The sequence below is a fragment of the Leucoraja erinacea genome, chromosome 12 (genome assembly GCF_028641065.1).
Source record: "Leucoraja erinacea ecotype New England chromosome 12, Leri_hhj_1, whole genome shotgun sequence".
Taxonomy (NCBI): domain Eukaryota; kingdom Metazoa; phylum Chordata; class Chondrichthyes; order Rajiformes; family Rajidae; genus Leucoraja; species Leucoraja erinaceus.
The window spans coordinates 2,677,186-2,749,274 of record NC_073388.1 but is presented as its reverse complement, the minus strand read 5'-3'; the positions used below and the strand labels follow the sequence as shown (position 1 = coordinate 2,749,274).

At 42.7% G+C, this 72,089-nt stretch overlaps 1 protein-coding gene across 1 annotated transcript; it reads right to left on the bottom strand.

The window, feature by feature from the left end:
* Positions 1-32,478: 32,478 nt before the first annotated feature.
* LOC129701997 (sodium- and chloride-dependent neutral and basic amino acid transporter B(0+)-like) lies at positions 32,479-68,555 on the bottom strand. The gene is made up of 14 exons (XM_055643460.1): positions 68,361-68,555; positions 68,004-68,157; positions 58,967-59,098; positions 55,426-55,593; positions 53,327-53,465; positions 48,809-48,941; positions 45,861-46,001; positions 44,661-44,889; positions 43,441-43,566; positions 42,772-42,890; positions 40,215-40,314; positions 39,098-39,207; positions 38,833-39,003; positions 32,479-36,089 (listed from the first exon to the last, which is right to left on the bottom strand). Exons 1-14 carry the CDS (start codon positions 68,430-68,432, stop codon positions 35,964-35,966), a joined length of 1,920 nt encoding a protein of 639 aa, XP_055499435.1. The 5' UTR covers positions 68,433-68,555; the 3' UTR covers positions 32,479-35,963.
* Between the last annotated feature and the right edge of the window lie 3,534 nt (positions 68,556-72,089).

Sequence of the window (72,089 nt, the reverse complement as noted above, 5' to 3'; positions counted from 1 at the left end):
AGTTTGTCCTTAGCAATTCTCTGAGCTTTTTTCAGACAGCGGCTCTGGAACAGTTCTTGTACCGAGGGTAGGGAGACGCCAATAATCCTCTGTGCTCCCCTCACTACCCTCTGCAGAGCCTTCCTGTCCGAGCAGTTGCAGGTGCAGTACCACGTATTTATGCAGTACGTGAGTACAGACTCCACCGTGCCCCTGTAGAAAGTCCTGAGGATGTTGGTGGGGAGTGAGGCCTGTTTTAGTTTCCTCAGGAAGTGCAGTCGCTGATGGGCCCGTTTGATGGTGCCAGTGGTGTTCCTGGACCAGGTGAGGCTGTCCGTAATTTGCACAGAAATTCTGTGATGAACGAGAATTTCAAAACTAATATCAACTGCTTGTGTGCGCGTCTGTTGACAAGACAGCAGCATTCTTATTCTCTGTTATTCTCACTTGACCAAACCGTCACACACCTCCAAACCATGTCCCCATGCAAATTTACATTGAAAGACACAGACTGAGTCTTTCAATGTAATGCAGTGAATGAGTGTCACCCAACGCAGCAAGTGAGGCCATGTCCTGCTCCCAGTGGCAGTCGGAATTTAATGATTATTTGGGAAGCGGCTGACATCAGTGAGGCTGGAGAGAGGTACATCGGCTGCGATAACCAGGCAGCCCCCCCCCCCCCCCCCCCCACTTTTTTGGCAAGGCATGTTTTGATATCTCCGGCTTTGGACGAGGCGCTGCTGTGCTCTGAGCAACCTGGTCGTGGGTGTTGGAGAGCCGGGGCGGAGGAACGGATGGATGGAAGCAGAAGCAGCGGCGGGGGCAGATGCGGACGGGGCTGGCGAGTCGCTCTCTGCAGTTCCGGCCATGGAGCAGCCTCATTGCAAGAGTCCCGGTCCGTCGGAAGCGTAGTGCCGCTGCTGTGAGAGTCTCTGCGCTGAATTCGCCCTGGTGACCGGCATGGACCAGGCTGCGACAATGCATCCTGGAGGACAACCAGTGGCTGCTGGAAGTAGGTACCAAGCACTGGGTAGAAGCCGTGGAAGATATTGGCCTTCAAATGGGGGTGGTTGGAGAAAGCATCCTGCTTGCCTGCTGGATTTTCATTTACTGTAACTTGCCTGCTGGATTTTCACTTGCTAAAAATGTTCCCGATGTTGGGGGTGTTTAGAACCAGGGGTCACAGTTTAAGAATATGGGATAGGCCATTTATGACTGAGATGAGAACAAACTTTCTTCACCCGGAGAATTGTGAATCTGTGGAATTCTCTGCCACATAAGGCAGTGGAGGCCAATTCACTGGATGTTTTCAAGAGAGAGTTGCATTTAGCTCTTGGGGCTAGCGAAATCAAGGGATATGGGGAAAAAACAGGAAAGTGGTACTGATTTTAGATGAACAGCCATATTGAATCGCAGTGTTGGCTCGAAGGGCCGAATGGCCTATTCCTGCACCTATTTTCTATGTTTCTAAGCTTGAGTATATGGCAATAAAACTCAACCACTTGATTTTGAAGTATTCATGCATTGTGGAGGTATAATGTAGTCATAGGGTGATACAGTGTGAAAACAGGCCCGTTGGCCCAACATGCCCACACTCGCCAACATGTCCCAGCGACCTGCTTTTGGTCCATATCCCTCCAAAACTGTTCTATCCATTATCAGTCTAACTGTTTCTTAAATGTTGGGATAGTCCCTGCCTCAACTACCTCCTCTGGCAGCTTGTTCCATACACCCACCACCCTTTGTGTGGAAAAAGTCACCCCTTAAAAAGCTATCTCTTAAAAATACTTTAAACAAAAAACATTGAAATCATACTTCTACAATGCACTAAAATGATTTTAATACATCAAATTTCAATACATCAAAGTCCCTACCGTGGGAGATGGGACACCCCCTCCCACACCCTCCCCCCACTCGGTCGTTCCACTGCCTCGGCGGTTACCCCCAAGGTCAGTGATGTCTGGATCCCAATGCTCAGCGCTTCGTGTTTCGGAGTTAACTAATGTTATTGATTGTAATTAGCCTGATTTGTAATTAGTTGACAAAACCTTAATTTATTAAGCCCGAATATCCAGGGGGATGGGATAAGTGTAATATTAAAATGACATGCAAGGTGTCGGGCTGTCTGTCACAACATAAAGCCCCGATAACCCATTATTTCCTTCAGTTAAATATTGGGAAGGTTGCACTATTGTCATTTGCCACTCAACTATTATGTTTGTTTACCTCACTGACTATTTTGAAACCCCTCCCCTCCCCCCAAATCCCTTTGACAGGTTGAATAGAAATGTCCCCAATCTTGTTGTTTTATTAATTGAACATGTAGATGAACATCCTCAAGGAGTGTAATCAGATGGAAACTGATTTAGATGCGATGTTTAAGAGCTTGTTCAAAGAAAGGGCATATTTTAAAGGAGTGTCAGAGATACTTGCAGGGGAATGTGTGAGGAGGTTATTATTTATCTTTAGTTTTAACTTGAACCAGGACATCTGAAACTTCAAAGTTTAATATAGTCATTGTGCTGTTACTGACTCCAACCAACCACGCAATGAATATCATCCATTCCGGAGGTTTTATTTTTCTGATGACATTTAAACTTCACTTGGATTTCAATCACTTCAATGTAAAAGTAATTGGGAATGGGGAGCATCGGAACAAAAAATTACCCTTGGTACATATTAACTGTAATATAATAATGTATGCATGTTGGTAGGTGCACTCAAAACAAAGATTTTTTTTTTATCATTGTTGTGTTATGAACACCACAGAAAATATTATGTACTCTTAAGATCACATAAAATAGAATATTATTGCTTAAATATATAGTTATTGGAGTTTGCATTTCGCAAGTCCCAGCTGACAGGAAGACAGCAAAAATACCGAAAATATTGGGGGTGAAAATGACTTCAGGACAGTTTGTTAGGAAAATGAAGGAAATTGTAACAGAAATACAGATAACAAGGAAGCCAAAAGATGTAGCAAATTTTGTTATACAAAATTTGGTCCATAAAGGATTACCACATTAGATAAGCACCTGTGGACTTGAACATAATAGGTTAAGTCCAGGGGGTCTGATATGGGACTTTATGTGTGGGCCAGATATATTGTCAGTGCGGAGGGGCTTAGGAGCAAGGCCAAGTGTGCATCCAGAGTCGAGGTCTGGAATAGTACTGGGTGTGCAGTCAAAGCTGGGACAATGGGAGTGCCCATCACTGGGAACCTAAGCAGGTAAGCAGTTATCATCAGGGTAGATTAAGGGGCCAGGTGTAAGGCTGGACTCAGGGTCAGGAATGAGAGGAGGTATGCAACTGAGTCAGGGTCAGGAGTAGTACCAGGTGTGCAGTGTGCAGGTTGGTCGACATATGGGCCAAGTGTCTGATTATAATCTGATTTCCATACATGAATACACTAAGATCATTCATGTGCCGCACCTGTTGATCAGAGCCTGGGCTCTTCTGTGGAATGTAATTAGGAATGTAATTTAGCCTAACCTTATTCATAGCTAATCCAATTTTAAAACATAAATATTGCATTCAAGTGTAAGTTAAAAGATTAAGATTGCACAATTTCAAGGTGAAAAATGCAAAAGCTCCGTACCAGGGGAGGGAGGGGTCACCCCCTCCCAAACCCTCCCCTCCCCTCCCTACGCTATTCTCGCTCCCAACTCTCACACAATGTTGGCAGTCCTGTATATTGTTGCCTTTTCCACTTCTATTTAAAACATAGCAGCCCATGATGTGTAAACAGATCAAATTAATCTGTCCATTCCCTGCATATCCACTTGCTTATCTAAAAGCCTCTTAAACTCCACTATCATATCTACTTGTACTGCCATCCAAGGCACCAACCACTCTGTAAAAACAAACATGCCCTGCACATGTTCTTTAAACTTTCCCCCTCTGACTTTAAAGCTATGCCTTCTAGTCAGCCTTTCCACATTGGACCAAGAGTCTGATAGTCTACGCTATCCATACATCTCATAATTTTATAAATATTTATCACATCTCCCTTCAGCCTCTGATGCTCCAGAGAAAACAATCCAGATTTATCTCTCTATACCTAACACCTTCTAATCTAGATGTAGAAACAAGGAACAGCAGACCATGGTGTACAAAAAAAGGCTCAGTGCTGGAGTAACTCATAGACAGCCATAGGACAGGTTTAATGTGAGGGGCAAGACTTAATCGGAACTTGGGGGAATGTTTTTCACTTGACTAAGTACTTGAATAGGAAAGGTTTGGAGGGATATGTGCTAAATTCAAGCAAATGGAATTAGTTGGGCATCTTGGTCAACATGCCCGAGTAGGGCCGAAGCACCTTTTTCCAAGCTCTGGCTCTATACGCCTTCTCCAAAGCTTTCATGTCGCTCTTGTAAGAGTGTGACCATAACAGTACACAAAACTCCAAATATGATTTAACCAAACATTTATAAAGCTGCAACATGACTTTCTGACTCTTATACTCAGTCCAACTGATGAAGACAGCATATCATATGCCTTCTTTACCATTCTATCTACGTGTTGCTACTTTCAGGCATATATAAACCTGGACCATAAGATCCCTCTGCACATCAATGCTACGAAGGTCCTACCATTAATAGTATACTTGCCCCTTACACTTGACTTCCCAAAGTGTAATACCTCACACTTGCTCAGATTACACTCGATCTGCCATTTTGTACATTTACCTAAAAGTACGTATGATGAAAAGGAGATGAGGAATTTGTGTAGTCAGAGGGTGGTGAATCTGTGGAATTCATTGCCATAGATGGCTGTGGAGGCCAAGTCATTGGGTGTTTTTAAGTTGGAGATTGACAGATTCTTGATTAGTCAGGGTGTCAAGGGTAATGGGGTGAAGGCAGGAGAATGGGGTTGAGAAGAAAAGATAGATTAGCCATGATTGAATGGCGGATTAGACTTGATGGGCCAAATGGCCTAATTCTGCTCCTATGATTTATGAACATGTCTCTGCCATACCTATCATCGATCTATGATTTCTTTGTGCAATGGATTGATTATATTCTGTTGCATCCTAATGCAATGGATTGATTATATTCTGTTGCATCCTTTGACAACCTTCTTCAGTGTCCGTGCCTCCACCAATTTTTGTGTCACCTGCAAAGTATCAACCTATCTACATTTTTGTCCAAATTTCGTATGTATCACAAACAGAGATCCCAGCACAGGACACTGTGGATCACTGGTCACAGAACTCCAGGCAGAATAACACCCCTCAATCACAAACTTCTATGGTGCGATGCCTTACTAAAGTCTATGTTAATCTGGATGTTAGTTACTAACTTCATACACCTCAAAAATCTCAAGACATGACCTGCTGCACACAAACCCATGTGTGGATATCCCTAATTAGCCCATTCTCTTCTAAACACAGGTAAATCATATTCCGAACAATAGTCTCCAATAGCTTCCCTTCCACTGATGAGAGGTTCATTTGCCTATAATTGATTAGATTATCACTATTTAACAAAGGAACAGTGGCTTCTGAGACATTGCCTGTGGCTTGAGAGATCTTTGTTAAGGCTCAATAACCTTCTCTCTTACCTCTCCCAACAACATAGATCCCTTCTGGCACAAGTGAATGCTTTTCAAGTGACCCCACACCACCTCGATTGTAAAATGCAGTGGTATTGTGTATTCCACACTGATTTGCCTATCATTCATGTCAGTTTCCTTGGTGAATACCAATGCAAAGAAATCAAATTACCCTCTAATTTGGTAGTTACTTGGAAGCGCATGCAATAGCAATGCTTAAGAGGCATATAGGGAGGCATAGGAAAAGCAGCCAACATAATCAAATACTTGTTCCACCCCAGTCATTCCCTTTTCTCCCTGCTCCCATCCGGCAGAAGGTACAGAAGCTTGAAAGCACTCCACCGGACTCAGAATCTTCCTCTTCTTCTTCCCCTGTTATCAGGCTTCTGAACAGTCCCTCCAGAAGCTAGGGTATTATCCGATTCATTTTTACCCTTTTGTGGACATTGGACTTTAATGGAATTGATACCCCACGAGGCCGAGAACTATATTCTGTCTTCTGTATATCTAATGCATTTGAGTTTGACTTGATTGTATTTATTTATAGTATTATCTGATCTGACTGGATAGTATGCAAAACAAAGCTTTTCATTGTGTCTCGGTACACATGACAATAATAAGCCTAAACAGGCAGGGAAGGGAAGAATTAGACCATGTGCAGACAGATGGATGTTTAAATTAGCATCAAGGTTGGCACAAAGATCATGGGCTGAATGGCCATTTCCTGTGCTGAACATTTTTCTGTTCTATGTACATATGGACTGGGGGGAGATGAGGAATTGCTCTTGTAATAACTATTTATACACTGATCCATTTTTCACCTTTGACAACAGCTGGCGTAATTCCACCAGTAGGTGATTCAGCAAGAAACACCTGCTGTGTACAAGGTGGGATTGCCTGCAGAAAATAAGACATTGCCTGTGTTGTAACATAGATACTGCTTTAATGAAAGTGCTGCTTGAACAAGGAACAATAGATATCCTGCCTTAATTATATGGATGAATTGAATCATTTTTGGCCTTATCTCTGTGGGTTTGTCATAAGTGTGACATACCATTTTTTATGTAAGAAAAGTAACCTCCCTTCTATTGACTCCATTTATACCTCAGGCTGCCTCGGCAAGGCCAGCAACATAATCAAGGTCGGGTCGCACCCTTGCCACCACTCCCTTTTCTTCACTCTCCCATCAGGCAAAAGGTACAGAAGTGTGAAAACGCACACCTCCAGATTCATGGAGTTTCTTCCCAGCTGTTATCAGGCAACTGAATCATCCTACCACAACAAGAGAGCAGTGCTGAACTACTATCTACCTCATTGGTGACCCTCAGATTATCCTTGATTGGACTTTGCTGGCTTAACCTTGCCTGAAATGTTATTCCCTTATCATGTATCTATACACTGTAACTGGCTCGATTGTAATCATGTATTGTCTTTCTGCTGACAGGATAGCACATGGCAAAAGCTTTTCACTGTACTTTCAAGAATATAGTTAGATTTAGCTCTTAGGACTAAAGGAATCAAGGGATATGGGAAAAAACCAGGAACTGGGTACTGATTTTGGATGATCAGCCATGGTCATATTGAATGGCTGGCTCCAAGGGCCGAATGGCCTAATCCTGCATCTATTTTCTATGTTTCTACCATGGTACATGAGATAATAAACTAAACTGAAAGTTAAGAGAAAATTATTTCAAAAATGTGGAATATGGGTCCTGTAGAGTGCGAAGGTTCATATGGAATGGAAAATTTTGATTGGCAAAGTCTAGGTTTTATTCAGCTGAGGGGAGTTTTAATTGAGGTGCATAAAATTAAGAGAAGCCCAAATAAACCATTTAGCATACGAATCAAAAACGAAGAGATACAGATTTAACATAATTGAATTCTACATTGAATTCAGAATTGAGCAATTCTGATTAATTGGGATTTAGTAGCTAATTTTTGACTGGCTTGGGCACAATGGGTGGTCTTTTGAAAATGTAACGTAAAATGGACAAGGGAGTGGATGTAATGTACCTGGACTTTCAGAAAGCCCTTGAAAAGGTCCAACACAGGAGATTAGTGGACAAAATTAGAGCTCATAGAAACATATAATGTGGATAAATGTGAGGCCCAAGACCCTGGCGCGACGCAACGTCTCACTTCCGACAGCAGCAGAAGCAGGCAAACGATCGTCAAACTCGGCCTGGGGCTCACGACTGTTGCGTATCCGGATCCGCCCCCAGATTCTACTCCCAGAGCGGGGCCAAGAAAATTGAAGATGGACACAAAATGCAGGAGTACTCAGCGGGACCGGCAGCATCTCTGGAGAGAAGCAATGGGTGACGTTTCCGGTCAAGACCCTTCTTTCAGACTGAAGAAGTCTCGACCCGAAACATCACCCATTGCTTCTCTCCAGTCATGCTGCCGGTCCCGCTGGGTTACTCCTGCATTTTGTGTCCATCTTCAAATGACGTCACGCGCTCCAGACGGCTGTGCGGCCACATGAAGTCGCGCGCGACTTTCGCGCCTCAACGTGACATGAGGTCGCGTAATTAGCGTGTCATGGACACGTAAGTGGGACAGGGGCTTGAATTTCCTTCAGTTCCTCCGTGGAGGCCGATTCACTGGATGCATTCAAAAGAGAGTTGGAAATGCATTCAAATGGAGAGTTTGGGCTTGCAGAATCAAGGGATATGGGGAGAAGGCAGGAACGGGGTACTGATTGTGGATGATTAGCCATGATCACATTGAATGGCTCAAAGGGCCAAATGGCCTACTCCTGCACCTATTGTCTATGTATCTATGTATGTTTTATGTGGTACATTTTCTAAATTTGCCAGAGTACTACCTTTCAGTATGCTGCATTGATTGTATTGTATTAGTGTTTTGTCTATGAAATGTTGACACTTGATTTGCCCAGTTATTGTGTACAATGGAATCTATTCCTTTATTATGGAACTAAATATCAATTGCAATAATTAGTGGATTCATGTGCACACAATCACTTCTGTTATTATAAGTTCACAAAAACACTTGAGACTTTATTCATGTCAATAGCGTATTCCTCATTATAAATCCATTAATATTCTGATTGTATTTCACCCTAGGAAACCTATCAGGTGGAAGAATCTGCAATGATTCCCAACAGGTTGGAATCACAGAGTGAATATTTTGTTTCTGCGCATTCAACTCATAGTGGTGACAACTTGGAAACTATGAAGAAGAAGATTGCCGTCCAAGATGAGATGTTAAAGAAACTAATCACTCTGGAGGTTAAACTGACTGAACTAGAAAAGATTTTGATCTCCAAATATGGGAATAAAACACCGGGATCCTGTTAACTATTCTATCCATTTGATGATACAAAATGCTACATTACTGAGGTTATGCTAACCTGTACAGAAGGGGAATAAAGTAGCAACAAGGCAAAAAAGTTGTGTACTCTGGATTCAGTGAAGCACTTTACATAGCCATTTTAATGCTTTTGATATTTAAGAGAATTTAAGAGAATGTTTTAAGGGTACAAGAGAAGATCTGCAATTGGTGTTAGGTTACAAATCTATAATTAAAACAATAGAAAAAGGAAGTGAAAAATGATATTCAATCTAGGAAATGCAATGGAAAATATTAAGGCAATGTGTCATTATTAAGCAATGTGATATTAGACTGCAAGTTCATATGTTGTGTTATCTTACCTTTGAAGGCTCTTAAAAGCTAAAGTTTCCATTTTTATAGCCATTTACTATTCCCATTTTTCTGGTGATGTGGCATGTAAAGAATTAAGGGCCTGTCCTACTTTCACGACTTAATTCACGATCTCTGCCGAGTTTGCCCTTGACTCATAATCGCAGCATGGTCGTCACGAGGTCGTAGGAGATCGTAATGGTAGTCGTAGGTACTCGTGGGCATCAAGTAGGTCGGGGCGTTTTTCTAGCCTGATGAAAAGTGTCCACGAGTAAAAAAGGTCATGAATTAGGTCGTGAAAGTGGGACAGGCCCTTTATGTTGATGGCTAAGAGTGCTGTGTGCTTCAATTTTTGCTAGTTTCTGTTTTTGCAATGTCTATTTTTCATAGGTTTAGAGCCAATTTGTTTTTTGGGTGTGATACATCTGAGTTGGAGAACACCAAATAGAAAAGGGATAAGAATTTGTATTTAAGTTTACAGAAGGGCTTGGGGGGTAGCTGGTAACAGATGGAAGTATGAAACTCTGGAGAATGTTGGAACAAAGCACTCTCAACTTACTCTGGTATTTAAGTGGACTTTTTAATCAGATTTGCACCTCACATTTATTCATTTTTTTGTTCCTAATTCATTGATGGTTCAATGGTACTTTATTGTGACATGTACCTAGGTACAGTGAAATTCCTTTATGCAGCCAATTCAGTAAAAATCTTATCGCACATAAGCACAATCATATTTAAGTACAAGAGTGTAAGAATAGATTACATTGGGGCAGCACACGACTCACTATGTTTCTGGCGTCATCATATCACCAAGTTTCAAAATTATTAAAAATGTAGTCTTAACTTGGCCTTAAAGGCTCATTGTCCTGGCAACGGGACAACGCATGCTCGGCCACTTGGAGCAGTGCACGATCCAATCAATCCCCAGACCGCTGCAGGGCTTCCAGTGGCCTATTCCACTGAAAAATCGACCCAACACGACAACCTGTGACCACGCTGTACCTCACATGACCATCGCTCTGAACCTGTGCACTGGGGTGCCATCCGCAGCCAACGCCAAAACACCCAGCCCATTCACCGGCATATTACTCTCCTCCATCCAGCGCTTTCATGAAGCCTTCCGAATGTTTCCCAATCAGAAGCCTTGGATGAACTTTGAGATCCGCACTCTCCTGAAGACCAGACACCGGGCATTCATGTCTGATGATACAGTGGTCTACAAGAAGTCAAGATACGACCTTGGTAAGGCCATCAAAAAGGCCAGAATGGACTTCAGCTCCAAGCTGGAGGATGAGACGGATGTTCGGCAACTGTGGCGGGCCTTGAATGCAATCACCTCCTACAAGGCAAAAGCAGGAGGTAGCTCGAATGTCGGCGTAGCATCATTCCCTGATGAGATCAATGCATTTTACGCACGCTTTGATAGGGAGAACACTGATGTGCCTTCTCGAGCCACCATTCGCTGTGATGGTATTTCAGTCAGTCACAGAGGCCTGCGTCAGAAAATCCTTCAGAGGGGTGAACCCTCGAAAAGCGCCTGGACCTGATGGTATACCGGGTCGTGTTCTAAAAATCTGTGCGGACCAACTGGCTGGAGTTTTTACAGACATTTTCAACCTCTCACTTCTGAGGTCCGAGGTTCCCACCTGCTTTAAAAGGGCATCAATTATACCGGTGCCCAAGAAGAGTAAGGTGACGTGCCTCAATGACTATCGACCAGTGGCACTAACGCCGGTGGTGATGAAGTGCTTCGAGAGGTTGATCATGGAGCAAATCAACTCTTACCTCGAGAAAAACCTGGACCCACTGCAGTTTGCTTACCGCCACAACAGATCAACGGTGGATGCGATCTCGCTGGCCCTCCACTCTGCTCTGGACCACTTCGACAACAAAAACTCATATGTCAGGCTGTTATTCATTGATTACAGCTCGGTATTTAATACAATCATCCCCTACAAGCTGGTTAGCAAACTCTCAGAACTGTGTCTCTGTGCATCCCTCTGAAATTGGATCCTCGACTTCCTCATCCACAGACCACAGACTGTTCGAATTGGTGGAAAAGTGTCAGCCTCGATAACAATCAGCACGGGAGCACCTCAAGGCTGCGTGCTCAACCCCCTGCTGTACTCACTCTATACTCATGACTGCGTAGCCGGTCACAGTGCGAACTCCATCATTAAGTTCGCTTACGACACCACTGTTGTGGGACGTATCACTGATGGGGACGAGTCAGAGTATAGAAGTGAGATCGACCGACTGACCAAATGGTGCCAGCACAATAACCTGGCCCTCAACACCGGCAAAACCAAGGAACTGATTGTGGACTTTGGAAGGGGTAGGACGGCGATCCACAGTCCCGTTTACATCAATGGGTCGATGGTGGAAAGGGTCAAGAGCTTCAAATTCCTGGGCGTGCACATCTCTGAAGATCTCTCGTGGTCCGAGAACACTGATGCTATTATAAAGAAAGCACATCAGCGCCTCTACTTCCTGAGAAGATTACGGAGAGTCGGTATGTCAAGGAGGACTCTCTCTAACATCTACAGGTGCATAGTAGAGAGCATGCTGACCGGTTGCATCGTGGCTTGGTTTGGCAACTTGAGTGCCCAGGAGCGAAAAAGACTACAAAAAGTAGTAAACCCTGCCCAGTCCATCATCAGCTCTGACCTCCCTACCATTGAGGGGATCTATTGCAGTCGCTGCCTCAAAAAGGCTGGCAGCATCATCAAGGACCCACATCATCCTGGCCACACACTCATCTCCCCGCTACCTTCAGGTAGAAGGTACAGGAGCCTGAAGACTGCAACAACCAGGTTCAGAAACAGCTTCTCCCCCGCAGCCATCAGGCTATTGAACTCAAACAAAACTCTGAACATTAATAGCCCATTATCAGTTTATTTGCACTTTATCTGTTTTATTTATTCATGTGTGAATATATTTATACAATGGTATATGGACACACTAATATGTTCTGTATTCATGCCTTCTATATTCTGTTGTGCTGAAGCAAAGCAAGAATTTAATTGTCCTATCTGGGACACATGACAATAAACTCTCTTGAATCTTTGACACAAAATGGTGGAGTAGCGGGGCGGGCTGCACACCTGGAGAGAAAGAAATGGGTGACACTATCATGAAGGTGCTCATTTAATAAATATCTAGGTCTTGAATGTACCAATTGATTCCCAGTTTCCAAGCTGATTATTGTGGAGAGGAAATGCCTCCCAAGCTGACTTCTGTGATTTGGCCTGAATCTTTAAGTCAATGGGTTTAATTTAAATTCATAAAAGTGCAATAGGTTTGTGGAATTAATTGTGTGAAGTTGAAACTGACAATCAACACACCAACCTGGAGGAGTATGCTACGTTTGTGTCTGCTTACATGTGTCACCAACACCATCACTATACAGGCCAACCAGAAACCCTGGATGAGTTCAGAGGTACGTGGAATGCTGAGAGCACGAAATGCCGCATTCAAATCCGGTAACTTGGTGGCACTCAGATCCGCAAGAGCCAACCTGAACCAAGGAACATCTAGAGGAGAAGAACACACATGTGCAAATACAATCATCCCTCAGCACTTGGAAGGCAAATTGGGTTCATTGGGCCTCAGCACCCCCTTATGTAACTGGCTACTGGACTTCCTCACTGATAGACCCCAGTCAGTGCGGGTTGGAAATAACACCTCTAACATCATCTCTCTGAGCACCGGATCCCCTCAGGGCTGTGCCCTGAATCCACTGCTGTTTACCCTGATGGCCCACGACTGTTGTGCCAGGTTTAGTACAAACCACATCATGAAGTACGCAGATGACACAACAGTGGTGGGCTTTATACGGGACGACAATGAACTGGCTTACAGGGAGGAGGTGAAACAACTGGTGGACTGGTGCAACACGAACAATCTGATCCTGATTGTTGACAATAGACAATAGGTGCAGGAGTAGGCCATTCGGAACTTCGAGCCAGCACCGCCATTCAATGTGATCATGGCTGATCATCCACAAACAGTACCCCGTTCCTGCCTTCTCCCCAAATCCCCTGACTCCGCTACTACTTTATGCAGTAGGGTGGATGATTCTCTTTTAAGTTTTAGGTCACACCTCTATACATTGACTTGTATTTCAGTTTGAAACCATTCAAGTGAGATGATCAACCCTACATTCGACCAGCAGATTTCCTCCTGACCTTGTAGTTGTTTATTTTTGCATGATCGGGAGACAAGGTATCACAACCCCCATAGCATCTCACAACTCTGTCTTCTACCCCTATTATATACACCTTTCATTCTCATCTGTATACAAGCACATTATGTTTGCATCACACACTTCCCCTTAGGACAAAACAAAGGTGGTCATCGTTGACTTCAGGAGAAACCGGCACAGTCATACACCACTACACATTAATTACATCGATGTGGAGTTGGTCAGTAGCACTAAGTTCCTGGGGGTGCAGGTCACAAACAGTCTGACCTGGTCACAAAAATCACATCACTAGTTAAGAGAGCAAAGCAGTGTTTGCACTTTCTGCGCCGGATGAGAAGAGCTCACCTCCCCCATCCCGTCCTCACCACTTTCTACAGGGGCACCATAGAGAGCATTTTGACCAGCTGCAACGCTGTCTGGTTTGGGGAGTGCAAAGCCTCCGACTGGAAGTCCGTGCAGAGAGTGGTGAGGGCGGCTGAATAAATCATCGGAATTCTCTTCCTTCAATCGGGGACATTGCGTGCAAACGTTGTTTGTCCAAGGCCAACAGCATTATAAAAGTCCCCACACATGTACATCATGGACTGTTCACTCTGCTGCCCTCGGGCAAAAGGTATCGCAGTATAAGGAGCAGAACGGCCAGGTTCTGCAACAGCTTCTTCCTCCGAGCCATCAGACTCTTGAATTCCATATAATGTGCCGCCACTATTATCTATTTTATCTTTTTATCTATTTTATCTTTTTATTTATTTTATCATTTTGTTATTTTATGTTGCACGGTGAGCCAGATGCAACAAGATTTAGTTCAGACTTGCATTTGTTGGTGTATTTTTGAATGACAATAAAGTATTTGATTGATTGAAGTTGATAATGTATATCAAGTCGTATAAAACTGTACGTATTGGTGCTGCTAATTCTGAATGGTGTCATCACAGGAAGTTAACCTATTTGCCTGCCCTTGTAGATAACAGACTGCAAGGTCGCACAAATGTGTTCAGGAGAGCCTGTGGGAATACAGACATACAGCCTCTGCAGCGCTTTGAACCTGTAAGAGAGACGAGACACTGAAAACCTCCAGGGTTCTTACAGAGTTGGATTCAGATTCAGATTCAGAGTTGCATTGACCAGGTGAATGAAGGGATTACATTTGCTATTGTTGGGGTAACAGAAATAAGGATCCTGGTCTTAAAATAAGGGATTGTCCATTTAGGATTGAGATGAGTAGATACTTATTTAACTAGGAGACGGTGAATCTTTGGAATCCTGTAGCCAAGAGGGCTGTGAAATCAGAATGGCTGAGCCTGTTTAAGACCGATCAATAGATTTATGATTATTAAGAACATGGGGTGATATGGGCATAGTGGTGTTGAAGTAAAACATTAACCATGATTTTAGTGAATGGCAGAGAGTATGTGGGGCTAAAAGGCCTGCTTCTGACATATGTTCTTCCATGAATACTGAAGATGGGGTCAGATCAAAGTGCTGAATATCTGCAGCATAAAACATCTACATTTTGTTAGTATCCAAGATGAAGACTCACCTACCATTGGATATCATATTTCTCTTTATAATCAGTGCATCATATTTTATTTAATCTGCACATACGGATATCAAAATGCTTTTTAAAAGTTACAACTTTTACGTTCTCCCCATGATAAAAATATTGAAATATATTTCTCTAATCCAAAATGAACGGCCCCATATCTTCCCAAACTAAACACGATTATAGCTTTCCCCATTCACACTCCATGACTCCTTGGAACTTTTTGTTTTAATGTGCACAACTTCAGAAAGTAAAGAGATGCTGAAATGTAGAAATATAAAGAGAATGCTGGAAATAAACAGCAGATCGGAAACATCTGAGAAAATTAACAGATTTAATTATTCAAGATTGGTGAAAGATCATCAAGGTGAAATGTTAACTCAGTCTTTTCAGCACATTTATTCTGATCCTATCTTTCAATGGAGGAGTCTTGGAGTTTGAGGCAATTGGATTGAAATTAGAAAGGGAGTGACGGGGGGCAGAGGAGAGAAGTGGAGATTTTCCATACCTCTATTGGGTCACTTTGCACCAGGAAAAACAAATCTAGACTATCCAATCTCTCCCCTCGGAGGGGTAACGTTTTCACAAAAAGGGTGGTCGGTGTATGGAACAAGCTGCCAGAGGAGGTAGTTGAGTCTGGAACTATTCCAACATTTAGGAAACAGACACAAAATGCTGGAGTAACTAAGCGGGACAGGCAGCATCTGTGGAGAGATGGAATGGGTGACGTTTCGGGTCGAGACCCTTCAGACCAAGAAACAGACAGGTACATGGCTAGAACAGGTTTGGAGGAATTGCCAGCAATGTAGGTGATATGATCACCAGCCATTATAGAGCCTCAACATACATCCCTGTTTTTGTATACAAGCCCTCTTGAAATAAATACTAGCATTGAGTTTGCTTTCTTTACTATTGATTCGCACTCCCAAGTCCCTTTGCACCTCCGATTTCTGGATTCTCTCCCCATTTAGAAAATAGTCTACACCTTTATTCCTACTACCAAAATGCAAAACTCCACATTTTGCTACATTATATTCCATTTGCCACTTCTCTGCCCATTCTCCCAACCTGTCCATGTCCTTCTGCAGAGTCCCTGCTTTCTATACACTACCTGCCCCACCACCTATTTTCATATCATCCACAAACCTGGCCACAAAACCTTCAATCCCTTCGTCCAAATAATTAATATACAACGTGAAGCGTACCGGCCCCAGCACACACCCTTGCGGAACTCCACTAGTCACAGCCAGCCAACCTGAAAAATCCCCCTTTATTGCCATTCTGTCTACTGCCATCCAGCCAACCTGCTATCCATGTTAGTATCTACCCTTTGATACCGTGGCACACCCCTCCCACATACACCCCCTCCCCTACCCCACCACCCCACCCCCTCCCCTACACCCCCCCTCCTCTACACCCCCCTCCCCTAGGGACTGAGGCCCCACTGTATAGAAAGGATCCAACAGGGAATGCCCCTCTCTCACCAGCCAAGAGCACTCTGATCCTGTAAAATGAAATTGCAGAGATTTATGGATGTAGCCCAGTCCAGACTGCCCACCATTGACCATCTCCATGAGATTTGCACTGCACACTTTCCAGTTGACAACTTATTACTGTAGAGGTGTTTGTGGTACCCAGTTCCTGATTCTCCTTTGCTTCCTGGAAAGCAAGAGTGATGAGGAACTCGGCAAGGAGCAAGAAGATTATTGCTAGCCTTTGCCCACACACTTGTCAATCACTCCCTACACTACCACTTGCCAGGCTTTGTCCAGGCCCCACTTGTCTTTTCCAGCTTTCTTCCCCCCACTACAATCAGTCTGAAGAAGGGTTCTAACCCAAGTCGTCACCTGTCCACGTTGTCCAGAGATGCTGAGTGACCCACTGAGTAACTCCAGCACTTTGTGTCTTTTTCGCTTAAGACTCCAGCATCTGCAGTCCCTTGTGATATCTCCCTCGCATCCTCCAATCCAACATCTTTGCTCGAATCCTAGATTCATCTTCCCCCATCCACCCGATGTTACTTGCCTGTGCGTGACCATCGGCCCATTAGAACCGTGCTGGGCAACCGTCCGTTCAGAGACTGTGTTTGAACATGGAACAGGAACAGGAACAGGCCCCTCGGCCCACGATGTCTGTGCCGAACATGATGCCAAGATCAACTCCTTTCAGTCTGCTTTTCTGTCATTTCCCCCCGTGTCTATGTGCCTATCCGGAAGTCTCTTAAATGCCACGATGGTTTCTGCCACCACCATCACCCCTGGCAGGCATTCCAGGCACTCACCAACCTCTTGTGTGAAACAAAACTCGCCCGGCACATCTTTGAACGTTGTCCCTCTTACCTTAAAACTATACTTTCTAGTATTTGATTCGGCCGCCGCCCGTTCGGGGCCTGCAGAGCAACCGCCGCCCGCTCGGGGCCTTCAAACCAAAGATCCTAGTATCTTTGCTCCAAACCAAAACGTCCATCGCACTCGCAGCTGCATCTTTTCCCGCGCTCCACCCTTCGCTGCTGCCTGGTTTCCGCGGGCACCGCCGCCGCTCGCGCTCCGACCGTTGCCCCCTCGCGCATCAACCGTTGCCCTCTCGCGCATCAACCGTTGCCCCCTCGCGCATCAACCGTTGCCCCCTCGCGCATCGACCGTTGCCCCCTCGCGCATCAACCATTCTCCCCTCGCTCATCGACCGTTGCCCCCTCGCGCATCGACCGTTGCTCCCTCGCGCATCGACCGTTATCCCCTCGCGCATCAACCATTATCCCCTCGCGCATCGACCGTTGCCCCCTCGCGCATCAACCGTTGCCCCCTCGCGCATCGACCGTTATCCCCTCGCGCGCATCGACCGTTGCCCTCTCGCGCATCGACCGTTGCTCCCTCGCGCATCGACCGTTGCCCCCCCTCGCGCATTAACCATTATCCCCTCGCGCATCGACCGTTGCCCCCCTCGCGCATCAACCGTTGCCTTCTCGCGCATCGACCGTTGCCCCCCTCGCGCATCGACCGTTGCCCCCCTCGCGCATCGACCGTTGCCCCCCTCGCGCATCGACCGTTGCCCCCTCGCGCATCGACCGTTGCCCCCTCGCGCATCGACCGTTATCCCCTCGCGCATCGACCGTTGCCCTCTCGCGCATCGACCGTTGCCCCCTCGCGCATCGACCGTTGTCCCCTCGCGCATCAACCGGTGCCCTCTCGCGCGTCGACCGTTGTCCCCTCGCTCACTGCCCGCATCAACTAAAACCGCAACCGTCTGCAAACAAACGGGGACCCGGTCTGCTTGAAAAAGATTAGACAATGTTGGAACTCGCACAATCTCGGACGAGGAGTTACAATTTGAATTCGCTCTTGATGATGAAGATGATTGATGATGACCCCCCCAACCCCCGCCAAAAAAAACACACAGGATCTACACGAGCCGAAATGCCACATATCTTCGAGTAATCTTCACTTCAAATAATCCCACTTCAAGTAACGTTATCGGATCATGTTAAGGTCACATCAGAGATTGTAATGTGAGGATAAAGTGGTTTTAACATCTTCACTGAACATTATATGGACTGTCGAAGTGGACACAGAGAAAATGAGAATTATGATCCATCCTGGAACCAGACGGGTGAATCTTTGCTGCTGCACTTTCTTTTTGAAGTAAGGAGAACAAAACTGTTCACAATAATCTTGGTGCAGTTTCATCAAGAATCTGATATAATGAAGAATGTTTTATTGTCATGCGCCCTACTACAGAACTATGAAATTATTTCTTGTAACAGCAGCACAGCAGGTTTGAACAACAGTACTCAGTCACACAAACAAACCAAAAAAATTCAATAAAGTAAAAACAACAATATAATGCAAAAAAAAAACAAAACAAAACGCAAAGTGCAACCCGGGCAGTTTGTAGTTCACAATTTAGTTAGAGTTCCTAATGTTCAACAACCTGATGGTTATTGGGAAGAAGCTGTTCCTGAACCTGGGCATTATAATTTTCAGACCCTTGTACCTTCTTCCTGATGGCAGGAGTGAAAATGAGAAGGTGGCAAGGGTGGCACGGTCCTTGATGACACGGCCGCCTTTATGAGGCAGCAACTCCTATAGATCCCTTCGATGTTGGGGAGGTCAGTAACGGTGATGAACTTGACAGATATTCACTATTTTTTGTAATCTTTGTTCCTGGACGTTTGATTTGCCGGACCAAGCCGTGATGCAACCAGTCAATATGCTCTCTGTAGAGAAGACATGTATATTTGTAGAAGACTTCTCACAAGGTACTCAAACTCTGATAATAATGATCAATATACTTTTGATGCCATAATTCCCTCTGCCCTATTACTGGCAGCATTGTTTTGCTGTACTTTCCTATTATCCATTGATTCCATTAATATCCAGAAGAAGGGTCTAGACCCAAAATATCACCTATTTCTTTTCTCCAGAGATGCTGCCTGACCCGCTGAGTTACTACAGCTTTTGTGTCACCGAGTGCCGTCTGCACCAACTAAACCACAGCCATTTGCAAATAATCAGGGACCCGGTCTGGAAAACGATTAGCCAATGTTAGAGCTCGCACAATCTTCGATGTGGAGTTACAATTTAAATTTGCTCTTGATGATGAAGAACAAAAAACAAAAGCACAGGATCTATGCTCTTGTGGAGGGTAGAATTTCTAAAGATAGACACAAAATGTTGGAGTAAAGAGGGGGGGGAAAAAGGAGGGGGGGAGAGGGGGGGGGGAAAGAGGGGGGGACAGGGGGGGGAAGAGAGGGGGGGAAGGGGGGGAGGAAAGAGGGGGGGGGGAGAGGGGGGGGGGGGGAGAGGAACCCGATGCCAATCTGACAAAGGTTGAAGCGTGCCGAGCCATCTATCTCAAACTCAATCCCAAAAAATGCAGAATGAGGTTGAATACCTAGGCCATATATTTACCAAGGACGGTCTGAAAACTGATCCAGCGAAAACCAGTGCTATTAATGAACTTCCAGCACCCACGGATGTGCTCAGCTTGCAGAGGTTCCTTGGCATGGCAAATTATTTGAGCAAATTCATTCCAGAATTTTGCGAAATATCAGCCCCATTGCACCATCTCACACACAAAGACTCTACTTGGACCTGGCATGAGCATTTGACACTCTAAAACGGCAGGGAATTCCACAATTTCACAACTCTCTGGGTAAAAATGTTTTTTCTCACCTCAGTCTTAAATGGCCTCCCCTTTATTCTAAGACTGGCCCCTGGTTCTGGACTCGCCCAACATTGGGAAAATTTTTCCTGCATCTAGCTTGTCTAGTCCTTTTATAATTGTATATGTTTCTATAAGACTTCCCCTCATCCTTCTAAACTCCAGTGAATACAAGCCTAGTCTTTTCAATCTTTCCTCATATGACAGTCGCGCCATCCCAGGGATCAATCTCGTGAACCTACGCTGCACTGCCTCTTGGTTCTTGGTTTCTTGGTCCTCCAAAATATTCCAAAATGGAATTTAAACTGGAGGTGGTGAAGGGAGGGCTTAAGCCAGAAAGGGTTATTGGGAAGAAAGAGCTACTTTAAATTTAGTTGTATCTGGTTGGGTAACTATAGTTGGGTGTAGATTCTTCCATGCTTTAATTGTGCGGGGGAAGAACGAATTGCTGTATGTCTTTGTAGCTGGGATCACAAATTGGATCGAATGCCTTGTCTGCCCCTAATTGGTTTGGGTTTGGTGTAGGTCTTGTAGTCTATGTCGAGCTGACCATTTAACATTTTGTAAAAACAGGTAAAACGGTGAGCTTCATGTCTGCCTTGGAGAGGGTTCCACCCCAGAGAATTCAGAAGTTTGGTGACACTTGCTTCTCTCTTATAGGTGTTAGTACAAATCGAGCTGCCTGTCTTTGGAAGAAATGTTTTTATTTGTGTATGGGTCCCATGCTGCAACTGTGTAGTCCAAACTGCGTAGCCTCAATCACAAGGATGCCCTTCCTCAAATTAGGAGACCAAAACTGTACACAATACTCCAGATGTGGTCTTACCAGAGCCCCATACAACTGCAGAAGAACCTCTCTACTCCTATACTGAAATCCTCTTGTTATGAAGGCCAACGTTCCATTAGCTTTCTTCACTGCTTGCTGTATCTGCACGCCAACTTTCAGTGACCGGTGTACAAGGACACCCAGGTCTCACTGTACCTCCCCCTTACCTAACCCCAATCTGCCCCCTTGTTTTTGCCACCAAAGTGGATAACCTCAGATTTATCTATATTATACTGCATCTGTCCACTCACTCAACCTACTAGATCACCCTGCAACCTCCTAACATCCTCTTCACAGTTCACACTGCCACCCAGCTTTGTGTCATCCACAAACTTGCTGGTGTTGCTCCTAATTCCCTCTTACAAATCATTGATATATATGGTAAATAGTTGCGGCCCCAACACAGAGCCTTGCGGCACTCACTCGCCACTGCCTGCCATTCTGAAAAGGACCCGTTCACTCCTACTCTTTGCTTCCAACCAATTTTCTATCCATGTCAACTCCCTACCCCCAATACCATGTGCTCTAATTTTAGTCACCAGTCTCCCGTGCGGGACCTTCAGAAAGTCTAGATGCACTACATCCACTTCATCCATTTTACTTGTCACATCCTCAAAAAATCCCAAAAGATTAGTCAAGCATGATTTTGTTTCATAAATCTATGCTGACTTGGACTAATCCTTTTACTGCTACCCAAATGCCCCATTATTACCTCTTTAATAATTAACTCCAGCATCTTTCCCACCACCGAAGTCAGGCTAACTGGTCTGTAATTCCACGTTTTCTCTCTCGCTCCTTTCTTGAAAAGTGGGATAACATTAGATATCCTTCAATCCACAGGAACTGATCCTGAATCTATTGAACATTGGAAAATGATCACCAATGCGTCCACTATTTCTAGAGCCACCCCTCTGAGGACCCTGGGATGCAGACCATCAGGCCCAGGGGATTTATCATCCTTCAGTCCCATTAGCCTACCCAATACTATTTTTCGCCTCATGAAATTTTCTTTCAGTTCCTCTACCCCTTTAGATCCTCTGTCCTCCAGTACTTCTGGGAGATTGTTTGTGTCTTCCTTAGTGAAGACAGATCCAAAGTACCTGTTCAACTCTTCTGCCATTTCCTTGTTTCCCATAATAATTTACCGTGTCTGCCTTCAGGGGACCCACATTTGACTTTGCTACTCTTTTTCCCTTAACATATCTAAAGAAGCTTTTACTGTTCTTCTTTACATTCCTGGCCAGCTTCCCCTCATACTTCATCTTTTCAGCCCGTATTGCCCGTTTTGTTTCCTTCTGTTGTCCTATGAAAGTTTCCCATTCCTCTGGCTTCCGGCTACTCTTTGCCGTGTTATACATCTTTTCTTTTAGTTTTATTCTATCCCTAACTTTTCTTGTCAGCCATGGTTGCCTCCTACTCCCCTTAGAATCTTTCTTCCTTTTTGGAATGAAATGATCCTGTGTCTTCCGGATTATGCCCAGAAATTTCTGAAATTGCTGTTTCACCGTCATTCCTGCTAGGATCCCTTTCCAGTCTACCTTGGCCAGCTCCCCTCTCATGCCTTCATAGTCCCCTTTGTTCAACTGATGAAGCTCCGAGTTTGCAGTGCCTCATGAAGATCTTGCGTATCGATTACTTGTTAGTGATTCCACAATATTGCATGTATTCAGTACTGGGATTGATGCTCTTTACGGCATATCCAAGTTTGGCCTGAAAGAGAAGTTCTCTGGAAGACCATTCCCATGCAATTTCAGCAGACATTTGGAAATCGTGTGGCAGTGATTATAGATTGCTTTGAAGTATTTTGTGATAGACCTGCGAGTTTTAGAGGCGCGCACACAGACTTGGTTGAACTATAAACACCAAAACACCACCAAATTCTTAATAGGTATAACACCGTGGTGCTATTTCATTTTTATCTGTAGCGTGTGTGGAGGGGGGGGGGGGGGAGCAGAGCACAGATAAAACTATTACACTTTCCTCTCACATGTTTTGACAACCTGCTCCCTGGAGATGTCATTTTAGCTGAAGGCGGTTTTGACATAAACGATGATGCCGGATTTTACGGTTGTCAAGCAGAAATTCCTGCATTTACAAGAGGGAAAGCACAACTATCTGCGCTGGATGTGGAAAAAACTAATGTATTAGCACATTTACGCTTTCATGTAGAGCGTGTGATTGGTGGTGTCAGGCACAAGTACCTATTTCTAAGTCATACTGTGCCATTGGAGTACATGATGACCAACTCTGAAAGTCAAGTACCCCAAATTGATAAAATTGCAAGTATCTGTTGTGCACTTTTCAACTTAAATGGATCCTTAGTCCCACAGTTGGTGCAGATAGTTGTGCTTTTGCATGGGGTATATACGAACAGTAAAAACTTTCAAAAAGTCACTTGGCTCATCAGCATTTAGTATGGATGAAATTGCAAGTTATTGCCAAACCATTGAATAACAAACACACAAGTTAAAGTGCACTTCAAAATATTTAACATTAAACTTAAATAGAACAGTTTCAAAAAGAGACTGGTGTTTTTTAAAGTGAACACAAAATAGCCTATTATGTGGCTTTATGCAGTGCAAGGCAAACGTGGTATACAAATGCTAGACTTGGTATTTAAGAGAAACATGTTCAGCACAACATTTGCCGTTCATTTCTTTTGGGAGCTGATTTTGTGAGGAGCCTACAATCTGGGCAAAACCATTTTTTTGGTGTTTCATAATTTTGGACATATTGTTTGTACTCCTCAGTTTTTGCTAGATTTGAGGCGTACTGCGACAATTGAATGGATATACGGGGACAGAAGACGGGGCCCGCTGCACTGGAAGTCATTGTAAGTGCGTACCTACACTTCACCGCGTATACTTCAGTTGCCGTTGCGTGGCAACAGTGCGGGTCACGGGTCATGACTTCGACGGCCGTGCAACCTCCCTATATTTTGCTGGGAATTGGCACATATACTTGGCACATATAATTGGCACTTAGAATTGTTACTGAGCAGCCTGCTTTAAAAATCCTTTCCAGGCACATTGCAGTTTTCTAGCTGATATATATATTTAGGATGTTTTCAGCATTCTGCTTTGGAGCAAAATTGCTGTTGTGAGGTGATGTCTGCTATGGAAACATCCAATTTTTCTTTTTTGCACAATGCTTTAATCTTCTGCATAAGATTGATTGTTGCAATAATTCAAAATGATCTCATTGCTTAGGAATGGGTTTTGGCAGGTTGAATCTCTCCCATGCCAGTTACAAAACACATTATTTCAAAACAATTCTGATTTTACTCTTAACTCAAAGCTGTTGTTATATTATATTCTGAACCAAATGTTTTCTTCGGTTTAAACAAGCATCTGCAGTTCCTTTATATACACTTCTTAATTTTTAATATACCCTCTCGGTAGAAAAAATATTAAAATTAGATAGGATATTTTTAAAGAGAGGAAGTCAGTTTGGTCTTTGCTTCAACAAAGAAGAAAGAATGAATTGGTACATTTTTAACAGGTTGGTAAGGGTAAATCAGGTTTATTGATTCACTAGTTCTTATAACATATTGACCAATTTCCAGGGGATGTAGAAGGCATTAGTTCCAAAACATTGTGTTATACACTATAACATAAAATCAAATTAAACTAGATATGTTTAATATGTTCAAGAAGGAACTGCAGATGCTGGAAAATCGAAGGTAGACAAAAGTGCGGGGGAAGCTCAATGGGTGAGGTACCAACTAGGGGGCGAAGAAAATAGGCAAGGTTTCGGGCTCGAGACCCTTCTTCAGACTGATGCAGGGGTGGGGGGGGGGCGGGAAGAAGAAAGGAAGAGGAGGAGCCAGAGGACTGAGGGAGAGCTGAGAAGGGGAGGAGACAGCAAGGGCTACCGGAAATTGGAGGTCAATGTTCAAGCCGCAGGGGTGCAGACTGCCCAAGCGGAATATGAGGTGCTGCTACTCCAATTTCCGGTGGTGCTCACTCTGGCCGTGGAGGAGGCCCAGGACAGAAAGGTTAGATTCAGAATGGGAGGGGTAGTTGAAGTGCTGAGCCACAGGGAGATCAGGTTGGTTAATGCAGACCGAGCGGAGGTGTTCGGCGAAACGATCGCCAAGCCTACGCTTGGTCTCATCGATGTAGATCAGCTGACGTCTAGAGCAGCCGATGCAATAGATGAGGTTGGAGGAGGTGCAGGTCTGTCGCACCTGGAATGACTGCTTGGGTCCTTGAATGGATTCGAGGGAGGAGGTAAAGCGACAAGTGTAGCATCTTCTGTGGTTGCAAGGGAAAGTGCCCGGGTAGGGGGTGGTGCGGGGGTGGGAAGGGAAGAATTGACCAGAGAGTTACGGAGGGATCGGTCTTTGTGGAAAGCAGACAGGAGGGGAGATGGGAAGATGTGGCGAGTGGTGGGGTCACGTTGGGTGTGGCAAAAATGACGGAGGACTATTTGTTGTATGTGACGGCTAGTGGGGTGGAAGGTGAGGACTAGGGGGACTCTGCCCTTGTTCCGAGTGGGGGGATGGGGAGAGAGAGCAGTGTTGCGGGGTATTGAATAGCCTCATCTATAGTAGGGGAGGGGAACCCCTGTTCCCTGAAGAATGAGGACATCTCCTATGCCCTGGCGTGGAACTCCTCATCCTGGGAGCACATGTGACGTAGACGGAGGAATTGTGAGTAGGGGATGGAGTCCTTACAGCAAGCAGGGTGGGAAGAAGTGTAGTCTAAATAGCCATGGGAGTCAGTGGGTTTATAGTGGATGTCGGTAAGAAGTCTATCACCTGCAATGGAGATAGTGAGGTCAAGAAATGGTAGGGAAGTGTCGGAAATGGTTCAGGTGTATTTGAGTGCCGGATGGAAGTTAGTGGTGAAGTTGATGAAGTCAGTGAGTTGCGTGTGGGTGCAGGAGGTAGCACCAATGCAATCGTCGATGTAGCGGAGGTAGAGGTCGGGGATGGAGCCTTGGTACGTATCGAACAAGGATTGTTCGACGAACCCTACAAAGAGGCAAGCGTAGCTGGGGCCCATGTGCGTGCCTTGTATTTGGAGGAAATGGGAGGAGTCAAACGAAAAGTTATTAATCTTAAGGACCAGCTCCACTAGGCGGAGGAGAGTATCTGTAGTCGGGGATTGGTTGGTTCTCTGGTTGAGGAAGAACCGGAGGGCTTTGAGACCCTCCTGATGGGGGATAGATGTGTAGAGTGAATATGTGGTACCATTCACGTGTTTTTGCAAGAGAAATGCTTTTGACGGAATTCTTAATTCAAAGGAGGCTGTGTGACATTTTGAATAAATACTGGCTCAGGAGGACAGCATCCAGTTAGCATTTTTTGCATTGTTTGGAAATCCCATCTCCCTTCAAACTGATTATCTAATTCCCTCCTCAAAGGGCAACTGAGTTTTTTTCAATGAATTAATTATTGCAGTCAGTAATTTTAATAAATGACCTGTCCCCTATATCGCTAACATAAGATTTGTGTTAATGTTTCATCATTATATTTGAAATTGGTCTTTTTTGGGAGGATGTATGATAAAATAATCTCATGGAAGCACAACGTGAAAGCATTGTAATAACTGAAGAAGCAAAATCCTTAATGGTGCTAAGAATGAGATTTCCAGAATATACAGGTTCTCTATGGACGGGCCAAACAAATGTGTTGCGAACTTTATTTGATATCAATTGAATATGCAAATCTTTGTTAAATTAATAAGCTAATGAATTTGACAAGCAACAAGTATGTTTTACAAAGAATAGTAGGAAAATCAATTATAATCCAGTCATTCCAAAGCCAAATATTAAAACTCATTGTAGCTGAGAGTGTTTATTTTGTGACGTGGAGTAGTACAGTAGTACTATATCATGCAACTGGTGGTTGAAGTTGGCCTGCTTAAACTTGTTGCTTGCCTTAAGTTTTAATGTTTTCTCAAACTCCTTTTCAGAAGCAAGATTATGCAATGAAGAACAAAAACAAAAGATGCCGGCAGCAATTGGCAGGTCAGGCTGGGAAAGCCCCTGGTAAATGTTTTAGAATTAATGTTTCAGGTTGAAGAGTTTTGACAAAATGTCTTCAATTGTTAACTGTTGTTTCGGAGTGCATCTAGATCTAGATAGGCGTAGTCCATCTCGTCCAGGTGTCTTATCCACCTTCACACCTTTCAGCTTCCCAAACACTCTCTCCTTAGTAATAGCGACTGCACTCACTTCTGTTCCTTGACTCTCTTGAATATCTTGTGAAGACTCAAACTTATTCAGTTAATTTGCCATTTCTTTGTTCTCCCTTAATACTTCTCCAGTGTCATTTCCTGTTGTCCAATGTCCATTCTTGCCACTCTTTTACTCTTTTACAATTATGTTTTTTAATACCACTGTATCTTTAAAAGTTATTTTAAAAGGTTCTTAGTTTCATTGAGCGAGACAGGGCCCACCAATGTGATCAAGACCAAGATCAATCAATCTTTGGATACCAGAATATGTGGGCTTTATGCCATAAGCGGTTAAAATATAAGATCAGTCCTAATCTTATTGAATGACATAGCAGTACAAGGTGCTGAATGGTTCAATCCTGCTTTTATTTGTTATTTTCTTATGTTGGACTCTGCAGACATTTTTGACTTTAGACATTAGAGATACAGTGTGGAAACAGCCCCTTCGGTGCACCAGACCGCGCCGACCAATGATCAGCCCATACACTAGCACTATCCTACACACTCGGGACAATTTACTATTTTGCCAAAGCCAATTAACCTACAAACCTGTACATCTTTGGAGTGTGAGAGGAAATCAGAGCACCCATTGAAAACCCAGGCGATCACAGGGAGAAAGTACAAACTCTGTACAGACAATGTACCTTGATATAAAAATTGACATCCCGATGCTCTTGCATTTTATTCTTCAGTTCTTTGAGCTGGGCCGTGCATATTTACAACCATCAAGGGAATCCATCCACTTACAATCTGTTGAGGATTGTGACATCTACAAAGACCTTGCTGTATTACTTTTCAATAATTGCAACGGCCTCTTTTTTGCTAAAAAGTTTAGCAGTAGGAAGGGCAGCACAGTGGCGCAGTGGTAGAGCTGCTACCTTACAGCACCATAGACGCAGGTTCGATTCTGACTATCGGTGCTGTCTGTATGGAGCTTGTACGTTGTCCCTGTGACCGCATGGGTTTCCTCCGGATGCTCTGGTTTCCTCCCAAAATCCAAAGATGTGCAGGTTTGTTGGTTAATTGGCTTCTGTAAATTGTCTCTACTCTGTAGTATAGAATTAGTGTAAGGGTGATCACTGGTCGGCATGAATTTAGTTTAGGGACAGTGAAAAGTTTTTCTTACGTGCTATCCAGTCAGCAGAAAGACAATACAATTACAATAGAAACATTGACAGTGCTGAGATCATAGAAACATAGAAAATAGGTGCAGGAGGAGGTCATTTGGCCCTTCGAGCCTGCACCGCCATTCATTGTGATCATGGCTGATCATCCACAATCAGCAACCCCGGTCCTGCCTTCTCCCCTAATCCCTTGATTTCACTAGCCCCTAGAGCTCTATCTAACTCTCTTTTAAATTCATCCAGTGAATTGGCCTCTACTGCCTTCCATGGCAGAGAATTCCACAAATTCACATCTCTCTCGATGAAAAGGTTTTTTCTCATCTCAGTTTTAAATGGCCTCCCCTTTAATCTTAGACTGTGGTCCCTGGTTCTGGACTCCCCCAACATCGGGACCATTTTTCCTGCATCTACCTTGTCCAGTCCTTTTATAATTTTATATGTTTCTATAAGATTCCATCTCATCCTTCTAAATTCCAGTGAATACAAGCCCAGTCTTTCCATCTTCTCTACATTGCCGTACAAGCCAAGCTTCTCTACATCGGCGAGACCAAGCGCAGGCTCGGCGATCGTTTAGCTGAATACCTCCGCTCTGTCCATATAGAATAGAATAGAATAGAATAGAATAGAATAGAATAGAATAGAATAGAATGCTATTTATTGTCATTCAAACCTGGGTTTGAACGAAATTCCATTTCTACAGTTTTTTTACATTACCAACACAATCCATGTTGTAATGTAAAGCAGGATTGAATCCAAGACCCACACTTAAACACAGTTTACATAAACATCCATCACAGTGAGTCTCCAACATCTCCTCACTGTGATGGAAGGCAAAGTCTTTATCTCTTCCCTTTGTTCCTTCTCCCGCGGTCCAGCAGTCCAACTGCAGTGTCGAGGCGAACTGGGGCTCCGATGTTAAAGCCCCCGGCGGGCGCGACTCATATCGCAGCGGCCTCTGCAGGCTGTCTGTTTTTTTGTTCTTTTTTTGTCCCGTTTTAATGTCGTTTTTATTTTTTTGATGGGGTATGTGTGTGTGTGTGTGTGTGTGGGGGGCGGGGGGAAACTTTTAAAAATCTTTCCCCTGCACGGAGAACCTGACCTTTCCCTGTTGGGTCTCCGTTGTCGTTGGGGCCTAGCAACGTGGAGCGGCCTCCAGCAGGAGCGACCTGGTGCTCCAGTCACGGAGCTGCGGAGCTACTCACCATCGTGGAGCTGGCCGAGTTTGGAGCGGGAGGAGCGGTGGTGGCGCGCTGCTGCGACCCGACCCCGGGGATTTGGAGGCTCCAACCGCAGGTCTGGTAGACAGCAACACCGGGAGCCCGCGGGTCCCTGCTGGGAGACCGCTTTTCGGGGCTTCCGCAATGGCGACTTCTCCCGCCCGAGTAGCGGGGTCGAGGATGACCTGGAGCGGGGCCTGACATCGCCCGGCGTGGCTTCAACGGCTGCGGGACTTTGCTAGCGCCCGCCCGGGGCTCCAACAACAAGACCCGGAGCGTGGCCTTGCACCACCCGGCGCGGCAATTGTTGTCGCCCGCCGGGGGCTCTGACTTGGGCTCTGACTTTGACTCTGACATCGGGGGGAGAGAGAAGTGCAGGGGGGAGATAGGTTTTTTTTGCCTTCCATCACAGCGAGGAGGAGATGCGCTGTGATGGATGTCTGTATAAACTGTGTTGTGTCTTGGGTCTTTTTTTTCTTGTATGTATGACTGCAGAAACAACATTTCACTTGAGCCTCTATGAGGTTCAAGTGACAAATACATTTTATTGTATTGTATTGTATTGCAATGGTAAGTCCTGAGGCCGTTTAAGACACGCCGGGCGGTATTAGGCCCCGGCTCCATGTCCTTAAACCCTCGATTCCAGCGGGAGAAGTCGCCGTTGCGGAGCTCGGAAAAGCGGTCTCCCACCAGGGACCTGCGAGCTCCCGATGTTCCCGTCCACCGGGTCTGCGGCCGGTGCCTCCGAACTTCAAAAGTCGGGTCGAAGCCGCGCGCCACCACAGCTCTTCCCGCTCCAAAGTTGGCCAGCTCCGCGATGTCAGTTCCGCAGGCTCTGCAACTGGAGCCCTCAGGTTAGTCCCGGCCGGAGGTCGCCGCCGGCTCCACGATGTTAGGCCCAACGACATCCGAGACCCGACAGGGAATAGTCGGGTCCCCGCACAGGGGAAGAGATTAACGTTTTTCCCCCACCCCCCCCCCCCCCCCCCCCCCCCCCCCCCCCCCCACATATACACAGCTAAAAAATAAAATAAAAACTGACTCAAAGACATACATTTAACAAGACAAAAAATAAAAAAAGACAGACGACTGTAGTCGAGTCGCTACCTTTTCGCACTTCTCTACCTTTTGACTGATGGGAGAGGGGAGAAGAGAGAGTGGCCAGAGTGCGACTTGTCTTTGATTATGCTGCTGGCCTTGCCGAGGTTGCGTGAGGTATAAATAGGATCAAACGAAGGGAGATAGACACAAAATGCTGGAGTAACTCAGCGGGACAGGCAGCATCTCTGGCGAGAACAAATGGGTGACGTTTCGGGTTGAGACCCTTCTTTAGACTGAATAGAAGGGAGGTTGATTTGTGTGTTGGTCTGGGCTGTGCCCACTATTTGTTGCAATTTTTTGCGGTCTTGGTTGGAGCTGTACCCAAACCAAGATGTGATGCATCCTGATAAAATGCTTTCTTTGGTGCATCTGTAGAGGTTGGTGAGATTGTAGGGGACATGTCAAACATCCTAAGGATGTGCTTGGTGTGCTTTCTTGGTCGTTGCTTCAATATGGGTGAAGGTCTTTAGAAGTTGGAAAGGCGAAGTGGTTTCTATGGATACTAGTGATCTATTATTATTTAATAGTGTGAGTAAAGCTGGGGCCAATGTCTGATAATCATTTTTTAATTACAGTTAATCAATGACTTTTGTTTCTCCACATGTAACAAAATAATGAAAGTGTTCTACCGCATAAAGTTAATTTTTTTTTAATTGATTTCAGTTCCTTTATTGTACAGGTTTTTTCTTTGCTATAAAGTCAACCTGTGATGTGTTTCCGAATATTGATTCCTGTCAAATATGATAGAGAAATGATTGGGTAACCATGGGCATTAAAAGAAAACTCAATGACAACAAACTTTTTTGGGATTGGACCAAAAAAGTTTTTTGGTGCAAATCCAAATATCAGGAAATGTTCAAAATAGCAGCAGTTATGACTTAGACAAAAATGCTGGAGAAACTCAGCGGGTGAGGCAGCATGTATGGAGCGAAGGAATAGGTGACGTTTCGGGTCGAGACCCATCTTCAGCGAAGGAATAGGTGACGTTTCAGGTTGCGACCCTTCTTCAGGAAGAAATAGATGATGTTTCGGGTCGAGAGTCTTCAGCTGCACCATAGATGCTGCCTCACACGCTGAGCTTCTCCAGCATTTTTGTCTCTTTGATTTTTCCAGCATCTGCAGTTCTTTCTTGAGCAGTTATAACTTTTTAGAAACATAGAAAATAGGTGCAGGAGTAGGCCATTCGGCCCTTCGATCCTGCACCGCCATTCAATATGATCATGGCTGATCATCCAACTCAGTATCCTGTACCTGCCTTCTCTCCATACCCCCTGATCCCTTTAGCCACAAGGGCCATATCAAACTCCCTCTTAAATATAGCCAATGAACTGGCCTCAACTACTTTCTGTGGCAGAGAATTCCACAGATTCACCACTCTTTGTGTGAAAAAACATTTTCTAATCTCGGTACTAAAAGACCATTATCCTTAAACTGTGACCCCTTGTTCTATTTTTGACTTCATAAAGTAAAGGATAACATTACATGGTTGAGTAAGAAATTAATGCTTCAATTGAAATGGTGAAGAGAATTGCTGCTATCTTAAATCTATTCAAATTGGGTATTACTGTGTATTGAAAGCTTAATAGTGCTTTTAGAAATAAGACTTAAGCTTTTCTTGGGAGACTGGAGGAACATATTAATTTCAGAAAGCAGGATAGGTTATCTTTACAGGTCCTTTTCTTCTTTATCTAACAAGCTTTTTGATGCCATCATTGCACATTTATCATCTCAACTGTATACTTCAATTGGTCTCAGATTCCAATTATGTACAGGACACGTTTATTTGCAGAAAGATTGCTGTAATGCTGAACAAATGCCTTCACTGTGCTCAGAGCCTGTTCAAATCATTGACTGTGGGATGCTATTGTTAAGCACCCTGGGGATGCGCTTTTTGGTTTAAAGCAAAAGGGTGAAACATGGATATTAGGAAGCAGAAACTTTAATTCTTAAAAAAAGGCAATAATAAAACATAATTACATAGAATACACAGAACTAGGTTACTCTGTTCAACAGAGCTAATCTAATATTTATTCACCATTTAAACCAAGCACAAACAATGGTTAAACTGAAGATAGACTCAAAATGCTGGAGTAACTCAGCGGGACATGCAGCATCTCTGGATAGAAGGAATGGGCGATGTTTTGGATCAAGACCCTTCTTCAGTGTCAGGGGATCGGAAAATGCAGAGATAAGGAAGTGTAAGGTGTGAAAACAAGATAAAGAGTGTGGAGATCATGGAAAATGTAGAATAGATCATTGTTAGCCCGGAGAAGGTAACAACAAAGCAAACGTAGAAAAAATGTGATCGAGGGCAGTCAGACTGGTCGGAGAACTGGGAAGGGGGGAGGGATGGAGAGCAAGGTTATTTGAAGTTAGAGGTCAATTTTCATACTGCTGGGGCGTCAAGCGAAATATGAGGTGTTGTTCCTCCAATTTGCCCTGGGCATCACTGTCAATGGAGGTCAGAAAGGTCAGTATGGGAATGAAAGGGGCAGATAAAGTGTTTAGCAACCAGGAGATCTGGTAGGTTTAGGTGGACTGAGTGGAGGTGTTCAGTGAAACGATTGCCGAGCCTGCGTTTGGTCTCACTCATATATAGGAGTCCACACCTGGAACAGCAGATACAGTAGATAAGGTTGGAGGAGGTGCAAGTGAACCTCTGCCTCACCTGAAAATACTGTTAGGGGCCTTGGACGAAGTCGAGGGGCGAGGTACAGGGACAGGTGTTGCATCTCCTGTGGTTGCTGGGGAAAGTACCTGGGGAGGGGGTGGTTTGGGTGGGAAGGGACAAGTTAACCAGAGAGTTGCTTGATTGTATTCATATATGATTGGATAGAATGCAAACAAAATCTTTTCACTGTACCTCGGTACATGTGAAAATAAAGAATGCAAAACTGAACATATAGAGTTACTTTCAGTTGTGTTGTTTCAGCTCATCTTCTAGTATAGATTGCCAATAGGCCAGTCATGTCAGTCCTGACATTGTGTTAAGTCAATCCATGCTATTTTTGTATTTTCCATAGCTCTCGATCCATTTTATTTGAAAAATCTTCGAGGTTATTGTCAGTCAAAAGACCATACATGAATGGTGTTTCATTTTGTTCTCAAGTACTTACCGACTTTGATCATTATGTGGATCATTTGTAATACTGCTTTAGTTATATTATCACATAACACGAGTCCATTCAATGGTGGCCTTGTGTTACTGTGACCATAAACATCAAATTTTGCTTATGTAATAAGGTGTGACATAGTATCTCACCAAACCTCTGCAGTCCAAATTCTGTAATATTTTCTGGTTCAACAAATTTCCTAAAGGCATCCATGGTGACTGGAGAAAGTGGAATTCCTTCATAATTAAATGATCATTTTGGGTACTTTCCTGGACTGCATTTTTACTTTATGTTCCTCTTTGCTTCATTTTTTAGTGTGGTTTGTTAATGAGCATGTTTTGACATTTGTAAGCAATTGTGATATAAGCTTGGTGTGACTGAAAGAAGAGCAAATGGAGACGTTTTTTTATTAAGAGTTAAGGAGGCTGAAATAGTAGCAACTTCTTGTGGTCCAGGGATCATTTTAATAAAAGCAGCCAGACCAGAAAAGTTAACTGATATAATTGGATCTTACAAAAGGAAATAAAAGCAGACAGAACATAGAACAAATGTCCAATCCAGTCACGTCAACTGGTATATTCATAGTGATGGAATCCACATTTACAGTTGGACTCCAACAAAGATACTCCAACACTATCAATTACCCAGGACTTGATTGAATAAGTTAGAAGAGACTGTGATTATTCAAGAGGCCTTTGTATAATTTGTAGTATAAAGTGACATAGCGTAAACAAAAAGCAATCAATGAAACAATCACTTGTAATCAGTCTTATAACCGGACTTAATATTTCAATTATACTTAATCTTAAAGGAAGGAAGAAAAATGTATGAATTGTATTTGAGTAGTCACTATATTTCTCCATCCTCCTCACTACCAGATGAACCTGCTTATGGGTTTTATTTTCTCTCTGCTTAGATTTTATAGGGTTGAGAGGAGGATGCTTCTTACTGATTCATATTGTCAGATGGAGCAATATGCTCACTGGATTGGTGGCACATTGTTTTGCTTAAACGAATAAGCAGTCATGTAATTAAGGTGGGCTCTTAGCTGTAATTGTTACCACTACAATTCTCCACCAATGTATGCAGGGAAGATGTGCGGGTGGCTGGTGCACCTGAAAAGCAAGGAAACCTTTAATTTAGACATTAGTGTGAAGAAAGGTAATTTAAGGGGTGGAGGGGAGACAGATAAAGGCATATAGCTGTGTGGTAGATAAACATTTGCAAATGTTGACTGCCGACTTTAATTGCAGGTATCCTTTAAATTCCAGTGCCTGATTTAATAGGCTTACATTTAATCAGGTAGATTCCCGTCTTGATAAGATCAAAGACTATAATGAGCAGGTAGTTACCAATGAGTGAGGCTTATAGGGTGGGCATTCCAGATTGGGGGGTGTCCAGTTCCTGATTATAGTTGTGCGGTCTTGGTATGGTTGGTGAAAGACAGACTGCTGCTGAGTATAGAGGTGAACAGACCAACAGCAATCAGTTGTCATCAAGGGTGGAAATATTCTGCTTTTTCTGTGTCATAAATCAATGATACTTGCATTCTGTTGTCATCTTTTTTGGAAATTTGGGAAACCCAGTTATGAATGATTAAAAATAGAATGATTATTAAAATGAATGTATGAAATATATTATTTAAAGTTTAATCTCTTTATCAGGAGATTTTTGATCAACCATCCCTTGTCTTAAAAATGAAACTAGTAGGTGTTACGGTCGATGGCATTATCATAAGGTCAGAAGTGAAAGGAGCAGAATTTGGTCATTCGGCCCATTAAGTCTACTCCACCATTCAATCATGGCTGATATGTCTCTCCCTCCTAACCCCATTCTCCTGCCTTCTCCCCATAACCCTTGGCACTCTTACTAATCAAGAATCTATCTGTCTCAGCCTTAAAAGTATCTGTTGAATTATATTTCCATATCTTTTTTTAATTTAATCCATGACATCTACTGCTTGAGAGTTAGGATACTTGTCATTGTCATTAAAAAAAATTATGAAATATTTAAAGTCATAGTTGAGAAGGATAATTTAATGAATATGTACTTTAGGCATGACCATTGGTTTGCACTTTGGAAACTTGGTCAGTCTTCTTTACCAAGGATTCACAAGCAAGAATTTTTGAGAAATGCTCTCTGGCAAAACTGTACATGAAGAGCTTGTGTCCTTAAGATTGTCCCTGTGCTATGTCAGATTTATTAGATGAAGCTGTTTTCCCTATTTTAAAACTAACTTTGAAAAATATTCTTCAATATTGGAACAATATTTATAAATGGAATTGTAACTAGTGCCTATAATTTTGCCATCTCAGCCAAGCCAGTTTGTTTGAAATCATGCTTATTGCTGTATCTTTCTCCTCGGTGCTGCTTTAAGTAAGGACCCCAGTCTTGAGTTGGCTTGGAAGATCTGACGATTTTCTGTGAAAAGGAAAATAGTTCTTTAATTTCTATTTGATTTAAACTCACCATGAATGCACAGAAAATTGCGGGCCGGCGATGGAGCATCACGGGCCAGAACCTCGTGGCTGGTACCTTGTGAGGTGGAGGAGGAGCCTCGCATGTCGGAGCCCGTGACAGAGGTGGAGCCTCGCGGATCGACAAAACCCGCGGCCATCTTTCCTGGAGCCTGTGCCCTGGGTCGGCGCCACGGAGGCATCCGGGGAGGGCCGGGCAGCATTAATGGAGTGGTTGGTGCGGCTATCAATGATGGCGCCAACCGACGGTCGAGGATTGACATGCAAAAGTGAGGACGCCGTTGCTGAGGGAAGGAACAAAGAAGGACCTGGTGCAAGGGGACTGCCGTGAGGGAGGGGGAAGAGCAACAGCGGAGTGGCGGCTCCACCATGTGGGAGGGGAAGAACAATGGACAATGGAGGACTCGGCTGTGGGGGGGACTGCTGTGAGGGAGGGGAGAGTTCAATGGAGGACCCGGCGTGGGGAGACCACTGTGAAGGAGGGGGGGAAGAACAAAGGGGGACCTGGCACAGGGGGAATTTGTAACTTTGTAAGTGCCCTTTATGGGCGACTAGAATAAAGGAGGATCTTATTAAAACATATATGATTCTAAGGGGCATGACAGGATAGGTAATCTTGTATATCTCTCGTTTCCCTTTTCCCTAACTTCCCATCTATCATTTCTTGAAGAGGGTACTGAATCTCTAAAAGCCCCTACCCCAGAAGGTTGTGGAGGCAAGAGCATTGGAAGTGTTTAAGATAGAGGTACATATATTTTTGAAAACCCAGGCAATTGAGAGAAATAGAAGAGGAGTTGAGGTATGATTATTTAAAATGATGGGGCACACTTTTTTGTGTGCTTCTGTTCTAATGTTAGAGCTGAATAATAAGATAAACTAGACCAGATGAGGAACCTTGGGCCTGTCCCCCACGGCCATATCCACCACTGACTCATAGCCCCCAACTGTGCAGGCGCGGCTGAAAGATTCCTGTTGTGACGCTAGAGATCCCCATTGTGACGCGAGTCACGGCAACCCTTCTTCAACTACATAGGCGCGGCCGACAAGTGGGAGCGCGACTCAAACATTTTTAAAGTTGAAAATGGCAATAACTTGTAAAAAAATAAGATCAATGTGAACGCATCTCATTCTCTTCAGTCCCCTATTCCCCTCCTCCATTATCCCCTCTCTCCCTCACCCTCCAATATCCCTCCTCTGCTTCCTCCCCTCACCCCCTCCCTCCCATTGTCCCTCTTCCCCTTCCCCTCCTCAATTACCTCGCCATCCCTCTTCCTACCCCATCCTCCTCCATTCCCCCTCATCCCCCAGCATTCCCTACCCATCCTCTTCACCCTTCTTCTTCTTTCCCCTCTCCCACACCGTCCCTCACCTGTCCCTCCCTCTCCTTTCCCCTACCCTCAGTCACTCCCTCCCTCCATAACCCCTCTTCCCTCCCTACCTCCTCCACCCCCCTACTCCTCATCTCCGCCTATCCCACCCCCACTCTCCCTCCTCATCTCTCCCACTGCCCTTCTCTCCCTCTATCCTCCACTCCCTACCTCCTCCCTCTATCCCCCCCCTCTTCCCCCACTCTCCCACCTCGGCTCCCACACTTTCCCCTCCCTTTCCCTCCCTACCCCATCCTCTCCCTTTATCCCCTGCCTCACTCCTCATCTCGCCCTATTCCACCTCCCCACAACAAAAATTGCTTTAAAAAAAACGAGCCTCCCCCTCCACAACTCTCACCCCCCCCCCCCCCCACACACAATGAAAAACATATATATTTTTTTTTTAAGTGAAATTCTCAATGAAATTTGCATTTTCCCCTTAAAATAACCTGAACACGATGTTAGCTGTTAATGATAACGGAAGAATTTGATTAAAACCGAGTTGGTTTTTTTTTGTGGGCAGTGAGATTTGGGATCCCAATGTGACGTCGAACGCGGCTGGCGGGCAGGGCAAGTGGAAAAGTGGTTTTGTAACGTGGTTTTGTAAAGTTTAAAATGTCAATAACTTGTAAATAACACCATCAATCTGAACAATACTCGTTTCATTTACATCACAGGACAACGGTGAGTAAGGTGGGCCAATAAGTGTAGCTCTATCGTGTACAGTTTTGGCGGTATTCAGGGACACACACACTCATATGCATACGGACAAATAAGATGAGAGTTTTTGTAATATTCTAGATTAAGTGGGACCCGTTGGGTCCCAGTCACACGGGAGGACTGGTCCCCCAACGCAACCCATTTCCCAATGCAATATTCCACCATGGTGTGGGGAGAGGGGGGAGGTTGTGTGTGGGGGGGGGGGGGTGTGTGTGTGGGGGCGGGTGGGGTGGTTGTGGGGAAGGGGGGGGGGGGAGGGTGTGGGGGAGAGGGGAGAGTGTGGGGGAGAGGGAACCTTCAAAACCTTCATAACTTTTGTACTATTTCACCGATCGGAACAAAACTTATTTGACTTGCAGCAGGGGAGAATGGCGAGTAAGGTGGCGAAAAATCGTAGTGCTATGGGGGATCGTTTTTGCGTATATTTAATTACAACGCAGACAGGAAGTTGTCAAGATGAGAGTTTTAGTAATATATAGAAGATATAGAAGATAGAAGAAAGATAGATATATCTTAACTTCCATTATGTTGTTTTGAAATATGCAGCTCAAAATGTTTACATTTCAAGCAGTCTTTCAAGGATATAAAGTAATATCTTACCTGAAATAAACTAGAGCCCTCGGCTTGAACAATTTTCACAACAGCTATAATGGGGATCCATATAACGCAGAAGATAATCATACACCAGCCAAGTGCTATTCCCCAAGTAGGATATGGAATAGATCCATATGTTGGTGGAACAAATGTTGCTAAGGACCAAATTAAAATTGCCTGTATAAAATTATAGGATGAAACAAAATTAGAACTACAATCTGCTGTTTGATTATAAACAAGTTAAATTTCTAAATAAATAACGTTTTCCTACTGTCAGCAGACATGGGGAGATAAAAAACCAACACAGTCTCCACCACAGCCAGAATATCCAACTTTTTTCTCCGATCATCATCTCAATGTCCTTGATAAATCTGTTTACCCCTGTGAAGAATAAAAGTAGGTAATTACAATCACCTAGGTCATCCATTCTATAAGGCAACCTGTGTGTCACTATTGAGCAGATTAAATTAGAGAAGGCAGTTACTAAAGATTTGAGATGAGTAAATTCATCCCATTGACCAATTAATGCCTTATGATACTTGTACAAAATTCAAAGACTTAGACATCATTACAACAAGCTTAAATATCAGATTTGAAATTTAAAACAAAGCAGAAAATACTGGAAATGTTCAGAAGGTTGGTTAGCATCTATGGATCGATAAATGGTTAACAAAATTGTTGACTCTATTGTACTCTACACAAATGCTGTCTGAAGTGCTGAGTGTCTCCAGCATTTAATGTTTTCTGAACTACTTTGATTTTCAACCGATGTATCGGATCTGTGCTAAAAGGGTCAGAGTCTGTGTATCCAATAGCAGAAATAGGTCCATCAGAGTATTTTGTCCTGACAGCAAATTAATTACAAAAACATCTTGAGAGGGGGCGTTGGGGAACTGAAACTGTTGCTATTTTGTTATACTTCAGGCTCAACAGTTAAACCAACTGACAATTCACTGAGCCATAATGGTTGTTGAGCAAGAAAACACTCCTGGATGAATTCAATTAGTCAAGCAGCATCTGTGGAGGCAATGGGATAGTTGGCACTAGATTGAGAAGGTACATTGAGATTGTGAAGTTTGCAAAAGGAGGGCATTTCAGAAGTCCTGGAATGGAAAGTTTTGTCGAGAACAGATGCAGCAGAGACAGAGAAATGGATGACATCCTTGCAGAGACCGGGTGGAAGAACGTATGGTTAAGGCATCCGGATGTTAGTTAGTTTATATTTGATTACGGTAGATCGTTTGTCTCTTGAGATATAGGCAGCCAGATCTAGAAAAGGAACAGAGGTGATAAAAATGGGCCATGTAAATAAGAGAGCAAGATAGGTTAGGAGCAAAGCTGGTAAAATCATTTAATTTTGCTTCTCCTTTTTCCTTTGTTGTACTTACCATAGATCCAGCTTATACCAATAAGTTCTACAACAGCTGCGACTAGAATTCCCCATCCACCACAGAAATGATCCAGTATATTGATCCAATAAATACCAGCCTAAATAGAAATTAACTATTAAATATTTCCTGTTAAGAAAAATGAATTGCACTGAATAAAAATCTCTGGAACATAATTGAGATTTAAGAATCAACATATCAAATACTGATGAGGTGCCAGAAGACTGCAAATGTTGTGCCTTTATTCAATAAGGGTTGCAGAAAAAGTATTCCGAGAAACAGGATATACATGTATTTAGACAGTTAAGGATGGATTAGGGATGGTCAACGTGGTTTTATATGCAGGAGGTCGTGTCTCACGAATCTGATTGAGTTTTTTGAGGATGTGACCAAAAAGGCCCATCAAGGGCAGAACTGCATTTGACAAGGTTCTGCAACTCAAGGTAGGCTGCTCTGGGAGGTTAGATCTTGTGGCATGCAAGGAGAGATAGCTGAATTGATAGAAAATTGGCTTTGTGGAAGGAAGCAGAGGGTGATGATAGAAGGTTGCTTTTCGGACTGGAGGCTGTGACTAGTGGTGTGCTTCAGGGTTCGGTGCTAGGCTCATTGCTGTTTGCATCTAAATCAATGATGTGGATAAGAACGTACATGGTATGATTAGCAAGTTTGCAGATGACACAAAAGTGGGTGGTATTGTATAATGAAGATGGTTGTCAAAAATTGCGGCAGGATCTTGATAGGTTGGGCAGGTGGGCTGAGGAACGGTTGATTGAATTTAATACAGAAAATTGTGAGTTGTTGCATTTTGGAAGCACTAACATAGGCGGGACCCTCGCAGTGAACGGTAGGGGTCTGGGGAGTGTTGTAGAGCAGAGGAATATAGGAGTACAGGTACATAGTTCATTGAAAGTGACATCACAGATAGATAGGGTGGTCAAAAAGTATTTGGCACATTGGCTTTCATCAGTCATAGTATTGAATATGCAAGTTGGGAGGTCATGTTGTAGTTGTATAAGATGTTAGTGTGGCCGCATTTAGAGTATTGTGTTCAGTTTTGGGCACCATGTTATAGGAAAGATGTCAGGTTGGAATGGGTGCAGAGAAGATTTATGAGGATGTGGCAAGGGCTCGAGGGTCTGAGGTATAGGGAAAAGTGGAGCAGATTAGAAGTCTATTACTTGGAGCGCAGGAGAATGAGGGGTGAGCTTATAGAGGTGTACAAAATCATGAGGAATAGATTGGATAGATGCATGGAGTCTCTTGCATAGAGTATTCAAATTGAGAGCCAGAGGACATGGGTTTAAGGTGAGGGGGGGAAGATTTAATAGGAACCGGAGGGGTAACTTTTTCACACCAGGGGTGGTGTGTGTATGGATCAAGCTGCTGGAGGAGGTTGTTGAGACAGGTACTATCGCAATGTTGAAGAAACATTCAGACAAGTACATGGATAGGACAGGTTTAGAGGGATAAGAGCCAAACGCAGGCAGGTGGGAGTAGTGTAGATGGGACATGTTGGCCCGTGGGCCAAAGGTTTGTTTCCATGCTGTAAGACTATATAACTCTGAAAATCAACACTTTTCTCAGCTACAAAGCAGGCAATATAGTTTGATAAACCACCACTGCCACCACGTTTGCTCCCATTTCTGAAGGACCCAATTTTTTGGTTATTACTCGGATGACAGGAAATAAAAACATAAACATATGATTAATGCCTTATTATTCACAACTTTGTCAGGTATTTCATCTTAAAGGTTGCTGCAGTGAAATGTTACATGTTTAGTTGCATTTTGAAACCACCAACTTCTGTTCTGGTTGTAAGAATACCTAACGAGTAAAGCTCTTCAGTGAGTACATCCCTAAACTACAGGAACATACGCAAATAGATCTAGCTGTTTAAAATGGGAAAAGAAAATGTTTATTTTATTCACTGTGATAACCAAAATATTTTGTCTGTTTAATCAGATTCTGGAGGTGGGAAAAATCAGTCACTATCTCTTCACAATATGATAAATTAGAAAACAAGTAGGAGGTCATTCTTTAATACTTTCATGTAAAATGCTAAACCTCTAATTTGAGGGCTGTGCAACTAATCTTATGTGAGAAAATAGTAGACTACATATTTGATCATGTAGTATTGTTTATTTCATTGCTATGTGATCAATATTTCAGTCCACATATAATTTCATCTAGAGTGCATTTTCAACTATGTAGCTTTGTTTATTAAAATATGCATCTCTCGAGATATTCAACCAGGTACTACATGCCTCACTCTTGCATGCACATCAATGTCAAATACGCATCAAGCATTTCTAATTCCCATGCAATAATATTTATAGCGTCTTCCTCCTGACCCTGTCCTGGATCTAGTTTCAGCCCCAGACATGAACAATTTCCTTTGGGTGCTCTGCATCACATGAGAGAAGTATTGTAAAAGCTGATTAATAGCAGTCAGACATCTGATGCTTCTAAGGTTTACAGTGGTGGGCACATAACCAAAATGATCATTAGCAGGCACAAGATAATTTCAAGGCCAGTAACTTTTAGAAAATTAGCATACCTGTGACACACATGTAAGGCCAAGGAAAAAAAATATTGAGCAAATGCCTGCTGTCAGATAAATGCGTTTTGATTGTAGAACCTTGGGGAATTGGTCCAGCAGCGCTGTCAAAATTGTTTCTAATGAAAGAAAATGTTCAAAGATGCTAGTAATTCTTAAATATTTTTCATAGCCACAGAAAAACCAAAAACCTTTCATAGCCACAGAAATTAATACTTTGGGCTGTTTCTTGAATAGTAAGAAATCACTATCTTGAATAGTAAGAAAAATAAGTGCTAAATACTGTCAGACTGAAGAAGGGTCTCAACCCGAAACGTCACCCATTCCTTCTCTCCAGAGATGTTGACTATCCTGCTGAGTTACTGCAGCATTTTGTGTCGATGTTTGGTTTAAACCAGCATCTGCAGTTCATTCCTACACTGAAAGGAAACTTCCGGCCTTCTATTAAATACTGAACCTGTGCACTAAGAATATATGAAAGCCCCTTTTAAATAATGAAATGTGCACCATCTCACAAAAAAAACCTCCCTTCCCACCAGCTGTTCTTGCCCCTTCTGTGCAAGTCTGTTGTTTCCACATCAGTCATCTCAGAACACTCAAAACCAGAGTAGGAATTAATCTTCAAACCCTGCTGAATAGTAAAAAGAAATGAAGTAATATCATTCTTACCGATAGTTGCAAACTGACTGTCAAGTCCGAGAGTGACCAACATGAAGAAAAATAAAATGGACCAAAAAGGTGCCACTGGCAGCTGTGCAAGAGCTTCTGGATAGGCAATGAAAGCCAAACCGAAACCTAAGTGATGATACAAACAAATTGTTGCACGTCATTTTCTTTAAAATAAAACCACTGCTGTTATCTTTGAAGTGACTAGTTTCTTTACGTGATCACTATCAGTTTTTGGAGTATAATTGTGTAAATAGTTTGAGATATGACTGTTCATCAATAGGTTGTGTGCTGGGGAAATGGACACTCTCTATTTCAGGTCCAAAAGATCTAATTAAATCTATTTGCAGGTTCAAATCCTTGTTTGGCCCATCACTGTGCAGAATCCATCTTTCATTGCTCAAAACAGCTATCCAGGATGTCACCACATAATATTCCAAATTCATTTCCGGTTTTGTGCTGTGGTCCACGCCCACGAGGATTGAGATAGACTGGCCAAACTTGCATTCTTGCATACAGCAATCTGTGTGGATACGACTCCCTTCATCTCTTTGGAATGGATTTGTTTCCAGATCTGAGAATTAAAACCAATTTAAACCTAATCACATCTAGATTTAAATCAAATCATTTGCATCAGTGATGTTCAAAACTCTGTGATCCTGCTTGACACTTTTAATAGCTCAGATGGTTCCAGTTTATAAATTGTATGCACCTAGTCAATATTTTTTTGATTGCTTTAATTAAGTTTAAACTGGTCACATAACATTATTTTCAGATTGGTAACATTGTTTACGACAACAAAGAAACTGTAACTAGTCACAGAAGTAAATTATGCCATTGGCTGTGATGAGCAAGCTAACAATTAGTGGCTTCCACAACTGCACTGTAGACACCAGTGCCACAAGTAAAGTCAGAGCACTATAATCTTCTCAGTAAAATTAACTGTTGATATGTTCAGTTGAAAATTGTGACATATTTTATCTTTCCAAAATTGTATTATTTAGTTATTTATGGAATTGTGTTAAATTATACAGCCTCAACAAAGTTTGAAAGTTGTACATCTAATCATCACATGCAGTTGAAAGAATGCCTATCATTTTCAGTTTAAAAAAAACCTCCTTATTGGAGTTTTGCCAAAAGGGTGAAAAGGCTAGGTTTGTTGAGCAATTCACTTCTACCTCATGGTTGGGAAACTGAAGATAAGGGGTCTTATTGTAAAGTACCTGATTTTGCAACCTCTGATACAAGCTTGTCTTGTATATGAGCCATATGTCCAAGGACTGAGAAGATGGCAAATCCCGCAAACACACTTGTGCCACAATTAATCACACAGATAATTAAGGCATCTGTGTAACAGTTGTTGTGAAATTTGTTGTAGGATGACAGTGCTGTTAAACCTCCCCAAGCAACTGACAATGAATAGAATATCTGAGTTGCAGCATCTTTCCAGACCTGACAAATAGAAAGTAAACATAATTAACATGGTTGATCTCAATCAGTTTTGAATAAAATTGCATTAATCATTGGAGGTTTATATTATAGCTCCAAGGTGCGCTGCTTAATTGAAAATCATTTTATCAATTGAGTAACCAGTAGAAAAGCTGGGCCATCAATTTACTTTATCTGACTTCCTTCAGACTCTTACCAGTTTTATAATGCTATGTTTGTATAAGACATGATGATTAAGTTTAATAACATTTACCTTTGTTGAAAGCAACACAAAGAAGGCCTATTTAAAATGTTATTATCATCTCACATACTTATTAATTGGATCTTAAATCCCCAATAGTCTTATTATTGAACTGTCTACAAGAATCTAAAGGGTAGGTGTGAAGAATGTAATTCAGTAACTATTGCATTGCATTTCTTTTCAATCCTATCCCTTCCAATTCTATCATGTCCTATTCCATCTGATTATACACATATTTTAAATCTGATGTTAAACCCTAATATCAAATCTGCAAATAACAACACTAAAATTGGCGTTCTTAATCTTTATTCTGTGGTAGCAACTTAGTGTCAAATAAAATACTGTTAAGGGCCTGTCCCCCTTGGCCGTCATTTGTGCGTCATGCAGATGGCGCGCAAAGATTTTGTACATCACAAAATCCAGCGCCGCCGCTCGTGGCCGCGCGTCACTGCCTAAGTTATCGGGCACCATGCACGCGTAATGCGCACCATGCGCGCATCATGTGTGCGTCATGACGCGTAAATGATGTCACGTAAATTATGCGCAAATGACAGCCAAGTGGGACAGGCCCTTTAGTAAGATCAATTTTCTCATGTGAACATACCAAAATTTTCTCATGTGAACATTTCAAAATTGTATGTTTCAGAAATAAGAATATAAAATATAAAAGTGAAAACTGAAATAGATTTGACTGTGGAATTAAGTCAGTTCTTTAGATGATTGGTGCTCTTACCTCCGCATCAGATAATCTACTGATATCTGACTGTCTTCCAATATAGAATTCAATTCCTTTATAGGCACCTTCCAGAGTAGCACCTCGGACCAGGAGTATAATGAGAACCACATAAGGAAATGTTGCTGTGAAATAAACCACCTAACCATGGAGAGTAGATTATTAGATTTTTGACGTTGTTCATGCAACATTTGCAGTATTGTATTATAGACAATAGGTGCAGGTGTAAGCCATTCGGCCCTTCGAGCCAACACCGCCATGGCTGATCATCCACTATCAGTACCCCATTCCCGCCTTCTCCCATATCCCCTGACTCCGCTATTTTTAAGAGCCATATCTAGCTCTCTTGAAAGCATCCAGAGAACCTGCCTCCACCGCCCTCTGAGGCAGAGAATTCTACAGACTCACCACTCTCTGTGAGAAAAAATGTCTCCTCGTCTCCGTTCTAAATGGCTTACTCCTTATTCTTAAACTGTGGCCCCTGGTTCTGGACTCCCCCAACATCGGGAACATGTTTCCTGCCTCTAGTGTGTCCAAGCCCTTAACAATCTAATATGTTTCAATGAGATACCCTCTCATCCTTCTAAACTCCAGAGTGTACAAGCCCAGCTGCTCCATTCTGTCAGCATATGACAGTCCCGCCATCCCGGGAATTAACCTTGTATTAGTTGAATGAAGACCATTATAAGGAAAGCAGAAAACGAGTCTACTCATCACCATTATTTTTCCCCTAATCACTAATTATCACTCACTATTTCACACAGAGAGTTGTGAATCTGTGGAATTCTCTGCCTCAAAAGGCAGTGGAGGCCAATTCTCTGGATGCTTTCAAGAGAGAGTTAGATAGAGCTCTTAAAGATAGCGGAGTCAGGGGATATGGCGAGAAGACAGGAACGGGGTACTGATTGTGGATGATTAGCCATGATCACATTGAATGACGGTGCTGGCACGAAGGGCTGAATGGCCTACTCCTGCACCTATTGTTTATTTATGTTTTCCCCTCATTTTTCTTAAGTCTTTTTTTATTCCTTCCTTACTTTCTGTAGCTGATTCATTGTCCGTGCCAGTTGACCTGCTTATTTAGAGTCAGTGTTCACAATTTCACATGTTATAGGAGTAGAATTAGGCCATTCGACCTATCGAGCCTACTCCGCCATTCAATCATGGCAGATCTCTGCCTCCTAATCCCATTTCTTGCCTTCTCCCCATATCCCTTTATACCCGTTCTAATCAAGAATCTGTCTATCTCTGCCTTAAAAATATCCACTGACTTTGGATTAAGTACTGTGGAAGTTCCTCCTCACCTCCTTTCTAAAAGAGTACCGTTTAATTCTGAGTATATGACCTCTGATCCTAGACTCTCCCACCAGTGGAACATCCTTTCTATCTATGCATTTCATTATTCTGTAAGTTTCAATGAGATCTCCCCTCAACCTTTTAAACTCCGGCGAGTAGCGTCCCAGTGTTGTCAAACACTCATCATATGCTCATCCACTAATTCCTGGAATTCCTCATCCAGTGTCATGGAGTCACAGTCATAAAGCACAGAAGGAGCCCTTTAGCCCACCACAAACATTGTTCATGCCTACCGTTTTGCCATCTGTACTAATCCCATTTGCCTACTTTAGCTTTGTCATGCCTGCTTAAATGCCTGTTTAAATGTCTGTTAAATGTAGTGATTGTAACCACCACCTGCTCTGACTGTGAGCTCAGGATATTAGGTAAAGTCTGCCTAAAAAAGTTTCATTGGCTCCTTTAAAATTCTCTCCTTTCACCTTAAATGTATACCCTCATTTTTTATTGTTGGCCTATCTATGGGAAAATATTCTGGCTGTATACCGTATCTGTACATCTTAAAATTTAATATACATCTATCAGGTCACTCAACACCTTTTCCTGCTCCAGGGAAAATAAACCCAGACAATCCAATCTTTCCCCATATCAAAACTCTTCCAATCCAGGCAACATGCCAATGAAGGTACACAAAAATGCTGGAGAAACTCAGCGGGTGCAGCAGCATCTATGGAGCAAAGGAAATAGGCAACGTTTCGGGTCGAAACCCTTCTTCAGATGGTTTTCGGGTTTCGGCCCGAAACGTTGCCTATTTCCTTCGCTCCATAGATGCTGCTGCACCCGCTGAGTTTCCCCAGCATTTTTGTGTACCTTCGATTTTCCAGCTTCTGCACTTCCCTCTTAAACTTTCCAATGACTCTCGCCAGCACAACCACTTCCTTCCTATAGTGTGGCAATCAGAACTTTACACAATGCTCTGAGCAGTCTAATCAATGCTTTTCAAATTTGTCAAGGTTTAACATATTTTATACTCTATGCCCTCTGAATAATGAAGGCAAATATGCCAAATGCCTTCTTCACCACCAATCCACCCGTGTTGCGACTTTCAGAAAACTGGACTTGAATTCCAAGGTCCCTCTGTTCATTAACATTCCTTAGTGTTTTGGCATTTATTATATGTATCCTACCCTTATTTCTTACAAAGCACATTATATTGCACTTGTTAGGACTAAATTCCATCTGCCAATGCTCTGCCCAACTTTCCTCTCTATCCACAAGATCACCAATTTTTGTGTCATCACAAACTTGCTAATCATACATCCTACATACATATTGAAGTATTTAATAAATATCATAAATGACTCCCCATACATACTCTTCCATGCAAGTTATAACATCAAAATATATTGTACTGAAATGTACAAGAACAAGAACTGATCAGCAGGGCATTCAGACCGTCGAGAACTGCCTGTTTTTGCACACAGGAAATAGATCTTCAGATCTCACTTAGGCTGGCAGTGTTCATGAATAATTCATTCAACTTGCCAAATTTCTGTTAACATCGCTTTTGAGGTAAACAAACTGACTTCACAAATTATTTATGAATAGTATTTGTTTTTTGTTACCAGAACTTTATTAATCACTAATTATTTTACCTTTCCTGAAGATTTGATTCCTTTGGATAATGCTAGCCCAACGATCAACCAGGCCAGAAGCAGACAGAGGGCTAAGTACCAGACTATCTGCCCCGTCTCATCCATTGAACTTGTGCGGCGTAAAGCCACTTTACTATATAAAATGAAAACAAAATAATCTCAGATAAAGATACTGTTAATTATACATAGTTGATGTATTTAACCAATAATACATGGATCAGTAAGCTAAAGGCTGAGAAACCCTGTCATGTAGTGCATGTATTTTATGAATGATGTGACAGGTTAGTATTGCAAACTTGTTTGTGAATTATGAACAGCATTGTGCATGTTAAGAGTTTTGGACATCTGTGTGCATAATGCACAGAAATGCAATTAATCTGTAGTGTGGGTTGGGGAAATTTGGCTTTAACAGCTTTAACACCTTTGTTACTTATAAGCTTTAGGTACTTCCCTATTGCTTTGGAATTTCAAGTGGAAAGTTTCCAGGCCACTACTTAATTGTCAAGACAATAATCGTCTATGTTGAATTGAAGTTACGTCAGTTCGCCTTAAGATTCAATGGTACTACTGTTCTTGCCCATTTTGAACTCGTCAAACATCTTAGAGATTATGTACAACAAAAAACAGAACGCTAGAAGAACTCAGTAGGTCAAGTATCATCTATGATGGCAAAAGATATGTGTCAACATTTCAGCACTGATAAATGTGTCAACAATTATCCACTGATTTCGTCCAGTGTTCTGTTTTTTTGTTTCCGTTTTCAGAATCTGCATTCTCTTGATTTTGGAGGTCATTAGTTTACTTAGGAATTCAAGGGAGGAATTGTTTGACTGATGCTGCAGCTGTTAATACAGTGGAATTAGATTACCTTCTTACCTTTTAAATATATAGTTCCATCACTGAGGATGAAGTTCACAATATAATATTCCAAAGGCAATGAAAAAAGCCTCAATGACAAGATCTGAAGTTCCTTACTTCAGATAGACACAAAATGCTGGAGGAACTCAGGCAGCATCTCTGGAGAGAAGGAATGGGTTACACTTTGGGTGAAGACCCTTCATCTGATAGTCAAGGGAGAGAGATACAGAGATATGGAAGGGTGAGGTGCGAAAACACAGATAAAAGCAGACAATGCTAAGGAAATGTGGTAATGGTTCATTGTAGCTTGAGGGGAAGGTGACAAGGAGGAATACAATCAGTAAAATTGAATCAGGAGGACAGTGAAACTAGTCGGGGAACTAGGATAGGGGAGGGACAGAGAGGGAAAGCAAGGGTTACATGGTTAGAAAAATCAATATTCATACTGTTGCTTTCTTTAGTCCTCTGACTAGTTTCACTGTCCTGCTGATTGTACGCCTCCTTGTCACCTTCCCCTCAGCTAAGAATGAACCATTCTACATGTCCTTATCGCCTGCTTTGATTTGTGTTCTCACACCTAACCCTTCCATATTCTTATGTCCGGGTGGCGCCAGCAATGGCTGCCTCACCAACAGTCTGTCCATTCCTTCTGTGTGTTTTAATAGTATGTATTAAATGTATGTTTTTAGTGTTCTTTAGCTATGTGGGGGGTTGAGAGAGGGTGAGGAAACTTTTTCTAATCTCTTACCTCGACGGAGATGTGATTTTTTACTGTAACGTAGCTCTGTGTACACTGCGGCCTAACATCGAGGAGCTGGCGGCCTTTGCTGGAGACCGACATGGTGCTCCACCGTGGGGAGCTTACGGGACTTTATCATCGCAGAGCCTGTGATCCCTTTGCCAGGGTGGGTGCTGGCGGACTTTAACATCTTAGAGCTCATGGTCTCTGGTCAGAGACCGACTTCGGGAACTCCAAGCCGCAGGAGCTTCGATCGCCCCAACGCGGGAGTTTCTATCGCCTCGACACGGGAGTTTCGATCGCCCCGACGGATGGTTTGACCGCCCCGATTGTGCGGGGAATAAAGAGGAAGAAGATTGGACTTTTTTGCCTTCCATCATAGTGAGGAATGTGGGGAATCTGCTGTGGTGGATGTTTATGTTAACTTTTATGTAGTTGTGTGTCTTGTTGGGTTTTTTTCGTATGATTGTACGGTAATTTGCTTATGACTACCTTAATCGGTACATGTGACAATAAAAGACCTTTGAAACCTTTGTCTCCCTTTCCCCCGACTCTCAGTCTGAAGAAGGGTGGAACTATCAATACTGGAACTATCGATTTACATTTAATAATGTAGACTTGACCATCTGGACTAAAGTTATCTGCTTGCCTCAATGACAGAACTTCTAAAAACTCGTAATAAAGCTGACTCTCCTCATTCCAGATAGCTGCTGTGATGGTAACCTCATGAACCATTCTAAACGACAACATCAGCACATAATGAACTGTAATCCGTATGGTTTGATAGTTTACAATTGACTGTTAGGAACTTGTGTAAACGTCCTCCCCATCATTAAAAAGGGAAGATTCCCCAACCAGCTTTGAAAGAATATGCAAACAACTTTAACTTGGATATCAAGTCTCACAGCATCATCAAATGAAAACATTTATTTCCCTATTGTGTACCTAGCCTCAGATCAGCAAATATTTGGCTTCCTTTACCACATGCAGTGCATTATGTTTGCTTGGAGGTTCCTTGCCAATGCAAACAATAAATGAGCATTACCAAAAGTTCAACTTGCTATGATGATTAATGCATGACACAGCTTATGAAAATCCCCACAATGATCCTACTTATATGCATGTTGTAAAGTAACATGCTTATATTCGATCTTAAAAGATGCTGAGTAGAGAAGAAGCATTTGGATGTAAAAGCACACGAATAGGACGACCTCTGTGCTCTGAGATTCAATCACACACATGGGTTTGCACAAGATGTGGCGTGCAAGGTGTGTGCGAACAGCAATACAGCAAACAGATACAAATCCCTATTTATCATTTTGTTTTGTTTACTTGAGCAAAACTGTATTTTCCCTCAGTATTAATAATACTTCCAAAAATTAATTATTACAAAGGTTGAGATTAAATTTGAAATCATTCTTTTTTCTTTCATTTTTCATTTTTCTGTGACAATCAAAAGAGAAGGGACCCATATGTTGATGTGAATTGAGGTAAAATAAGACAGATACTAGTCCAGCTTTCTTTCTACTGTCCTCAGAATTGCATGACTATGGTTACTTGACTAATTATGGAAATTTGTGTCCATTAATCACTGATACAATACTGAAATAAACCCAAATTGATGGAGATTCACTGCAAACTCGAGCTGGGCCTGGTTTGACCCAGCGTGCCACCATGGCTCCTGCAATGCTGGAATACCCTGTTCTGGAGGCAGAGGGCTTATTCCGCTCACTTGCAACACCTCGGTAAAGGTCTTTTCTTTAAAACTGCACTGACAAGGTTAGGGCATCTTCGCTTTCCAATGCCAAAAACTATTGTAACCGTTTTTAAATGTCATTGGCAGTCAGAGAAACGGTAAAATTGAAACGTCATTTAAAAATTTAAATAATTTTAAACACAAATTACAAAATTTATGAAAACATGGATATTTTAAATATTACATTAGACCATGCTACAAAAAAATGAATCTTCATCCTTTCTTATTAATCTAGACCTAAAACCCTGTAGAGTTATATGGGATTACCAGCCCTTTTCAGGTTTGACGCAGAACAGAATCCAAGAAGTTATCCCAACTAGACCGGACCTCACTACTGCTCTCCATGTGAAGTTCCTGGTGAAGCACAGTGGTAGGTGTGCAGCTATTTAATATTCTTGTTGATATTTACAATTGGCAGAGAATCTGGAGAATTCCTAAACTCCACTGAAATATTAACAGTTACATTGTAAATGAATCAGAGAGGTGCAGAGGTAAGTAGGGATGGGGAAGGGCTTAAGAATGCATGGCTCGAAAAGCTGACTCCTGCCAGCAAGATTCATTTCCACAGGGTCAAAGTAACAGAATATTTTCAATGCACTTCTGACATGTCCTGTCTTACATTCACACTAAAACATTGTATTTTGTCACATTGATGGATGTAAATCACGAAGTCACGAATATGAAAACAAAGAAGTGCAAAGTATTGCAAGAGGGGAGATGCTAATGATATACCGCAGAGAGTCAACTACATACACACTACTGACATAAATGCCCGTAAGGAAAGGCTGGTCAAACTTGGATTGTTTTCATTGGAGTGACTAAGGCTGAGGGATGGCCTGATAGAACTTTATAAAACAAAGAAGAGGCATAGATAGGATAGATAGTCAGGGAATTTTTCCTCTGATAGCATCAGAGTTCCTCAAGTAGTCTTTTGTTATTCCAGGATTTGGGGTCTCTTGTGTCTCCATTGACACAATTTACTTATCCAACAAATCACTGTTAAAAATTATTGGATTCATCATTGCTTATTCGAAAGCTAATTATTCTTACATCAATCAGAACATTACTCGCTAAATGTGACATTCATGCAACCAATCTTCCCAGAGGAAGCTGCTGTTACCATTTTGCAGTCTAATGATTCTGCGCTCTGTGGCAATTTACTTACTCCCAGTATTGCTCACTTGGACCCTGGTGAGGAACATAGATTTGTGATCCATTTGTGCAAGTTACATTGTTTGCTTGTAGCCATGTTGAATTAACAATGTCAATATCTCCATTATCCAGTGTAAAATTGCAGAATGGATCTAGAAGATGTGGAATGTGAAATAAAGATATATAAATGCAGTGCCATGTAGAGGTGAGAATGTCCCAAAGTGCTTTAAGGGAAACAAATTTTCACTCTGATGGGCTGAGAACACAGAACCAATTATTTGCATAATATGATTTCTCTAAATAAAGATGAAATAAATGACCTTAAATGTTTGAACATAGAACTATATAGCACAGGAACAGTCCTTCGGCCTACTATGTTTGCACCGACCCTGATGCCAATGTAACTAAACCCATCTGCCTGCACATGGTCTGTAATCCCCATTCTCTGTCTGTTCAAATTTATGTCTAAATGCCTCTTAAATGTTATTGTAATATCTGCTTCTGCCACATTTCTTGGCAGCGCATTCGAGGCATTTACCTTTCTGTGTCAAACAAAATGATTGACAAATCCCATTTAAACTTTTCCCCTCTCACCTTAAAGTTAAGTCCATTAGTATTTAAAAATACTCTTGGAAATAGCCTCTGATTATCTATGCTATCATTGCCTCTTCTTAATTTTATCACATTGTGTTCAGAAAAAAACAATACATGTTTGTCCAACCTTTCCTAATAGCTCATATTCTCCGATTCAGCCAATATTCCGGTGACCCTATTCAGAACCTTCACTTTCTTCCTATAGTATCAGATTTGTGTGGAGTTCATTCAAATGTGGCGAAACTAAAATTATATATAGCTGGACAACTCCTAGACACTTTCTAGATATTCTGTAATGGAATCTTGAATAGTAATCTAATAAGAATATGGGATCTTATTACAAAACACATCACAAATATCATTCCAAGCTATGTATTGTAGAAAAAACAGGTATTTTAGTGTTCCCCATAGATGAGTCTACTGTGTATATAATATCTTCTATATGACAGTACAGAACTTTCATCATGGAAATATACTATGTTTTGCAATGTACAAGAACCGCATACATTACAGAGCATTGGACATACTGCAGTATGCCTCATTAAATACATGTGTTTAACACTGCAACACATATAGTGTATTCCATTTATTTGAATGCATCTATGTAATTATAGTGCATTAAATGTATGACAATGCAATGCAGCCCAAATATTACACTGTTGTCTTTATATGAGACCATGTACCCCAATCCCACCCACATCAATCAATATATTACAGTGCCACTTTTGTAAGAAGGGGAGTAGAGAGAATCCAGGGAGTTATAGGCACGTGAGCCTCATGTCAGTGCGAGGGAAAATATTGGGGAAGATTCTTCGGGATTGGATTTACTCAGAGAGAATGGATCAATTAGGGACAGTTAACATGGCTTTGTACACAGTAGGGCATGTCTTAATATCTCAATTGAGCTTTTTGAGGTGGTGACAAAGATGATTGATATGGGTAGAGTGCTAGATATTTTCTAAATGGATTTTAGTAAAGCATTTGATAAGTCCCCATGTAGACTGTTGAAGAAGATTAAGATGCACAAAATTAGCAGTGACTTGGTCGTTTCGATTCAGAACTGGTTCACTGATAAATGACAGGGGGTTGTGGTGGAGGTCTGTGACCAGTGGTTGCTAAGTCCCTGAAATTCAAGTCCATTGGACATTCTCATGTTAGGCAGGCCAGTTCTGGTATTAGCCTTGGATGACATTTGTAGATGAGATTTGGTAAAGAATTAGGTTGTCAATTTCCCCTTTTATCCCATTTTCCCTTCCATTAAAGATGAGGATGATGACAACCTCTTTGTGGACTGACAGGCACTTCATTGGGCCTCTCCAACCCAACCAGATTCTCATATTTTTGTATGGTGGAAACTGCTGAGATTTCTTGGGCTATCTATTTTATCATGTGCCCATCTAACGGCTCCAAATTATTTATTTTGCATTATTACCAATTTCCCCTCATTCACTCAGACAAACTGAAAGCAAAATGATTTGTCTTTTTCTATGCATTAGCAAACATAAGTTAGCACAGTACCTTTGGATGTCCTACTGCAGGCTTCATCTGCACCCCACCAACTGAAGCAGTCTGACCATGGCAGTGGAGATTGGAAGGAGGCAAACAAGTAGAATAGACTGTAGGCGATGATGCAGTTGTAATAAATGGTCACAAATGTTGATATAAGTACCATAGTAATGCCCACACCTTTAAGTGAAAGATAAAAAGAAAACTTAAATTATTAAGTATTCATTTGAAATACACATTTAATTTATACAGTAGGCATTCAAATCAACTTTGATTAGCATTGTTGTTTCTTCTGTCATGTATTTTTTTGAACTGGGGAAACAGATATAAAGTGAGAGATTCAATTGGCAGTCGGGGGGGAGTACTTTATTGACCATTAAAAGGTTTGGGTTGCCCCCAAGAAAGTGATTGAAATTTATTTCCTTTTTATATAAATAAAACTTGTGAATTCATTATCTTTCAGAAGTTCCAACTTGTTACAAATTTCATACAAATAAATGGAAGAGATATAGTCATTAATTTTGTTTTCCTACTTTAACAACGAAATAATACATTCTGTAATGCCATTAACGTTTTAAACTTAAAAATTGAACTTTGCAGAAGTAATTATAAAACTGATAGAAGAGAGTGATAGAAATGGTGGGAATTCTTGGGAGGAAGCAGTTCCGTGGATGCAACAATTGTCATGAATGATTGAGTAAAGGAGATTTAAATGCATGGCAAGTTATGTGCTGGAAGATGGTGGAGAACTAAGAAATGTAAAGACATAGAGGAATTTAAAATCAAAGCTGAAATTAATAAACTATATGTTGTAGCATTTAATAGCCAGTGTACGGTCAGTGAATACTGATGGGTAAGGTGGGAGTATACGGGTCTGGTTGAATGGTAGTGATCATAGTCAATGGGATAAGATTGGGATGCCCTCAACAATTTTGGATGAGGTCAAGTTGATGGCAAGGAAAAAGTAAACATCTGATCAGGTGTTCGTTAGAGCTTTGAGGTAAAAAAGATGAAGGCTTTTAGAAAAGCTGAAGCAAAGGTAAAAGTGGTCAGCCATGGTGGGTGTAGAAGTGAGAATGATGGTTCAGGAGATCACCAAAATTGAAATTCTAATTAACTTCAGGCTGTGAATAGAAAAGGATGGGGTAGATGAGCAAGAAATTATGTTAAGACCACAGATCATAGACAATGGCGTTCATTTGAAGATGTTTTTACAGGATAACAGATCTGAAGCAGTATAGGGTTAAATGAAGATATTGGTGTGTTAGAGTGGAGGCAACCAATGTGTAATGTGGAAACTATTGGTGCTTTTTTGATTATGCAAATACATATTGAAGTTATTGGTAACAATAGACTGGAAGGTAGGGGTTTCACAATGTAAGAAGGATCCATGGGTGTCTCAAAGACAAATTGCGAGGTCTATAATTTGCTGGAAATATAGTTGAGGAAGCTGAGGATGGATCTGGAGAAAAGGATGCACTTGAAGACAGATTTTTTTTTGTTTAATTCTATCCATTTTTGATATTATCTCAAAAATTGATCAATGTGTTTTTTTCTTTCTCTATCTTTCTCATTCCAAATAAACACAAATGTATTAAATGTGATTGAATTCCCTTCTCCACTTTATATCAATGGAAAGTGTTTAGATCACCATAGTAAGTGAAACAAGCATAATTTAAATTACAGTGTATTCAGAAAGTATTCAGACCCCTTCACGTTTTCCACATTTTGTTATGTTACAGCCTTATTCTAAAATGGATTAAATTCTTTTTTTTTTATCATCAACGTACACACAATACCCCATAATAAAAAAAGCGAAAACAGGTGCTTAGAAATGTTTGCAAAGTAATTAAAAAGAAATTACTGAAATATCATATTTATATAAGTATTCAGACCCTTTACTCAGTACTTTGTTAGGCACCTTTGGCAGCAATTACAGTCTCAAGTCTTCTTGGGTATGATTCTACAAGCTTGGCACACCTGTATTTGGGTAATTTCTCCCGTTCTTCTCAGCAGATCCTCTCAAGCTCTGTCAGGTTGGAAGGGGAGCGTCGATGTACAGTTATTTTCGGGTCCCTCCAGAGATGTTCGACCGGGTTCAAGTCCGGGCTCTGGCTGGGCCACTCAAGGACATACACAGACATGTCATGAAGCCACTCCTGTGTTGTCTTGGCTGTGTGCTTAGGGTCGTTGTCCTGTTGGAAGGGGAACCTTCATCCCAGTCTGAGGTCCAGAATGTTCTGGAGCAGTTTTCATCAAGGATCTCTCTGCACTTTGCTCCGTTCATCTTTCCCTCGATCCTGACTAGTCTCCCAGTTCCTGCCGCTGAAAAACATCCCCGTAGCGTGATGCGGCCACCATCATGCTTCACTGTAGGTATGGTATTGGCCAGGTGATGAGCGGTGCCTGGATTCCTCCAGGAGTGACAATTGGTATTCAGGCCAAAGAGGTCAATCTTGGTTTCATCAGACCAGAGAATCTTGTTTCTCATGCCTTTTGGCAAACTCCAAGTGGGCTGTCATGTGCCTTTAACTGAGGAGTGGCTTCCGTCTGGCCACTCTAGCATAAAGGTCTGCTTGGTGGAGTGCTGCAGATATAGTTGTCCTTCTGGAAGGATCTCCCATCTCCACAGAGGAACTCTGGAGCTCTGTCAGAGTGACCATCAGGTTCTTGGTCATCTCCCTGACCAAGACCCTTCTCCCCCAATTCCTCAGTTTGGCCAGGCGGCCAGTTGTATGAAGAGCCCTGGTGGTTCCAAAGTTCTTCCATTTAAGAATGACGAAGGCCACTGTGCTCTTTGGGACCTGCAATGCTTCAGAAATTGGTTTATACCCTTCCCCAGATCTGTGTCTTGATACAATCCTGTCTCGGAGTTCTACGGACAATTCCTTCATCTTCATGGCTTGGTTTTTGCTCTGACATGCACTGTCAACGGTGTGACCTTATATAGACCAGGTATGTGCCTTTCCAAATCATGTCCAATCAATTTAATTTACCACTGGTGGACTCCAATCAAGTTATAGAAACATCTCAAGGATAATCAATGGAAACAGGATGAACCCAAGTTCAATTTTGAGTGTCATAGCAAAGGGTCTGATAACTTATGTAAATGTGACATTTCAGTTTTTGTTTTAAATTACTTTGTAAAAAATGTAAACACCTGTTTTCGCTTCTTCATTCTGGGGTATTGTGTGTAGATTGATGAAAAAAAATAATAATTTAATCCATTTTAAAATAAAGCTGTAACATAACAAAATGTGGAGAAAGTGAAGGGGTCTGAATACTTTCTGAATGCACTGCAACTAACCTTCCTTTTAGAAATATGCATGATTAAACCAATGGAGGTATAATTAAATCTACATTTTTATTATAGTTGGAATGAGAAAAGTAAATATTTCACGAGCCTCTTCACTATCTGCATCTCTTTCTCTTTAAAAGTATACAGTTGATTAGCTTCTTAACTTAACCAAAACTGCCCTAAATCAAAAGTCTGTTAAGGAAAACCTAAAGCAATGTTTTAATATCAATTAAATTAAATTAAATGAACATTGACCTTGTAAGATTGGCACAGCTTTCCACACTGCAACAGGTCCAAGGCTGGCAAATTGTCCAAATGAGCACTCCAAGAAAAAGAGAGGCATCCCTGCGAACGCCAGCATGATAACATAGGGAATAAGAAACGCTCCTAGAAGTTGAAAAAGATTTTGTGGATAATAGAATTCATGATGTTTTTCAGTGAACATTCAATATTAGATTACTTATTATTAACACTGGAACTAACCTTCAATGACACTTTAAAGTTTACTAAGCCTGTGAATAACAAACAAAACTACCCCAGTGAACGCTTGGGCTTTTGTACTATTGCATTCTCACAACAAACCAGGTTCATTCATTTGAGGGTCTCAGATGACATCTGGCACAAAGTAAATGTGTTATATCAACATAGTTAAATAGAAAGATATTGCTATGGAGTCAGTGCTGGACCTGCAAATTCAAAATATACTCCCAATAGAAACCTTCTGGTGATTTTTTACAAAGAGATGAAGAATATTTAATTATTGCTGATGCCACTTCATTTGAAGGTATAGAAATTAAAACATGAATGATTTCAGATAACGTGACCAGATTCATATCAGCAGGCAGTGTGAACAACAAGATGTAAACACGAGAAAAACTATAATTCAGCAATGTTTATATCTACTATAAAGCCATTGACTCCCAAAGATATGCCATATACATCTCCTACCACCATGTCTCCTGGAAAATTCCATCCCTTTCATTCAGTTTCTCAGTCTCCACAGCATTTATTCTCAAAATAAGGCTTTTCATTTCTCTTTCTTCATTTCCCTCCCCCGTCCTTTGCCTGGATTTGTTTACCTCCCCCATCTGGTTCCATCTCCTCGTCACTGACACATCTGGGTTTCCTGCTTCTTGGCCAATCCTTCCTATTCCCTTCTCCATCTGGTTCTATCTGCCCACCATCTCTCCCTCATCGGGTTCCATTTTTCACCTTTACTGTGTCTCTACCTTCCCCCAACTGCAGATGCTGGTTTAAATCAAAGGTAGACACAAACTGCTGGAGTAACTCAGCGGGACAGGCAGCATCTCTGGAGAGAAGGAATGGGTGACGTTTCGGGTTGAGACCCTTCTTCAGACTTCTACCATTTGTTTGCCTCCACATACAGTATGCTGCTTGACCTGCTGAGTTCCTCCAACATGACTGGAGGCCTGTGACTGGTGCTGGGCCCGTTACTGTTTGTCATCTACATCAATGATTTGGATGAGAACATACAGGGCAAGATTAGCAAGTTTGCTGATGATACAAAACTGGGTGGTTTTGCAGATAGTGAAGATGGTTGTGAACGATTGCAGCAGGATCTTGATCAATTTGGCCAGGTGGGCTGAGGGATTTATTACAGAGAAATGTGAGGTGTTGCATTTTAGGATGTCTAACAAAGGCAGGGCCTACACAGTGAAGGGTAGGCATCTGGGGAGTGTTGTAGAGCAGAGGGATCTAGGAATGCAGGTGCATGATTCCTTGAAGGTCGAGTCACAGGTAGTTAAGGTGGTCAAAAATGCCTTTGGCACATTGGCCTTCATCAGTGAGAGTATTGAGTATAAAAGTTGGGAGGCCATATTGCAGTTGTATAAGACGTTGGTGAGACCGCATGAGTATTGTGTTCAGTTCTGGGCACCATGTAACAGGAAATATATTGTCAAGCTTGAAATGGTTCAGAGAAGATTTACGAAGATGTTGCCAGGACTAGAGGGTCTGAGATAAAGGGAGAGGTTGAGTAGGCTGGGTCTCTATTCCTTGGAGCGCAGGAGGATGAAGGGTGATCTTAAAGAGGTATATAAAATCATGAGACAAATAGATCGGGTAGATGCACAGAATCTCTTGCCCTTAGTAGGGGAATTGAAGACACAAGTTTATTGAACAGAGTTATGTTGGAAAAAAGACCACCAGGATTCATCCAGTTACCAATTCAAATGTGATTTTAAACACGTCTTTGACGGGAATATTTTAAAAGCTTGCATTTAATTAAGTTGACTACTTATTTCAGCAGAAATAACTTGAGGTTCATGAGAGGAATAGATTGGGTAGATGCACAGAGATTATAGCCAGGAGTAGGTGAATCGAGGACCAGAGGACATAGGTTCAAGGTGAAGGGGAAAAGATTTAATAGAATCTGAGGGGTAACTTTTTCACACAAAAGGGTGGTGGGTGTATGGAACAAGCTGCCAGAGGATGTAGTTGAGGCTGGGACTATCCCAAAGTTTAAGAAACAGTTACACAGGTACATGGATAGGACAAGTTTGGAGGGATATGGACCAAGCGTAGGCAGGTAGGACTAGTGAAGCTGGGACATGTTGTCCGGTGTGAACAAGTTGGGCTGAAGGGCTTGTTTCCACACTGTATCACTCTATGACTCTCTAATAATTTGTTTTTGAGGCAGATTTGTTTATTCTGTCAGTTTGAGTGACAGAATAGAGATGGTTATAAGGTACCTGATATAGATATTTATTTACTATAAGAAGCAAATAGATCTAAGATTGACAAATGTGCTGGGGAAACTCAGCGGGTGAGGCAGCATCTACGGAGCGAAGGAAATCGGTAGCGTTTCGGGCCGAAACCCTTCTTCAGACTGACCCCCCCCCTCAGTGATAGCCCCTTCCCTCCAACTCTACGACCACATCCAAACCCAAACCCGGTACCACAGCCACGTTTGCTTTCTCGGGACTTGCCTGAAAAAATGTCCCCCTCTGTGATAGAAGTAGATCTAGTTCTGCATCCTGTAAGTTTTTGTTGTAAAACCTGCTGTGTGAAATTGAACATGGCACACATCAAATGTAATGGTTTATACTTCTGAATGGTTTCCTAGTAACTTAAGGAATGTGTTTTGTGTTGAAAGGAGGCTTACATGAATGGTTTTCAGAATCAGAATGCTTTATTGTCATTGCATGTGTCACATACAATGAGATTACTGTGTCTCTCCATTTAAAAGAACTTCAAACATTCACATACTCATACTTTTTACACTCCCTCCCTCCCCAAACCCACCCATGGATTCACATTTACATAAATTAACACTGTCTCCCACCCCCCCTCCTTCCCCATAACCCGCTCCCGAGACAGAGTTCAGTTCCAAGATTGCTGATGGGTAAAAGCTGTTCTTGAGTCTGGCAGTGCGTGACTTTAGCGACCTGTACCTTTTTCCTGAGGGCAGCAGTGTGAAAAGGTGGTGACAAGGATGTGTAATGTCTTTCACGATATTACAGGTCCTGCTGCGGTTCATCTCCGCAACACCGCCAAACTCAGACCCTCTCTCACACCGCCCGCTGCTGAAAGACTCATCCATGCCTTCATCTCCTCCCGACTGGACTATTGCAACTCACTTCTCCTTGGCATCAGCTCCACCTACATCAACCGACTCCAACTGGTCCAGAACGCAGCCACCCGACTCATCACCCACACCAAATCCTGGCATCACATCACTCCAGTCCTCAAACAAATTCACTGGCTTCCCATCTCCCACCGGATCAACTACAAAATCCTGATCCTCACCTACAAAGCCCTCCACCATCTGGCCCCCCCATATCTCACTGACCTCCTCTCCCCCTACCAACCCTCACGGTCCCTCAGATCCACATCAGCCGGTCTCCTCTCCATCCACAAGTCCAACCTCCGCAGTTTAGGGGACAGAGCCTTCTCCAGGGCAGCTCCCAGGCTCTGGAACTCCCTCCCCCAACTGATCCGCAATTCCATGTCCCTCACCATCTTCCAGTCTCGCCTCAAGACCCATCTCTTCACCTCTGCCTATCCTTAGCCCCACGTCCCCCTCCCTTTTCATCTGTGCATTAATTGCCTTATGATTGTGTTTTGTATTGAATTCTGTCTTTACTTTGTGTACTAGTCATGTCTCTACTATTTATTTCATTCCCCTTACATGTTTTTCCTCTACCTGCAAAATTTTTGTGAGGTGTCCTTGAGACTCTTGATAGGCGCCCATAAATAAAATTTATTATTATTATTATTATTATTATTATCTGGAGTGGTAAATGTCCTCCAGAGGGGACAGGGGGAGTCCAATGATACCCTGGGCAGTTATTATCACCCTCTGGAGAGCTGCTCTGTCAGCTGCTGAACAGTTCCCAAACCAGGCAGTTATGAGGTAAGTCAGTATGCTTTCTACCGAACATCGGTAGAAAGACTCCAGCAGTTTAGCAGACAGATGGGCCTTCCGCAGTGTTCTGAGGAAGTAAAGTTTTCATTGTAATTTAGAGGAATCTTCCAATCATTCTCATTTCTTCAACAAATTTAGTGCAAAAAGCTTCTTGGATATGGACACTTGATCCAAAGGAATGTGGATCAGTGAGCTTTTAAGTGAATGTTCTTAAGTAATCATACAGACATCCTGTAATCTGAATCCAAAAGGTGGGGTTTAAATCTGATTCAAACATTGGAGGAACTGTGCCATTGTTACTGCATGTACCACATATTTGGGAAATGTCAATATTTAAAACTAATTACAGTGATGAGATGGTTGAAAACGGGCATAAGTTCTGTCTGAAGTAAAATATAGTACATTGTGTCATCAACAACATAAGTTGAATTTTCTCTGATTGCCAAGGCCTGAATATCAGATTCATTCTTAAGACAATTACTGTTTTCAAGAAATAACTAATCTCTATTGATTACTTTTGTATACTCAAACCAGAGCAGTATGATCACAGTGAATGACAGTGCCCTGGGGAGTGTTGTAGAGCAGTGGGATCTAGGAGTACAGATAGTAGACAAAAAATGCTGGAGAAACTCAGCGGGTGAATCAGCAACTATGGAGAAAAGGAGTAGGTGATGTTTCGGGTCAAGACCCATCTTCAGACTCATGTCGGGAAAAAGAAAGGAAGAGGCGGAGACAGTAGGCTATTTGGGAGAGCTGGGAAGGGGGAGGGGAAGGAGGGAGAAAGCAAGGACTACCTGAAATTAGAGAAGTCGATGTTCATACCGCTGGGGTGTAAACTACCCAAGCGAAATATGAGGTGTTGTTCCACCAATTTACGCTGGACCTCACTGGCAATGGAGGAGGCCCAGGACAGAAAGGTCAGATTCAGAATGGGAGGGGGAGTTGAAGTGCTGGGCAACTGGGAGATCAGGTTGGTTAGTACGGATTGAGCGGAGGTGTTGGGCGAAGCGATCGCCGATCATATGCTTGGTCTCTTGGTACAGATACATTATTCACTGAAAATGGTGTCATATGTTGGTATGCTGGTCAGGAAGGCTTTTGGTACATTTTGCCTTCATCTGTCAGGGTATGGAGTGTAGATATTGGGATGGTACACAAAAATGCTGGAGAAACACAGCGGGTGCAGCAGCATCTATGCGAAGGAAATAGGCAACGTTTCGGGCTGAAACGTCTGAAGAAGGGTTTCGGCCCGAAACGTTGCCTATTTTCTTCGCTCCATAGATGCTGCTGCACCCGCTGAGTGTCTCCAGCATTTTTGTGTACCTTCGATTTTCCAGCATCTGCAGTTCCTTCTTAAACACGTAGTTGTTGGGATGTCACGTTAGTTGTACAAGACGTTGGTGTGCCATATTTGTAGTATTGTGTTTGGTTTTGTCACCCTGCTATAGGATGGATATTGTTAAGGTGGAAAAAGTGCAGAGATGATTCACGAGGATGTTGCTAGGACTCGAGGGCCTGAGCTATAGGGAGAGGTTGGGCATGTTGAGACTTTATTGATCGGAGCGCAGGACCGAAGGGTAATATTGTAGAGGTGTATAAAATCAAGATGGGAATACTGTAAATCGCATGAATGCAGTTTTTTATCCAGAGTAAGGGAATCAAGAACCAGAGGACATAGGCTTAAGGTGAGAGAGGAAAGATTTAATCGGAACCTGAGGAGCAACGTTTGACACAGAGTATGGTGATATGTGGAATGAGCTACCAGGGGAGGTATTTGAGGCAGGTATGTAATGACATTTTAAAGACATTTGGATAGGGTCATGGATTGGAAGGGTTTAGAGGGGTGTGGGCCAAACACAGGCAGGTGTAGATGGGGCATCTTGACCCATGACTCTACCTACAAACCACTTGAATTCCGCTAACTGCTGCCTGCAGCATGTTCAACGACTGTCTTCGACCTTCAAACTCGAGGGCACTCGCCTGAAAAACCTCGAGCTGGATTGACCGTCAGCAATGAAACCGCGAGCTGGATTGACCGTCTGCACACACAAACACATCGCAAAGGCGGGGGCCAGGGAAAGCGGGGGAGCGCTGGCTGAAATTCATACCCGCGATGAACAGGAAGGTAAAATTGGCTGGCACAGTTACGGTAAGTCCTTTAGAGAGCGCAGAGAGGGTGGAGGGTGGAGAAGGAGGGGGAGTCTCCGAAGGAAGGCAGGGCAGAGAAGGGGGGGGGGCAGAAGGGGGGGGGAAGGAGGGGGGGGAAGAAGGGGGGGGGAGAGAGGGGGGGGAGAGAAGCGGGTCTGGAGAGTGGGGGGGCTCAGCATCGCCAAGAGACTGCTCTCACCCCAAGGGGGGGGGAGAGGGGGGGACCATCCGGGGGGAGAGAGGAGGGGTCTCTCCGTTGGGGGAAGAGAGAGGGGGGGGGAGAAGGGGGGGAGAGAGCTTCTTTCCGAGAGGAGGGGAGGGAGGAGGAGGGGGGGGAGTAGGGGGGGGGGGGGGGGAGAGAAGGAGTGGAGACACTTTTAAGAAGCCAGACCCCCCTTTTTAATAAAGTTTAGCGGGCATTTAACATTTCCGGTCAGATTATTTACCTTTTTTTCTCAACGAGCTTTACCTTCGGCTACCTTCGATTGCCTTTGACTACCTGCGATAGCATTACGACCTACCTTGACTAAACCTATGAGTAAAAAAATATAGTTTTTTTCCATGGCGACCTGTTTTCCATGTTGAAAAAAACGGCGCGACCAAGCTGAGGCCTCGAATATGCGGGGATTACTCTCGAGCATGAAGCAGAGTTACAAAGACCTCCTTGGACCTCGTGTCGACCATGCCTTGATTATGAGTCGTGGGCAAAGTCTTCCAAACACGCGAATTAGGTCGCCGCAGTGGGACAGGCTCTTAATATATATGTTCTTGTATCATAACAATAATGTTTTAAAGATACTAGACCAAGTGGGACCCGTTGGGCCCCGTTTGCCCAACGCAATATTCCACCACTCACCCATAGCCCCCAACTGCGCGGGCGCAGCTGACGTTTTTAAAGTTTAAAATGGCAATAACTTGTAAAATATAAGATCAATGTGAATGCATCTCACTCTCCCTCATCAGTCCCCTATTCCCCTCCGCTATTATCCTCCCTCTCCACACCCTCCACCAAACCTCCTCTGCTTCCTCCCCTCAGCCCCACCCTCCTCTCTCTTCTCCCTTCCCTCCTCCATTACCTTGCCATCCCTCTTCCTACCCCTATCCTCCTCCTTTCCCCCTCATCCACCGGCACCCCCACCCCCCCTTTTCACCCTCCCTATTCTTTCCTCTTTCCCCTCCCTCACGTCTCCCTCCCTCTTCGGGCGTCAATAGACAATAGACAATAGGTGCAGTAGGCCATTCGGCCCTTCGAGCCAGCACCGCCATGTAATGTGATCATGGCTGATCATCCACAATCAGTACCCCGTTCCTACATTCTCCCCATATCCCCTGACTCCGCTATTTTTAAGAGCCCAATCTAGCTCCCTCTTGAAAGCATCCAGATAACCTGCCTCCACCGCCCTCTGAGGCAGAGAATTCCACAGACTCACAACTGTGAGAAAAAGTGTTTCCTTGTCTCCGTTCTAAATGGCTTACCCATCATTCTTAAACTGACCCCTGGTTCTGGACTCCCCCAACATCGGGAACATGTTTCCTGCCTCTAGCGTGTCCAAACCCTTAACAATCTTATATGTTTCAATAAGAATCCCTCTCATCCTTCTAAACTCCAGAGTGTACAAATCCAGCCGCTCCATTCTCTCAGCATATGACAGTCCCGCCATCCCGGGAATTAACCTTGTAAACCTATGCTGCACTCCCTCAATAGCAAGAATGTCCTTCCTCAAATTAGGGGAACAAAACCTCACACAATACTCCAGGTGTGGTCTCACTAGGGCTCTGTACAACTACAGATGGACCTCTTTGCTCCTATCTTCGATTCTTCTTGTTATAAAGGCCAACATGCCATTCACTTTTTTCACTGCCTGCTGTATCTGCATGCTTACTTTCATAGACTGATGAACAAGGACCCCCAGATCCCATTGTACTTCCCCTTTTCCCAACTTGACGCCATTTAGATAGTGATCTGCGTTCCTGTTTTTGCTACCAAAGTGGATAACGTCACATTTATCCACATTAAACTTCATCTGCCATGCATCTGCCCAGTCCCCCAACCTGTCCAAGTCACCCTGCATTCTCATAGCATCCTCCTCACAGTTCACACTGCCACCCAGCTTTGTGTCAAAATGGGATGTCGGAGCCAATCAATGGACCCCATGTGGAGGGGAGAGGCTTTGGCGCTCGGACCTTGTTTCATTTAATCACAGGACAATGATGAGGCAGGTGGGACGCAAATTGTAGCGCTATCGTGTACCGCTTTAGCAGAGTTTCGGGAACACCCGCACGCACATGAATATATACAGACAAACAAGATGAGAGCTTTTGTAATATATAGTTTTAGAACTAAATAATAATTTCTACACACACATCAAAATTGATCACTTTGGCTTTAAATAGATTGTATTTGATATTTATTAATCTTAGAATCAAAACCCTCTAAATGGGGTTGTGATTGGTGTCAATCATTTGGGAGAATCTTCACTTAATATTGCTAGAGGTTGTGGTTTGCCTCTGGAAGGAGCTGTTAGAAAATTTTCAATATAAATTTCCATTTTACCATCTGCATAAGAAAATGATTCCAATACCTAAAATGAAATTTTAAATGTAATCATTCAATCCTCTGTTATCTCAGTAATGCTCAGCCACGGACTCTTTACCTATTGCTGGATCACTGGTTCATTGAATTTAATATTATTTACAAATCAATAAACATCATATTTCCTTCTTTTCCACCCTTGCACATTGGAATTTGTACAGTACCTCCTCCATTTTTGTATGCCAGATAAGGGAATCGCCAGACATTGCCCAGACCCACAGCATAGCCGATCATTGAGAGTAAGTACTCAGTCTTCGAAGACCAGTTGCCTCGCTCCAAATTCTCATCGCCATCGGAGACATTGTCATCAGTGGCTGCCTGGACAAACAAAGGGAATGGCGGAACCTGACGTTAGACTCACATAAGAAGCAGAATCTAAACACAGTATGCAAAAGTAAGCTGCTGTTTATTTTCCCTTATTTCAGCTTTGACCTTAAACACACGAGAAAACCTCTGCAATTCACAACAATCAAATCAACAGTACATGCGAGTTTACTGCCACATTTTCATAAAATACTTACAGTGTTCTCCGGAATAGGTGTTTGGATAGTGTTTTGCGAGAAGCCAGGTAAAGTTAATTCCTCCTTGTTCATTGTTCCACTTGCTGAGAGATTGGATTAAAAACACCAGCACACCTTTATCAAAAAATGTTTTTGTTTCCCTGATCCTGGACTCTGTTAACAGACTACTGAGCTCCGCCTCAGTAAAAACTCTTTGACAGTCATAAACCCAGTCTCTTTTATGCAGTTTAAAAGGGGTGTAGCTCTATTTACTCAGGTCATGATGACATCCAAGCTCCCAGAGTATTTCTAACATTAGTAGTTTGATCTGTCAGACCAACATTCTTTCATTGTTGGTCATTTGCATTTGTTTCAGAACACTTTGTGGTAAAGTGAATTATTCTGTGTAAGGTGGGATGAAATGTGTAGCTAATTGGACACCAACATGTGATAATACCTGGAATATTAATGTATAAGGTATCAAATGTATCTACGTCAGTTTAGAATACAGTGAAAACTGAACTCTGAATGTTCTTGCTTAAAAGTGGGATAATTCTTTATAATGGCCGAAACTTAAATGCTCCTGAGCTCATTTTACAGTTTTGAATTACAGTTTGAGTATTTGGCTTTCTTCCAGGTATTCTGAAAACACTTATTTTACCTCCAAGAGGTATAAAATCCAACATTTACTGATTCCAGTTCAACTGCAGCTGTTGTGATTATGGTGTTTCAAAGTATATATGATGTGTACATTAACAATAGAGATTTAGGAGATAATTGTCCTAAAACTGCATCCAAAAATGCTATTTGTAAGGTTTACAGATGATAAGCTAGTAATAAGGAATTTCTTAAGATGTGCAGAACCTATTTATGGTTAAGCAAAATCATGGACAGGGGGCTATCAAAAGTATTTACAATCAGGCTGACCACAAGCTTATTTGCTTAATGAAAAGTTTGAAATACATAACAGATCTGAAAGAAACTGTTCTTTTTATGTTTTTCTTTACTGTTTAAATTACATATTTAAATCTCAAAAACACATTTATAGAATCATAATGAGATTAATAGTTAGTCCTGTAAAAGTTGGTATAAATGTACCATCAATACTCTAGTGATTGTAAACTTGTAAAAACCTGTAATTTCAGAAAGTTAGAATTTCCCCAATTCCCAGAAAGAAATTCTTCATCATGTGATAGTTTAAAAAAAAAATTATATCATTAATATAGTAATTTTAGTACAGTATAGCGATACAGCACGGAAACATACCTTTGGCCCAACAAATCCGCACCGATCAGCAATTCCCTGACATTAACACTATCCTACATATACCAGGGACAATTTACAATTTTACCAAAGCCAATTAACCTCCAAGCTTTGGAGTGTGGAAGAAAACATCCGGAGAAAACCAACGGAGATCACAGGGAGAACGTACAAGCTCGGTACAGACAGCACCTACAGTCAGGATCAAACCCAGATTTCTGGTGCTGTAAGGCAGCAACAGTTTAGAGATACAGCACGGAAACAGGCCCTTCGGCCCGCGCCGACCAGCGATCTCCGCACATTACCACTATCCTACACCCACTAGGGACAATGTTTACATTTACCAAACCAATTAACCTACAAACTATGTCTTTGGAATGTGGGAGGAAACCGAAGATCTTGGAGAAAACCCACGCAGGTCTCGGGGAGAACGTACACACTCCGTACAGACATCCCTAGTTGGGATCGAACCCGGGTCTCCGGCGCTGCATTTGCTGTAAGTCAGCCACTCTACTGCTGCACCACCCTGACTGCCATTGTATTGGTAGCCCAGTAATTGGACGATGCAGTTCATTATTCTTCATGTCACACTATTTTGTCGTATTTCATTTATTGCAACTGTACTATTTAAAGGGCCATCCACTGAACTTACATCTGCAGTCTACACGGAACACTCTGGATACTTAATTTTGGATTTAGTGTTATGTAATGAACTGGATTTGATAAGGGAGCTCAAGGTAAAGGAACTATTAGGAGGTAGCGACCACAAATTGATACATTTTAATCTGCAATTGGAGAGGGAGAAGGTAATATGGGATGTGTCGGTATTGCAGCTGGGCTAAGGGGACTACAGAGGCGTGAGGAAGCAGTTGACCAACGTTGACTGGAAAGGGACTGGCAGGGATGACGGTGGAACAGCAATGGCAGGAATTTCTGAGAATAATCTGAAAGATGCAGGGTCTTTTCATTCCAAAGAGGAAGAAAGATTCTAGAGGGAGAAACTGGTGACTGTTGCTGAAAAGGGATGTCAAGGACAGTATAAAACCAAAAGAGAAGGCGTCTAACAGAGCGATGATTTGTGGGAAGTCAGAAAGCATTTAATGAACAACAGAGGGTAACTAAAAAGGCAATATGGAGAGAAAAGAAGAAATACGAAGGTAATATAAAAGAGGATAGCAAGAGTTTCTTCAGTTTTATAAAGAGCAAGAAAGGGACAAGATTGGACTTCGGACCGCTGGAGAATGATGCAGGAGAAGTGATAATGGGGAATAAAGAAATGACAGAGGAGTTCAATAACATTTTTGCATCGTCTTCACAGTGGAAGACACCAGCAACGTGCCTGAAATTCAAAAGAGTCAGGGGGTAGCGGTTAGTGGAAGGTGCTTGGGAAGCTGAAAAGGCTGAAGGTGGATAAGTCACCTGGGCCGGATGGACTGCACCCTAGGGTTCTGAAAGAGGTGGCTTTAGAGATTGTGGAGACATTGAAAGTGATATTTCAGCAATCACTGGAGTCAGGAATGGTCCCAGATGATTGGTGCATTGCCAATACTACCCCGCTGCACAAAAAGGGAGCAAAGCAGAATAGTGGGAACTACAGGCCGATTAGTCTGACTTTGATGGTTGGTAAGATTTTAGAGTCCATTATAAAGGATGAGGTTACGGAGTACTGAGAGGTTCATGATAAAATAGGCCAAAGTCAGCATGGCTTTGTGAAGGAGAGGTCTTGCTCGACAAATTTTCTGGAATTCTTTGAAGAAGTAAATAGCAGGACTTACAAAGGAGAGTCATTAGATGTTGTTTACTTAAATTTTCAGAAAGCCTTTGATAAGGTGCCACACATTAGGCTGCTTAGGAAGAAGAGAGCCTATGGTATCAAAGGGCAGATACTAGCATGTTTGCTGGTTGGCACAAGACAAAGAGTGGCAATAAAGGGGGATTTTTCTGGTTGGCTGCCAGTGACTAGTGGAGTTCCGCAATTGTTGGTGCTGAGGCCGCAATATATTAATATCACATCGTATATGAATGATTTGGACGAGGGGATTGAAGGCTTTGTGGCCAAGTTTGTGGATGATACAAAAATAGGTGGAGGGGCAGGTAGTGTAGAGAAAGCAGGGACTCTGTAGAAGGACTTGGACAGGCTGGTTGTGTGGGCAGAGAAGTGTCAGATGGAATATAGTGTAGCAAAGTGTGAAGTCATTCATTTTAGTATTAGGAATAAAGGCGTAAACTATTTTCTAAAGGGGATGAGGATCCAGAAATCGTAGGTGCAAAGGGACTTGGGAGTGCTGGTGCAGGATTCCCAAAATGTTAAGCTGCAAGTCGAACGGCAGTAAAGAAAGCAAACTCAATGCTAGCATTTATTTCAAGATGGCTTGTAAACAAAAACAGGGATGAAATGTTGAGGCTCTATATGGCGCTGGTAAGGCCGCATTTGGAATATTGTGAGCAATTTTGGGCACCATATCTGAGTAAGGCTCTGGAGAGGGTCCA

What these genes read in the sequence shown, in the direction of transcription:
- LOC129701997 (XM_055643460.1), bottom strand. Translation starts at nt 68,432, where the DNA reads ATGAACAAGGAGGAATTAACTTTACCTGGCTTCTCGCAAAACACTATC. An exon ending in CACCTATTCCGGAGAACACT is followed by an intron (nt 68,158 to 68,360) that starts GTAAGTATTTTA and finishes TTGTTTGTCCAG; the next exon opens with GCAGCCACTGATGACAATGT. An exon ending in GAATCAAATCTTCAGGAAAG is followed by an intron (nt 46,002 to 48,808) that starts GTAAAATAATTA and finishes CTCCATGGTTAG; the next exon opens with GTGGTTTATTTCACAGCAAC.